The sequence below is a fragment of the Puntigrus tetrazona genome, chromosome 4 (genome assembly GCF_018831695.1).
Source record: "Puntigrus tetrazona isolate hp1 chromosome 4, ASM1883169v1, whole genome shotgun sequence".
In the NCBI taxonomy this organism is placed as follows: domain Eukaryota; kingdom Metazoa; phylum Chordata; class Actinopteri; order Cypriniformes; family Cyprinidae; genus Puntigrus; species Puntigrus tetrazona.
Window position 1 is genome coordinate 10,299,885 of NC_056702.1, and position 71,732 is coordinate 10,371,616.

Sequence of the window (71,732 nt, forward strand, 5' to 3'; positions counted from 1 at the left end):
GGACTATTTTAACAAGGTCCTACATTTCTGGGTCTGGGAACATTTCAGTTGCGTTGCTTTCTATGGAGGGTCAGGAAAGGCTCTTAGAATTCATCAGAAATATCTTCATCTGTGTTCTGAAGATGGACGAAGGTCTTAACGGTTTGGAACGATATGAGGGTGAGAAATAAATGAAAGAAATAGGCGAACTATCCCTTTGAAGATAACAGACTACCTAAAAGTTCCAAAACTTTTGCAAGTTGCAAAGTTGCCAAATTAGCAGCTAAAGAGTTAAATTCATCTCTGTGTAATGCGCACTTTACACCAAACATCTATGATGCCTACAGAAGCTCCAGTAAATCCAGTAACATCACTTGTTCTTCCAACTCATTAACCATTTCTCATTAACAAACGATTTGACATTTAATTTGTGGCTAAGTGTTAAAAATGTCTAATAAGCTCCGACTCCTGGCCCGCCCTTCACCGTGGCCCCTGCTCCACCTCGCTGTGCCTTGTTTCCGTGGTTACTTGCGGATCCGCCGGCACTTACACAATCCTTTTAATCTATTTTTGTGTACCGCTGAGAGTGTGGACACCCACTTTCCACATGAGGCACAGAGGAGTCATCAGCCCTGGTTAAACAGACCGGCGTGCGGCTCATACCCACTGCGGGGATCTTTTGTACGCAAATAAAACCACATCAAAACAATGAATACCAGCTGACTGTTTACATCTCGCAGAACGCATCATTTCAGCTGGAGATCTTTTGACTATCAGCGATCGAAACCTCCTTCTTCATAACACGAGGTTTTTATGAAGACTCCATGATCTGAATTTCCTGCCTAGACGCTATATAAAAAACACAAATTGCCCTCATTTCCTTTCTCATTGCCAGTCTTTGTTGTGTTCTCATTTGGGCTCTGACAGCTGTGTTTATTGGGCAGAAAGAGAGTTGTCTAATCTAATGGAGGGTTGAGGGGGAACTGCATGATTGCTGGTATATATCTGCTGGTGAATGCTGCCGTATGCATGCCCGCTGACAATCAAGACCATTTTAAACGAACAGTTCACCCTAAATCAGTTCCTCAAACTCGCAATTGCGTGCTTTTTGAAGCCCTCGGTCACCACAAACAGCCTTTGTATCGTGTAGAGGTTTGGAATGATATGGATTTTCATTTTGGGGTGTATTTATCTGATGAGAGCAGATGTAGTGTTCTCTGGGGCACCTCAATTCACAGGATGCATGGTGTATAAAGTCTGCTTATGACTCACAGATATGAATCAGCGTTCGGCTCAAAGGAATATTGCGGGAGTGCTTTTCGGAACGTCATCCCGGGATTGTTATCGTTGCTGTAAACATGCTGCACGTCTCAGTCGGGGTGTTTTATTGGAGCGTGGAGAGACTGCATTATGGCAATTTTCCTGGGGATGAAAAATGCAACATTCAGTAGCTTTTCCATCAATATAGACAACAAATCTTAAAACAAAGAAATTTATTTTCTCGCTTGGTCTGTGGTTGCACTTTAAATTCCTGCCTTACGAAATGTACATTTATTATGAAGAACGTTATTATGAAGAATGATTGTTTATATATAGTACCGTTCAAAATTTCGGGGTCGATTTGTTTTGAAATTCTCACAAAGGCCGCATTTATTTGATCAAAATGAAGTAAAAAGAGTAAAAGTAATTTAATAGAACTGCTTTCTGTTACAATATATATAGCATGTCATTTACGGCAAAGTTGATTTCTCAGCAGCAATTACTTAAGTGTCATTTGATCCCTCAGAAAAAAATGTTATATGCTAATGCAGCATTATTAAAAATGGTTTAAACAGTTGTGTTGCTCAATATTTTCTTTGAGACTTTACTACATTTATTCAAATGAATTTGTTCTTGATAATGAGTGCCAACCCCAAACTTTTAAACTCTAATGCATATATTCGCATGAGGTCCAAAAGGATGAGACCACATGTGAAAAGTCTTATATTTGACATTTTTCACTTTTTTTCACCACAGTAAATTAATTTCACAAATCATAAACTCCATCCCAGATTGTTAGTGTGGTCTCAGACTTATGAAGCCCGCTGCTTATATATTTGTAAAATTTAAGCAGTAAAGCACATACATCTCCATAAAGTGACAGATGCACTGATGATCCTGTACAAGAACAGCAATACTCATTCCACAAGTCTCTTTACAACACTGATTCTTAGAAGCACAATTACTATAATCCACCCCAGATAATACCCACAATCCCCGTGCCATTATGCAATTTATTACCAGTCACTGCTGAGCACATCTACAGTACACACTTTGTGAACACACTTGCAACAAAACTAAATAGGCAGACTGAGTGCACTAGGGCAGAGAAAGGCATCCGATGATTTTGGCAACTGTATGTACATCCCCCAACAGTTGGCACATATTCCTCTTTGTATGAAGCCACAGAATAACCTCCTTTTCGTCGTTCGTTCTAATTAAAGGTGACGTAGGTTTAAAAATCTTTCCCTGGCTATGTTTGCATGGTTTTGCAGGGCATAGATCATTTCGAAAGTTTAGTAACAAACAATTTAGAGCCTACGGCCGTGTTCGGAATAGCATGAGCATACTAGCATACGCGCAGCAGACAACGTATTTGTTGAATTAGCCTAGCGGTGTGTTTTACTGTAGTATTTAATATGCGTGTGCGAAGAATGCACGAGCACACGCTTGAAATAAAAGCAAACAGCAGCTGTATTTATGTTTATCATTCCATACCGCATACGTTTTTTTGAAACATTAGGCATACTGACAATATACCGCTTAGTATGCTGGAATGCTATTCCGAACAGAGTTCATGATCACATCTGACTAGCTCTATAACCTTATCTATCCATACCGACACTTAAAAAAGGAGGGGGTGGGGTGGTAAGAAAATTCATTTAAAAATAAGTGAATCAACACTGATACCAATCACATATCAAACACGGACGACTGTTATCTTCAGTGTGGACGTTTTCACATATTTTATGCCTCTGGGCTATGAAATCCACAGTATTCTGTTATCTACTGTAGTGTTCGAGCAAGAGCTTTACAAGAAAATGTTTGGTTAACTAAGGCATCAGAAGTTTTCTTCAATGGCACATTCCACTGCGCGTTCAGTAATCCACGGTTTTGTAACGATCGGTTTCCTTAAAGCATTCCTTTGCTTGGAGGGCACTGTGCACTCAGAGCATCCAGGTGTTTTGGAAATCGTCGTTGCTCGAATCCTTGAACGATTCATCGCGAATTTAGGCTTGCGCTAAAGAGCGTTTGGCCTCAGGAGCGACAGCAGAGCAGTTTGTGAAAGACGTTCCTGAACTCCACATTGAAGGCGGTGTAGATGATGGGGTTGACGGCGCTGTTCACGTAGCCAAGCCATGTGACCACACTGATCAGCGTCGGCCCGATGTCACATGACTCGCACAGCGCCTTCGTCACATGGACCACGAAGAAAGGAGTCCAGCAGGCCAGAAACACACCTGGGGAGGAGATCGTGTCAGGAGTTTATGTATACGTTGCTAATTCTCTTTCATGTGCATAATTGAACAGATTACAGGCAGCAAAAGAACGAACCGTTTCTGGCTAGATGTGCCTTTAATTTTTTTTTCCAAATCTGTAATAGTGCCAGTTATCTTTTCATTCTGCTTGTGTATTATTTTCGTTTAGGCTAATATATTTCATCACGCTGATTTCACACCAAGATTTCATTGTGTATAAGTTGGTGACAATATATGGCCTGCGCTTTCATTGCCCTGGAAACAGCTTCATATATTTTATACATGAAAGGACTTCTTTTAGAAAGCACTTGTCAAGTTAATAATCCTAGAGCAGCAGGTGTCACATTAAACCATTGTAAGTTTTTATATACTGCAGAACGTGACATTTTAGCAGTGTTTTCATCACACTTGACCACCTGACGGCTGTCATTTAGGTCCAATTTCTGCTTATGCATTTATTCATGACTTGATTCATTATTTTCACATAAATGAACACACTGATGGATACCCACACAGTCTTGATTTTAAAAACCTCAGGTCATGGCAGGGCACTTTAAGTGTTTGAAAAGACCAGCATGGCGGCTCACCAGCATTTGTTTTGGATGCTGGAGTTTCTTAAAGTCATCTTAAAGGGACAGTTCAACAAAAATGAAGATTCAATTTTAATAAGCAGCTTAAAATGCTAATAAAGCTGTTTTTATGGAAGCCCGTTTCTGCCACAGAGCACAAAATAAAAAAGGATAATTGCTACCTTTTCTCACTCACAATTCTGACTTTTTCTTGCAATTGCATGTTTACATCTCACAACTTTTTTTCTCAGAATTACGTAATGCAAAGTTTCAATTCTGACTTTGTTCTCAGAATTGCTTGACATAAGTTTACAAGTCCGAATAGTCAAATATAAACTCAAAATTGCGTCAAATAAAATCATAATTGCATTATAAAAACTCAGAACTTAGATGATGTGATTTGCGAAGCCTTTTCAATTTATATTATTTATATTTTCAGTAATCTTTTTAAGCACTCTTTCACAGAATGGAGAGCCTCTGCTCGTCTTTACTTCTGAAAAACTTTGCCTCACTAATACATCCCTTTTATAGCTGATCATGTAACAGACCTGATGCCAATTAACTTAATGAGCTGCTAGATGTTCTCCCAGCTGAATCTTTTCAAATTTTCTTGCTTTATAAGCCCTTTCTTGCAGCAGCGCCAATTGCATTGCAATTGCAATTGAATTTTTATATAGCTTTTTTTTATTTATTCAGTTGCATAAACAGACCTCCATATGCTTTAGACATTTATATTATGAAAAGCAGAAAAAAACTAAAATGTAAAACTAAACTGATACATACCCACAACCACAGGCAGCACCTTCATTGCCTTCCGCTCCCGTCCGCTCACCCTGTTGCTCTTGCTGTGGCGGCGTCCCGTATGAGGCCGATGGCTCTTCCCCACGCCATTCTCCCGTCCGCTCTCATCCTCAGTGGCCTGCTCAGGGTTCTCTGCGTCCGAAACACTGTCCATCTGGGTGGTCATGGGGTCACTCTCTGCTGCTGGAGTCTGACCTTCTGCCTGCTCGTCCGTGGTAAGAGTAACTGGGCTGGCTGGGGAGATTGGCGTAGTCGGGGTCGTGGTGAGAGACGTCGGACTGAGACCGGCAGGCATGAGGTACACCACCTTCTCCCTCGCCCGTCCCTTCTCTTTCTGTAGAGCTGCTCCTAGGCGCAAAGACAGGCTTCTACGGCCTCTGGGTGGGCGGTGGAGGTGGGACCGGCTACGGCCAGAGCTCCATCGCTTTAGTCCCCTGAACATCCAGTAGTACAGGAGGAGCATGACAGGACAGGGGACGAAGAAGGAGCAGATGGAGGAGTAGACCACAAACTGGTTGTCCTCCAGCTTACACACGTGAGGGTCCCTGTTGGGCACCTGGTTCAAGCCGAATATGACAGGACTGGCTACGCCCAACGAAAGCACCCAGGTGGCTGTGATCAATGCTAGCTGACGAACGCTAAACTGGTTCCTGTTGTATTTCAGAGGGACCACCACTGCAATATACCTGTAACAGAGATGCAGAAAATCTAATAAGATTCACTGATACCAATTAGGATAACTATAATGATAAATATATTACACAAGTGGACAATATCTCTTCTATCTCTTTATTAAAAGCGCGTTCTGCAGTTTTGTTGTCTACCACTTTAAATGCTCTTTGAAGCAGGATGGATTCTGACTGGCTGCCTGCGTTTTTATTATCCTTCCACTCTACAAAAATTCTGACAGTCCTTAGCGGCCATGATTGTTTTCACAAGTGCCCTACAGAGGGTGATATATATCCCATTTGAAACACACCAAGTGATATTGTTTCTCTGATATTGTTCCCTTTCGAACTATAAAAAAAAGGCAAGAGTAACAACTTAATATCAAAATCAATCAAAATAATAAAAAAAAAAACATTCATTATTACAACTCAGTAAATTAAGACTAGGACCTGACTTTGACTTTGGACTTGGACCCAAAACTGTTTTCCAGAGTAGAAATAAAGTTTGGAGCAATGTGAGGGGATATAGATATTTTAAATTATTTTAATTGTTGGGTAAACTATCTTTTTGAAGGAACACTCCACTATTTTTGAAAACAGGCTGATTTTCCAAGTTAAACAGTTGAGTTTTACCATTTATTACCTCTATTTGACTGCTTTTACTGCAGTTACATTAGTTTGCTTTTAAAGCTTATGTTTATGCATAAAATCATGATTGACAAACTTGTGTTTGTTAATCATTGTGACCCGCGAGACCCGCAGGTGCAATCATTTTAAATTGCATGAGACCTCATAAGTCTGATTCATCTTCTCAATCATCTACACCCTGTCGACGCCAAACCTTTGTTTTCATCCTCAGAGACAAGCTCGCTTTTGTTTTAGTATGCGTCAAAGACGGATTGACCCTGCTCTGCCTTGGTCTGGGACCTCTTGAAGATGTTTCATATTGTTTATGTGAATCAGTGATGCTTGATGCACTGTGTTAAGTAATGAAATTCAGCTCCACGTCGCGGTTTCATTAGCATCCCGTTGAACGCCAACCACACATAACCACCAATTTAAGATTCACTGTGTGAACGCTCAGAGAGGCACAAAACAGACCTGCTGAATATTACAAAATCATTAAAAATCATATAAAATTTTAGGCACCACAAGAAACGTATAATCTAGATAATCTGCAAGGACAAACAATTCATTTTCTAGCTTTTTGCAGTGTTGGGGGTATATGGAAATGAAAAATAAAGAAATAGAAATTATGAGATTAAAGGTTGAAGTTATGAGATATTAAGTCATAATTATGGCATAATAATATGTCAGCCAGTTGTTGTTTTGTCACATTTGTCATATTTCTTATTTTTTTATTGTTTGCCACAGTTTTGACTTTTTATCTCACAATTATGACTTTTTATGTCATAATGTTTTTTATGCTACACTTGAACTTTTTTATATTATATTTCAATTATCATAAACATGCAATCATAAAACATCATATATCATAAACAACATCATAATTATGAGTCATACCAAAGCGTGACTTTACGTTATGTGTCGCAAATGAGCTTCCGTAGAGGTAACATGTTATGAAGTCCCGTGATGTGTGGGCTTTTAATGTGCTGATTTTTATATTTGTTGTATATATTGCCGTAAACAAGTTAAAGTTTGAGGTATTTCTAATAGTGGTGGGTGAGCAGGTGTGTGTGTGGGTGCGTGTCTCACCTATCCACACTAATTGCACATAAATTCAAAATGGAGGCAGTGCAGAGCATCACGTCCATAGTCATTAGGGCATCACAGATGTACATGCTCAGGGTCCACATGCCTCCCAGGAACTAAAACACACCCACACACATAGACAGAGAAAGATGGGTAAGACAACAGGACACGCATACTCGTATATACAGTATCTGCTAGTGGCATCAATTCCATAATATATATATATTTAAGAGATATTTTGGAGTGAGATATTCTTGTCATGTTCAAGGTCATGTTAGTTTTGGGAGCAGATGGTACTTGTTTATGGCCGTGACCGACTACAATTCATTCAAAGAATGAACCAAATCCTCTGTTAATTCATAGAGAGAAGTCTCTGAGGGAAATCACTCGCTGCATCAAGATTCACTTCACAGACAAACAAAGGGTAAAAACGTACACTGCGAGACACTAGAAATAGCTTCCTGGAGTACTCACTTCAGAGTAGACATAGAGCGGGAGTACCAGCACGGCCAAAAGAAGGTCAGCCACAGCCAAACTGACAATGAAGTAGTTAGTTGCGGTTTTAAGAGAGCGTTCGGTCAACACACTGAGGCACACTAGGACGTTCCCCAAGATAATGATGAGGATGAGAGGCACACCGCATATCAACGCGAGGTAGTTGTACCTCTCGTGGGCCACCGCTGGGTCTATACTGGGCGTCACATTGACCATGGTGCCCTGAAGTTCAGCTGCCAACCCGGATTCAACATCTGCGAGAGGACAAGATTGACACAGTGGAGGCTGTTTGTGCAGATGAATGGGGCTTTGTGTCTGTGTAATGCATGCTAATACTTGTTTGTGTTCCAGCCCATATGTTACTAGGAGAGGAATTATGACATGAAGAGGCCGTAAATATGAACAAGCGCCCTCATTTCACAGTCGTTTACATGCAGAGTGCTTGGAAATGCAGTCATATGTCTTTTTTTTTTTTGACAATAACAAACTCCATCTCCATTTGTCATCGAATGGCCACAAAATGCTGTCGTTTTAAGCTGTAACTGTGTTCAGATGTTTGCATCCGGTTCGCTTTCATACTAGTCAAAGTTCTTACCTTGAAACTGTCACAGTCAGACAGGATTTTGGGGCTTTGTAGAGTATGTTGACTTGTCTGGCGTCTGAGAGTGTTGTAATCACATTTCGGAAGCGCGTGGGATGAAGTTTACTCTTCAAGTCAACAGCAGCCATGCTGAAAGAGTTAGCACTTCGTTCATGCAATCTGAAAGAGCAGAGAGGTGATAATTGAATCTTCTCTTTATCCTTTATATAGGCGTCTTCGGCAATGCGCATGACTTAGCTGTGATAATCAAGTTAAAAAAGGACGCATATGAGTTTGACACCCCTGAAATACCGAAGAGTGGCGATGACAAACAAGCTAAAATGTGCCAAACCTAAGATATTTCAAACTATTTTTTTACACGTTTTTTACCCTTTAACTGCAGGTTTAATTGCTTGTTTAATAGACGATGTCGTTGTGGAATTCTGGAATTAGTATTTGATGAAGCGCAAAGACATAATATAACATCAATTCAATTTTGGAGTCAATTTAAATGAGTTGCACCAAATGTCGACTTTATGAAATTGGCTGTCATCATGCAATTTGCCTTGGTTTCTTTATTCTACGAGTGACACGTTGGAGTATGGGATCAGAGGATGCTCTGCTTCTGTAATAACGGACTGTTTGAAATTCTCCCCTCTCGCAACAACAGGTGAAGGTTGCCATGACAACCTCCAGTGTCTGTGTGTGTGTGTGTGTGTGTACCACAATGAAGACGGGAGGCACTTGTGAGCATGTACATAAATAAAAACCCAATCAAACCCGTTCCAGTTCACATCACTCTTTGGTAACTAATGAAAATGTTCAATTAGAGAAGTCTGTCCTCTCAGGTCGATGTTATCTTCCCCTGCGGCTTCTTCTCTTGGAAGTCTAGTAGTTGGAGGAGTCGCGCGCTTATCCAGATTGAATGGCGAACGCCTTTCAAATTTCTATTTAATCCCTATTAAACATGATCTGACACGAATTGTTACTCCAAAATGAAATCAGAGAAGTAAAATCAATAGCTGTTTGTGTAGTTTTTAGTAATATTACATTCACAGCAAATATAAATGACTAATAAAGCTGAAGCACATACATATACAGGGGTTGGACAATGAAACTGAAACACCTGGTTTTAGGCTACAATAATTAATTAGAAATAAATACAGCATCAATTCGTCTAGTGGCCAGAGGGATTTTCAGCCAGGTCTCTACGTGATGCTGGTGGAGGAAAACGTTTCCTGACCCGCTCCTCCAAAAGACCCCAAAGTGGCTCAATAATATTTAGATATGGTGACTGTGCAGGCCGTGGGAGACTTCACTCTTCACTTTTATATTCATTAAACCACTCTGTCACCGGTCTTGCTGTGTGTATTTCTGCATTATCATCCTGACACACGGTGGAAACAGGAGAGTTGAGGTGCACATTTAATTCTGCTTGTGCAGCAGTGTTTCCACATTTTTTGGGATAAAATCCGGGTTAGCACCCCGACATCCCTTTCAGACAGCTTCCTCTTGCATCCACAGTTACTCCAGTTGGATGTATATATGTATATGTATATATATATGTACTTCATAGATTAAATAGAATTTTATGGGCAGTGGTGAAACAACAATTTACATGAAATTAACTATTTTAAAGTATTAGTTATTTATATGAGCATTAAAATTGAAATATACGATTTCTGAAAATAATTTAGTGGACATTTTGTGAATTTATATAAGGCACCCGAAGTGCCTAGGATTGGACGATTATGGAATATACATCATCATGATTGCCTAGATTGATTAAATTAAGAGTTCTCTAATGTTTTTTTTTTTAATGTAATTTTTTATTATGCAAATGTGACATTATCTAATTAAATATTCACTAATTTGCATGCATTTCCAGAACAGAAATCAGAACATTTGGAGGGGTTGGGGTTATGTTTTAGGTATAACGCAATAAAAACCATCAGCATGCAGGCCTATCTGGGAATAAAACTGTAAAGTTTAAAGTGGAAATGTTTTGCTCAGTGCAAGAAAAAAACTGTTTTGAGCAAACTGATGATAATAGTGATTCAGAATAGTTGCTTATTAGCATGTCTATTATTAAACATATTAACTGTTTATTAGTACATAAAGCATTGTGCATGACCATATTCTACATCCCTAATCCTTCCTAAAACCTATTACTATTAATAAGTGAATTAAAAGTCTTTTCTAAAGCAAAAGCAAGAAGTGTGACTTTAAAATATGTTCAAATCATTGAAATCTACAGATGCACACTTGAACTGTTTTTTACGCTTTCTGAAACATGTTATGAAAAGCCACAAATCGTTTAACTGTACAATATTTTTGCCAGTTTTTTTAATTAAATAAAATTAATTGATTTGTAAAATGTCAAAGTGATATGCTGTTCAGGCTGTGCCATAAGGTTTTCTTGTTGCATGGATCACATATCTTTCTGTTGTGAGGGTATTAGCAGAAAGCTAAAAATCACTATGTGCTGACTCTATAATCTCCCAAAGTACAGAGCTAAACAAACACACCATGCCACCATGGCAGTTGTCAGTCTGGTAATCTATCCCCATGCTTCTCGTACCCTGCGTTCTGTTTGTAAATGTCATCCCAGGCAGGACATCCCTGGGTAATGGGAACATCAGGGAAAAGAAGAAAAAGTCGCTCACACAACCTGGTGTAAGTCACACAGATAACATAACCAGTCGTCTCGCCCCTGTCCTAGAACGTCCCCTTCGGGAGAGCCGTCGAGGCACAAATAGCTTCTGACGGTCTAGTTGACAGAGGACGCCTAGAATAATTTCATTAGAAAGTTTGAAATGCCATTGTCACATTGGCGTTCGCCCTAGAGCAGAAGGACTCGGAAGGTTGCATCTCATTACGCTCCACCTTCAAGCATGAACTGTTTGATTTTGCACATATGAGCCTACCGAGGCCAATATGAGACGCTTTATTGGGATTAAGTTCAGGCGGAAAGGTCGTTTCATTACAGGTGGAATGATTTAAGAATTAGTCTCTTTAGCGGAAGTGCCCTTTAGAGGCTTCGCATTCTCTGACCTTCTGAAAACGTTTTTGTTCTGCACTTTTCACAGGTTCAGTACATTTTGGTGTCCCTTGACTTCTTGTGGGAGCGCTAAAATGGTAATTCCTTGTTTAGAACTATTAATAAAATAGATTTGAGAATATTTTTTTTAAACATATCAAATGTATCACATATATTTGTTCTGTATATTTACTGTGAAGTACTTTTACTGTAAGTACATTACTTTATTAAAATAATAATAGTAATTTTGGTTAACTGTTTTCATTTGTCCTGTATTACTAAAAATATATCTGTAGCATGGCATGGCATGATGGGAAATATATTAGGAAATATTGTCTTATTTTTATTCAGAATGAGCTGAATTGAGAGCCATGCTGACCGCATTCATTTTGTTCAACTATTCAAAACTGTTACCTAAATTATTTAATAATATAAAAAAAATATTTAATAAATAAAAAAAAACATTTAATTTACAGGAAAAATAAGGATACTCTAGGTTACATTTTTAACACTTTTGTTTGCCTTTTAAATTTTTTTAAATGTAGCATTATTATATAATAATTATCACAAAAATTAAAAACTATATATTCAATTATTATTGTTATAAATTGTAATTTCAATTATAATAATTCAGTTAATTTTTCAATTATATTTAGACATTTTTACAGACTTTTCAGGAGTTCCAAGTCTAATTTGTGTGAATATAACCATATTTTGGTGACTAATTTGTACATGATCTAAAATTGAGCTGACAAAATCTGCCGTTTCAGGACATTCAATAATATCAAAATTATACATGAATTCAGTAAACAATGTTCGTCTGTTTCTAAAACTGCTTTCTTTAATGTTTTCTTATAGATGAGTATGTATTTGTATGGTTGCTTTAATATGGCCGTGTGAGGCCACTATTGCATCCATTTCTCTCATCCTGTTGTTTTGGACCGTCAAAGCGTTATTGATAACTGCCCAATTAAAAGTGTCTTTTGGTATTGAGCTACTGCTCTCACCTCCAGGAAGTTTCCACCACCAGCGATGGCAGCCGGCTTTAATTATAGTCAGAGAATTTCTGAGCTGCTACGATCCTCCATAACGGGAACAATGAAGAGTGATCAAGGTAATTACTGCCTTTCCTCTCTCTGTATTATAGTGATTTTTCTTCTAAGCTAATCAGAGCGCAGCAGTCTTTTTGTAGGTGTTCGAAAACTTTTGCCGTATCTCTGTGATCATTCTTCCCAAAAATAATGTTTGCACAGTGTAAGCGCTGCCTTATTAGTGGAGGTTAGTAAAGCGTCTTTCGTTGGCTTTCGTTGAATAAAGAGAGAATCTGATACGCCAGACTGAGGCGTCTCACCCGTCAATGAGAGATGGTCATCTTTTTTAATGTCAAGGGTCTGGAAAAAGCTTGACAGAAAGTGTTTTTCACCCTTAAATGGTTTGATTCATGAGAAGTCTTGAGAGGCGGCAGATCGGGTGATGGCCTGTGGCATTTGCTTTGTGTGGCTGAATGTCTTTTTGAAGATTTATAGCCACGAGGCTCTACAGGAAAACACTGAGGGAGCAAGATGAGAGATAAATGAGGAGACATTCACAGCAACAATAAAAGCTCCAGAGGGAGGTGAGGCAATGATCTATGTTAAGGGAGGCGATCACGTATTATGGCATGTGGAAAACAGAGGATCGGGTCACTAGGGAGCAAACAGCTACGATTTTCCAGTGTGCGTCTGTCTTTGATCTGTATTTGAAATATTTTAGTTAGAAGTTGATTTAGACTGTTACGAAAGCATCGGCTCTTTTAGCGTTAGCATTTATCGCACCGATACTTGCTTAACAGCCAAATGTCAATTCTATAGCCATCTTACTGAACCGTAAACGTCACGTGATTAATCAATCAGGATTCGCAAGAAACATACAGACAAATGTTTTGCTCCCATGAAGAAAAATGCGGTCGTTCCAATAGAAATCCGTATTTTTATGGCACCTTATTTATCGATACAGATGCGTCAAAGCACTGAGCGGTATCAAATAACAGAATAGAGTGTCAAGAAAGTAAAATGACTAGATTAAACACTCAATATTCGGTTAAAGGCATTTTATTATTGAAATGAAAGATGTCATTGGGGAAGCAGTTTCCACTTGTATCCAAGCAGGTCATGCAAACGTGCTGCGCTTACCAAAAATGTTTGGTTTTGAGGACATCTGCAGTACATGCTAGTCCTAAATGTTAATGAAATGAACCGTTAGGTGGTGTAGAACCAAAACACTGATGTTTCATCTAGCACTAAACTCATTTTCTCCAATAAAATCGCATTGCTCTCAATAGCAAAGAGCAACACATTGGATTTACTGGTGGGTATTTAGCTGTGCGGAGGAGGCATTCAGAAAGAATAAGTTTTTACTGGTGGGCAGCGGAATGGGGGAAAAAAAGAGTCTCAAGACGTTTTAAGAAGCTTACATATAAACACTGAAGAAGTAGTGCGATGGAATGGAAAAACACTGTTTTTGTATTTCCCAAAAACCAATTTATAGGCTTATCGCAGATTGACATATCTTACATGTCGTAAGAGAGGTATCTGCATTAAGCCAATAATGAGCTAATGATAGTAAAATGTCACGGATTAATTAAACCTGCTTCTGACATAATCAACTGAAGATGTCAACAGTCAGTCGCTTTGTTAAATGCCGTCATCCCAAACACAGACCGCGATAAGATTTCAGCCTCAGTTAATTTCACGCTGACAGATATATGAAACACAGACAGTTTAATGTGCTCAATCCACCATTTGTGCCTCATGACAGTTACCCCACTGTGAGATCTCGGTCATTGATTTTCACGTCTTAAGTCTTGTAGATCAACTGCTGGCTTATCTAGAGCCCCTTTCTCAATCTCGCTGTCTCATTTGGGCAATTAGCATTCAATGCACATTTAAGGTTTGAAAGAGAACAAGCGCAGTTCAGCCCTTTTTTCGAACAATTTAGGTTTTATGGGTTTTTGCTGTCCCGGGAGCGATGTTATACAAAATAACCGATGCATTGTGTTTTGCAAGCTCGTTGAAAGCAATCAAAGATCTTTACTATACCAATTAGGGACATTCTGTTGGCACCCACGTGGCGAATAATATTAGGGCTGTGAATAAACTCAACGGTTCGGTGGACCCAGTGCGGCCGTGATTAGTGCGAGGTCACAGTCTATCAGACAGCGCCCTCAGACTGTCAATTAGAAGGTCTGAAATTGAGAAAAAGAAAAAACGAGAAATGATGGGACAAAGCCATTTTAAAATGAGATAATTATTCTGATGGCGGGAGAAGATTAGATGTGATATAGGCTGGAATCGCTTTGAGGAACAGCAAGCAGTAGCTGTTGGTTATTAATTCATTTGTGTGTTCTGAGGGACTGATGATTTACAGTCTCTGTTGGATTTCATCTTAAATGTTGGCAGTTTGTGTTTGAATGTGTCCAATAAATGACCTATGAAAATGCATTTCTGGTAAAAACAAGTAATTTTTTTTTTTTATAAAAAGTAGCCAATTGTTTAAAATCTTTACGAATTTAAAATAATAATTAATCTATGAATGTTTTGTGATGTTATTTTCTGCCCCAAAAAAAGTTATGTTAATTTTCTAAGGTAGAAAGAAGAAAACTCAACTTTTGTTTTATTTTATTTCCTTTTATTTAATTAAAATTTGTTTACCTTTTGTTTAGTTTTATTTCAGAACTGTCAGAACAAATTTATTACAATATTTATTAAATACTCATATTTATTAAATATTACAAAATGTATTAAAAGCCAGATTTTTTATTGTAAAAAATTAAATTGAAGACATTTTACTCCATCATTTAAAAATAGCACTGTCAACTCAACACAAAGTTTTAAAGCAAATATATTATTTAGGTAATATTTTAATAACTTACAATAATATTTAAAAAACAATTACTAAACTTTGGCAAAATTTGTATCTATAATAACTAGCTTACATTTTTTTGTCATAAAGTACAAATTGGAGATTTAAACATACACATTTAAATGTGGTTTATGAGGACACAAATTTGTGTAGTAATATGGGTATGACAAAGGCATTACAACATGCAGGCTATTATGAGGACACTTTCGGTGTCCCGGTAATTTAAAGGTTTATAAATTATATACAGTGAGTTTTTTTTTAAATCTGAAAATGTCTTTTTCTTTTACCAATCTTGAGCCTTTTCATCACGGCCCCACTTTTTCCACATTACTCCATTAAAGCAGAGCCTGCTGCGAGGTAGTAACCATCTTCAGTCAGTGAATTCTTCTTTATCACACTCACACACTCACATCATGGTCAGATTACTATCAAACTCCCCAGCTTCAGAGTTTTTACAGCGCCCCAGCGCCAGGTATTTACGTTCCCCTCGGCTTTGTGCCAGACGGAACCAAGTGGCTTATAAGTACAAGATATGATTGACCTTTTCCTGCTTGATCTCTGGTTCTCAGTGGATTTACAGAAATGGCATCCAACAACACGAGTTGCCCTTTCAACCAGTATTTAGATACAGCTCTGTTTTAACTCTAAGTTCAAAAGAAGCACCTTTGTAGATTTAAACGTGTGATTCATTCAAGTGAATCCTAAATGATGCTTTCTCTCTACTATATGTAGAGCTAGAAGGTTTGATTCATTGTAGTGAATCTGATTCATGCTAGTAAATTCCAAATTATCTGTCCTTTTTTATTTGTACTGTATCACTGAAAAATCCAATTGCATAAATTATATTTTCTCTGATTTGTAATGCAAGTCTGATTCACTGTAGTGAATCTGATTCATTTAAGTGAATCCTAAATTATATTTTCTCTTTTCGATATGTAGTGCTAGAAAGTCTGATTCACTCTAGTGAATCTGATTCATGCTAGAATATCCCAAATTATTCTTAGCTTTTTTTGTAATGTAGCATTGAAAAGTCTGATATAATGCATTGAATCTGATTCATTCAAATGAATCCTAAATGATCTCTCACACACATTCACTCTCACATAAAGGGTTGAAAATTCAGATTTGTTAATCCTAAATGATTCTTTATTTTTATTATACGTAGCACTGGAATTCATTACAGTCAATTGTTTTCATTCTAAATTAAAACTTACTATATACTGATTTGATTATTTAATACACTTTTATTTCTAAAAATATAATAGCAGCTAAAATTACTTAAAGTGCACTTATTATTGTTTATGAAAGGTAAATTTTTTGGTTTTGGGAGTCCCCAACAATGGGTTGACATGCATGCAAGGTCCAAAAACACTTTCATTTTCTTATGCATTTATTTTTTACTTATTTGCTCAACGTCTCCCAAACGATTCATAGAAAGGATTCATTTTAACAAACCTGTGATTGGTCAATGTCATTTAAAGCAGTGTTTGTTAGCTTTAAATGCTCCATAAGCGGCATCTAGTTGCAAAGAATTAGCAATTCCATTCAGACCAACTCGAAAATTAAGTTTTCCTAGGACTATTCGCGTAATAAGTGGGCAGGCAATATGTTAATATTTTATGTGGTCAAAAAGAGATGCTAATCTTGGCGCATATTCTCCTTGGCCAAAAATTACAAACAAAACAAATTGTATATTCAATGCATTGTCAATTTTTTTTTTTGCCCACTTCTTGCATCTAAATGTTTCCATTGGACCAATTGAATTTCTGACCTGCACAAATTTCTGTTGAGACAACTGTTGCCACAAAAAAACAATAAATTAAATTGGACCGATGGAAACATTTAGCTGCAATGAGTCACAAGAACATTTTCAGTTAGGAGGCACAATTTTTTTAGTGTGTAAACAAGTTAATTCAACAACGCATGTTGCTATTGAAATCTCTTTTTAACCTTTGACATACTGACAGCCACCATAATAATGCAGTTGGTAAAGGAGAAAGAAGTATATACATATATATATATTCATGTAAACACAAAGAATATATAAACACATGGCACTTAAACAACAATAGATGTAACATAAAGCCCAAATGTACATAACTGATAATAAAAATCTATTACAAAACATGATTATTTAAGGAAATAACTGTAAAGTGTCACGCACAGATTTCTGGAAATGTAATTTCACAATTTTTGACTGTAAATTATACATTGATTTGTTCAATTTACTTCTAAAAATAAATACTGTAAAAGTCTTGCTAGATGATTCACAATTTTTCCCTGTAAATATTACAGGAACGTACTGTTAACCTATTACAACTGTTTTTTTCCATAGCGTTTTTACAGTTAAAATTTTTAAATTAAAAATCCTGACCTTGGGCTCTCCATACGGCTACATTTTTATGCATATTTTCAGTTACTGTATATTTGACCGGTGTATCTTCCATTCAAGCATATGGTAATGATGTAATTTATTCTCAACCCACATTGCTGAGGGGCGTTTGACAGTCGTCACCGAGAGCCTGAAATAGCATGCTGATCTACTTCCTGCACCTCTCAAGAGATTCTTCAGACATATCATAATTGTGTATATTACACTGAACAACTGAAGGAGGGGGCTGGTATGGGGGCAGGGTGGGCAATAAATAAAAAGTCCGCCCACTTGCGGTCCGCAGTACCATAGCAACGAACCTGTGGATTTCAGTACCAGATGGTCACCAGGAATTTAATCTTCTATTTTTCTTACCCAATTGCGTGAAGAGAACCATAAGTTTTTAGGCTGGGTGGCTTGGCCAGACTCTAGATGCAATTAAAAATCCCGGTTCCTCAACGGGTCACTGGATGAACATCGCATGAATGATCAATGTTTTGCAGATGCCGAGCAGAGGCGCGAGATTCATAGTGAATGCCGACATGTTGTCAGAGAGTTTCTTTGAAGGCTGTTTGTGGTTGTGAGCAACAGGTGCTAAACAGCCCAGACTCCATTACAGCCACCTGTCTGGTTCCACCAGCGTGGTTCTGTTGGATCCGCTCCACTGAGTTTCCGTCACCAGAGGAAATGACAACCTAAATGTGTCTTTTTGACCAGCTGCGTGCACAGCAACAACAGCATGACAGCGGTGGGGGGGGGGGGATATTGAGCTGGCACGGACCCTTGGTTGGACACTGTGTGTGTCCGTATGTGTGTGTGTGTGTGTTGAGTTAGTTGCTATGGTTTCTAAAACTCAAAGCTCTCTGTGCGATATGTACCTCATATGGGCGGTGTTAATAATCCAGCCCAATCTCATGAGTTTTTGCATGCGATTCATTTGAAAAAATTAAGCATGAAGGTCTAACTTAAACCTGTTATATTAAACCAACAAATTATCCACCAATTAGGCAAAACGTAAGATGGTTATGCTGAGCTGTCTGGAATGAAACCTCTGTCTAGGTTTAGGGGTTAAAAGGCACAAGGTTCACTGATTAAAACGATTGCTTTATTCAGTTGGACAAAAGGGAATAAAAAAAAGAAACTTTCACAAGTTTCTTTTAAACTTTCTTTTCAGTTTCACATTTTCCGTTCAATGACAATATTATAATTAATTATCACCAGGTGTTAATTAATACACCTGGTGCTACAGAGAGTCACGTAATGTGGAAGGTTTAGTTTAAATAGCAAAATAAATCAAATAAAAATGAAATTAAATAACAAAAGGAGTACATATACTGTATATGTGTGTGTGGTGTGGTTTATATATACTTGTGGGGACTTGAACTTGAACATACACAGTCTCATGGGGACTGTGGGGACCAAAATTGAGGTCCCCATGGATACAAAAGCTTATAAATCACATTGATTGAGTTTCTTTGAGAAAGTAAAAATGCAGAAAGTTTTCTGTAAGGGGTAGGACAATAGAAAAGATGGTTTGTACGGTTTAAAAGTCATTATGACTATGGAGAGTCCAGGATAGCTGACCAGACGTGTGTTTGTATGCATATGTATACTCATTATAGATTTATAGAATTATTAGTATGCAATATCAATTCTATATTTTATATATTGTATATAATTATATATAATATATATAATTGTCGATATAAGTCTTTGCTATGTATCTGTAATTTTTATTGTTGTATTGCATTGCATTGTTATGAGATTTTAAAATATTCAATAAAATATAAATAGGAAGATATCAGCTACAAACAGTCTGAAGTCATCAGCGTAATTTGGTTGTCACTTTTTCAGTGTTTTGGCTCGGTTCATGGCTATTGCTGTCATTTATATATGTGATCAAATGCAGAAAAAAAGGGAGGATTCACTCAAGCAGAAAAGCTTTGTACAGATACACCGTGAGCCCTGTCTCAATTCCGCGCAGATAAGTCTGTGCTCATTCATATTCATGAATTTTGTTTGTCATTTGCATAATTTAAAAGGCAAATGTTTCTGGTTCACACAAAACGAAGATGTAAAACCTAATAGGAACAGACCGCCGTTTATCTGATCGTGTTTCCTCATTTAATTGTTAGTTTAAAGTCTTACATACAGGCAAAGAGAAAAACTTCACAGTTATTAAAAAAGACGTATGTTCTTACCTGACGCTTGAAACTCAAAACGGACACAGAAACCGTCACAGGAAATCATCGGGAATTTCCACACAGAATTTTCCATTCCAATTTCCGCCTTTCCGTCCCACGAGGTGTCAGCGCAGAGGTCACACAAGTGTCCTGTCAGTCTCCCATCGTCTCAGCATTTACGTTGTGCTCCGTGAGAGAAGTGCATCTTCTAGCTGGGCTCTTTTTTGTCTCTGACAGGCTCGTAGGTGTCAGAAAGTTTCCTCAGGTAGCGGATCTCTAGTTTTATACGTGCCGTCTCTTGCTCTCTTAGTTCATTAGCCGCTGTCTGTGAAGATAGAGTGAGAGAGCGCTCTCATTCTCTCCGCTCCTCTGTCTGTGCGCCACATGCTCTCTGCTTCTGTTGCTCGCTTCCTCTTTCTCACCTCCCTCTCCCCTCCTTCTTACCTTGTGACTCTTTTCTATTTATGTGTTTCTTTTCTTCTGGCTCTCACAGGCTCTCTTTACACCTGTCTGTCACTCTTTCCTTTTCTTCTCTTCAGTTTTTCTCTCGCTTTCTGTCTCTCTCTTTCCTGCACGTTTAATTGGCCGAGTGCACCTGTGGCTGTGATTGGTTGACAGATGAATGACTTGAACTCTCTCTCTCTGTGAACAGATGTTGACCAATCAGTGACCCAGAACAAGCTTCTGGTTCTGACACACAAAGCCGCTCAATTTGAGCTCGGGACACGGGGTCCTAAATGTGTGGCGTGTCCTTCGTGTCTCACTGGTAAATATGCTCAAAGGGAAAAAAGCAGGGATGGCTTCTTTGACTCCAGTGTTCAGATGCATTACCTGAAACAACCAATTAGGTTTTGTTTGCTTTGGTTGTGAGGGCCGGCCCTACGGTGACCCTTTTTGGTCTCTTTTATTTATATCTATTTGAGCTTTTAGAACAGTAAATGTTCCCGGGCTCTTGAGGAGCATAAGCAGTAATGCCAACAAAATGGGGGTTATTTACTTTTGAGTGGATATTTTAGGAGACAGATGAAAATGTATGTGTGTATGGGGGATGTTGTGTAAGAGTGTGAGATATGTGGATCTGGGAAACCATATGGGTGGGTGGAAAGCGTTACTTTCCAACAAATGTATTTTTCAGGGTAATACCTGCCCAGACTCAGCCCACCATCTTGCCTTATCTTTATCTCTGTCCTTGCCAACAAAATGTCTTAGTGAAAATAGGTCCTGTCCAATATGGTTCTAATCCCTGGTTCTGAAGTATTTTAAAGTAATGTAATGAGACATATCTTAATATATATATATATATATATTAATAGAGTTATTTTTGACCTTACTGAATATGCATTTGTTAGAATTTCCACTTCAAACACAAAATGTAATTGTACTGTAATTTGTGTTTGTTAAATTAACAGTATTAGTGACATTATTTAACGCAAGCATGTGGTAATTTGCACTTTGCAATTAGCAAATTTGGTAATTTATATAATTATAATAATAATAATAAATTTATGTTATAGCCAAAAGACGGCTTGCATTCATGGCCCTTAATTTCAAAAAATTTACTCATCCCAAAAATTTGAACCGTAGTGTATATTAATTAATTTCTTGTTTGATTTGATATTTATACCATTTCTTGAACATCGTTTCCTTGTACTAACAAATGTAGCCAAAAATCTATATATTTCTGCAGGTTTACATTAAAGTACCATTCAATAAAATCAAATCACAAAGTTTTTGGATTTTAAACATTTCCAGCTTGTTAGGTATTTTTCACATTTTATAACTTTTCAAACAACAACAACAGTCTTTTTGGCTAGTCACTTTCCTTTCGGTCTTCACATCCTTTGTAAACATTGCACGTGTCAAAATGATTGCCGCTTTAAATTAAAAGAGCTGAGAGCTCGCGGAAAAATGACTCACAGATCATTTCACGTGTCATTTTGAGTGAAATTGATAATATCTCAGTGGGTGAGTTGTTTACTCTGTAATTAGTCTACCCATTTCCAAAAGTTTGATACATTCAGGCCAATTTGTCGACGGTTTGTAAACTTAGGCATTATTGCATTGACAGGATAATGAGCCATCTCTTATGACTTTTCACTGTATTTCAATTGCCTCTGAAACTTTACCAACTGCTGTTGCCATTGGACAGTGTTACTTCAGAAAAATGAATGATTTAGACATTTTTTTTATCTCACTATCAGAAGCGCTGCGGTGCACATTTGCACATTTGCTTTAAACCCTACTCAACTTTCTACTCAATGTGTTGCCTCATCTCAGCAGTTCGTATTAAACAATTAATCAACAGTGGAAAAAATTACTTGCTGCTCTTTTGTCAAGATGAATTTCTGTCAGCCTGAAAGGCCCTGCAGGTTCTGCGGTGAGCACAGCTTTGTGTATTTGTGTGTAGATGTATAGGTGTTTGCATGTTTGTGTTTGACCAGTTTGGGATGCAAGAATCAGAACATGTGCTCTAAACCTCTGCAAACAGAGATAAGGAAGACATGGATTGCTGAACATTTGCTGCCTGCTGATAAAGCACAAGAAGTCTATCAACTATGAGGTGAAGGAGACCCCAATTAAAAAGTACATCGCTTTGACCTGTCAGTCTCACCAAGGGCCAAGGTCACAATTTCGGGGCTGGGATCAGACACAACAGAATACAGAATACAGCAGAACACAACAAAAAAGGATCAGGATTTGGATTTTAAATTAAATATCACATTTTTAATGGATAGAATTTATTAAAGACTGTGATTTTTGTCTTTTTGTCTTTTTAAAATAGAAACTTAATTAGGGTTAGCTAAAAAAGCATTATATACGCTTCCTGTCGTCTATATTTGATCAGTCTACATATTAGCTTGCGAGAATCTTTAGCAGAGGACACAGCGTGCGTGTGTGTGTGTGTGTGTGTGTGTGTGCTTTCTTTCTTTCTTAAGACACCTAAGCCACTGAAATAAACAACGAGCGCAAATCTTCAAACTTTAATTACCCGCTAATTACACTGATTAGATAATCACTCCTCCATGGTTAACAAATGCTAGACAGGGAAAAACTGAGCTCAGGCTTTAGCAGATGAATGAAAAGAGTTTATGATCTAGGAAACGCAATTACAAAACACATTCCTGTTTGTGTCACTCTGTTATATCATCTAGCACAGAGGTTTCAGACCTGTGATGTCTGATCTTTGTCATAACATGCACAGCTTATACAAAACCTAGAGGCATACAGTTGTTACTGATTCATCTTGTCTCTTCTTTATAAAACACACACACACACACACATATACAACCTGTTTTCTTTAAATTAATAACAAGTGTTTAAATGGAGAAATGTGACACTTTTATCCACTCAATGATATAATTTGGCATATTTATATATGATATAAATTGCTGTAAGTTACAGGTCTCAAATGTGTTGGCACAGGGACAACAAAGACCAGAAAAGGCAATAGATTTTGAAAAGATTCAGCTGGGAGAACATCTAGCAACTGATTAAGTTAATTGACATCAGGTCTGTAACATAATTAGCTGTAGAGCTTCTGTTTGCTCCACCATGCTGGCAGGCAAGAAAAGCCTGGAGCATATATGAAATGAATGGAGACGTATTTTTAAGGCAAAAGAGTTAACTGGGCATTTTAATTCAAAAGACATAGACCTGAACATAGCAAAACTTAGTAGATTAAATATAACAGATCCCTATAATGCCCCTGGGGTGCTTTTGACTTTTATCAATAAAGGAATGGATTAATGGATATTTCCTGTCCTGCAGTATGCTGATATCTACAACTACCTTTTCATCCTAATGTGTGTCCTAATCCTCTGAAGACTCTTTAAAAACCTACAAAAATGTTTTTAATTATAATTATTCAGGAGTCTTCCGACTAAAACCGTATGCGACCCATGTTGGTAAAATTATTCAGAATGCGCATCCAACAAGACCATTGCCTTCAGGCCCTCAGACGACACTGCATCACTCATCGACATGATGCTGTCATTGAGATTAGTAAATGGGCCCAGGAACAAGTCCAGAAACCACTGTCGGTAAACACAATCCCTTGTGTCTTCTGCAGATGCCAACTATCAAGCAAAAAGGAAGCTGTGTCAAAGTTTAAAAGTCTGATGGTACAAGGGTGCATAAGTGCATATGTTTAGGCAGCTTGCATAGTTTGGAAGGTTTTAGAGCAACATATGCTCCCCCTCCAGATGACAAATATTTCAGCAGGACAATGCAAAACCACATAACGCACCTATTAAATCAGCATGGTTTCGTAAGTAGAAGAGTCCGGGTCTTGAATTGGCCTGCTTGCAGTCCAGAATATTCACCTATAGAGAACATTTGGATCTTCATTAAACAAAAAATACAACCACGAACTCTTCAAAAGCTGGAATTTCCAAATTAATTCCAACACCAAAAAAATTTTTTTTAATGCACTTAAAAAGTATAAAATCTCTTTCTTTGACTTCTTTTTGTATTTTTTATGCACCGTGTTGCCTCTTATAGCATTTGAAATGACTCATTCTCGTTCTCTAAAAACCTGTAAGCAGTCGTCATCCCATCTGCACACAGAAACAGAGCTACTTTTATCGAAGCTCTCTACTCATCCTCCCTCTCTCACTTTCCTTCCTCTTGTTTCGTGAAAAATTAATTGAGTTTTCTTCCTGTACCTCAAATGTAGCAGAGGCTTTAACGCTGTTGCCATTTCAACATGTGTGAAGAAAAGCGAGCGCGAAGCTGCTTGTACCTTAAGCATCCTTTCCTTTTTACACTGAATGCGTCTGAAACAGACCTGTTTCTCATAATGTTATTTTCAGGGTCACAGTTATTTGTTGCTTAATTATGTAGTGTGATGTAAAATACCTTTAATGGAACAGGAATGTGTGTATGTGTTTGTGCGTGTCTCGCCCTAACAGAAGCAGTTTTGCAGAGACAGATGTTATTCTTTAAGCAGTGTTAAAAGTCCTTTGGAGGTTCAGTCTGCAAATACTATCATGTTGTTTTCTGTTATATTTGTTATAATCTCAGCAAAGACGTCATTTGTATTGTAGTGTTGCTCTCGTTTAGCTACATTAGGCATTCTGTGAGGAAAAATGATTACCACTAGTATTATATTTATTTTCTATATATCTTCTAAATCGGCTTCAGAGTCAAGCAGTTCTCAAAACTGTCAGTGATGGAGAGCGTTAATAATATGCTTTTCAAGATTTTTTAGTACATGATTATATGTGATGGAATTTAGAAAGACAAAAGTTTACATATATCTAATAAAACCACTGCAATCTTTACTGAAAACCACTGCACTTCTTTTCTATATATATATATATATATATATATATATATATATATATATATATATATATATATTATATATATATATATATATATGGAGGCAATGAGGATAGATAAAAAGGTGAGGCAAAGGATAGATAAAAAGGTGAGGACAAATGAAAGAAAAGAAAAGGGCAGAAAAAGAAAAGAAAGGAGAGGAGAACTGAAGAGAGAGAGTGAGAGAGGACAATGAGATATAGAGATGGGAGGGGAAAAAATTGAGAAAAAAGTTGTTTAGATAAGCCAAGTAAAGAACAAGAGAAGAAAGACAAGGAGAGGGATGGGAAGAGAAGAGAAGATACAAGATGACGAGACAAGGAAATGAGAAAGCACAAGAAGAGGACAAGAGAGAGGAGAGAAAAGAAGAGACTTATGAAGGCAAGGGGAGACAAGGAGAGGACAGATTAGAAGAGGAGACCCGAGATGATGAGACAAGATAAGGCAAAAAGAGGACAAGAGAGGAGAAACAAATATGGAGGAGAGGTACAACAAGGAGGGGAGATACAAGATGATGAGACAAGGAGAGGACAAGAGTGGAGAGACGAGGAGAGAGAGATAGATGAGAGAAGAAATTGTGAGGAGAATAGAGTAGATGATAGATTAAGACAGGAGTAACAAGAAGATCAGAGAAGGAGTACAGATGAACCAAGAGGAGGAGAGGAGATACAAGATGATGACACAAGCCAGGAGAGACAAATACAGAGAAGAGGGGAGACAAGGAGAGGAGACCGAAGATAATAAAGCAAGGAAATGGGATGTGACGATGAGAGGACAAAGGAAGAGAGACAGAGGACAGGAAAAATTATATTGAGAAGAGGGAACAGTAGATGATAGATTAGGAGAGAGGACACAGAGACAAGGGGAGGTGAGAGATTAGGAGAATAGATACAGCAGGAGCGGAGAGGACACGTAAAAAGACAAAAATGTACATTTAAACATATATATTAAGAGATCCACGATCATCAATTTCACAGATACATTGATTTACTCCACATATATTATTAAAAGTATCTAAATCATCCACCATTGGATTGGATTCATTAAACACAGTATCAGTTGCATGACAGCCGTATTGCCATTTTAGCTTGTCAAAACAAAACTTTTATTAAAACATGAACTTGTTTTCTATCCAGATATAGAATATATATTTTTACTCCATAAATAGAAAACCTTCTTCAAAGTTTGACACCATTCCTCTATTTGAGCAAAAAACTGTTGTAGTCTCACACATTGACAAAATAAATGAAGTAGGACACGGGGATAGAGAGAAGAGGGGAGGAGAGACAAAAAGATGAGAGAATAAACGAGTGGAGATGATGGAAGAAGCATTGATGAGAGAAGAAAATGAGACGAGAAGAGGAAGTAAAGAAACGGAAAGGTGGAGGAGAAATTACAAGTAGAGGGCAAAGAGCTGAGAAGAAAGAGAAGAGATAAATGAAGATGAGGAGAGGAGGCAAAACGATGAGTGGAGTGGAGGAGGAGAGACAAGACGAGCGAAGAGAAAGAGGAGGGCTCAGTCACTTCACCTTCACTCATGCTCATTCATTTTCCTGATCTGACTCTCCTCTTTCATCTGCGCACTCAGGCCGTTTCCACAGAGATCGCCTCCATTTGTCCTTCCCCTGTCCTGTTATCTCTCGCTCCCTCTTTCTTTTTTTTCTTTCTGCCTTTGACCTAACGCTGAAAATGGCAGGAACCCAAAAAAGACCAGCGAGTTCATCCATTTCTCGCTCTCTCGCTTTGACACATGCTCTGAGCATCCACCACAAGTGACACACACGGCGGGCCTTAATTGGGAGACTGTGTTTTGAGAGCCCGGCAGTCTGAGAGCGCCGAGGGAGAACGATGGTACATTTTACTCACTTAGATTACTCGCCCTCTCCTTCATTTATCTGGAAAGACAACAGTGGTCAGACGTGTGTGTGAGGTTGCGTGAGAGACAGTCAGATGGAGTCTGATTGGGTTTTAAAAGGGAGCTTTATCGTGAGTGGCTTTGAGTGATTTTTGTGGAAGCTAAACCAAAGTGGGCTTGTATCTGACATTCTAGGTTAACAGGTTGTGTGTCTGTGGTTTCGTTTGTGTTTAAATAGTCGCATTGTACAACACTTACCGTTTTTGCATTACTGTTATCGTGAATCCAGGGTTTTATTTTAATATTGAAAGCAGAAAAATAAGAAAAAAAGCTACCTTTTAGTTTTTAAATTTTTACCACAAACGAAAAACTACATACATACAGCTACATTTTTGATTGGTCAGCCGTAATACCTTCATTTTTAGTAATGGGTTTTGAATTTGATTGTGCAGGTAAATATTGACATATCTGGTTTTCAAACATAAAAGTTGTTAATTAGAAGAATTCAAGTATACAAGCCCAAGTGTACTGCACACAATTTATAACTGATATAATGGGTTTTTAGAGCGATTGCATATCTGGTTTCGCATTTATAACTGTATAAGTGATCGCAATGAATGGAGAGTGTTTAAACTCTCAGTCAAAACCTGAATTATACTTGTTGAAAGAGAGATGTCACAAAGGCTCACTCTGAAATCAGAGCACAGTTCAATTATTTAATAAAAATCTATTTATATCTATATGCTGTCGTTTATCTTTTAAACTTTAAACTGACTTGTTAGTTTTGACTGTGCAAAATTCTGAATTATGTTCTTTAGTTCTATGTAGCGATATGAATAAGCATTTAAATTATGTTGACATTAAAAATGATGCATGTGTTTTTTAGAGGGTATTGGTTCATTTCTTAAATGCTGTTTAGTGTGCATTTTTTTATCATATTTGGTAATTCTCTGTAATGTATTTACAGCAATTTGCTCCATGGGAAATTTATCTAGCATTATAGCCTATATATTATTTTGGCATCATTCTTTTGTTTTAATGAAATTAAAATGGCTATTATCAACCTTGATTTACATTCTATCCCATTATTTCTTTACGCTGCAGCAGGTGTATGGATTCTTCATGCATTTATTGCAACTACATTTCTTCTTTGTCTCATCAAATAACCAGGCAAATTAATAGCTCCATAAAGTCTATTCCGGGGCAGAGTGTAGACAGCGCTGTCTCCTGTGTAGATATAAACTGGTCGCCCAAGGAGGCCTATTATAACATTCAAGAACTGTGTCGTTGTGACTATCTATCTTACAATCGGAGAACAGAGATAAAATACACATTTGTTTCATAATGTAATCTTTTTCTGTTGTATATATAGACACACACACACACATATATATATAGAATGCTTGAAATATATGCTTGAAATATATCTACAACACAAGATTAATAGAATTATTGTAAGACAGATTTGCATCCGCTTGAAAAGTGAAATTTGATCTATTCCCTGGCAAATGAGAGCAGAAGATTTTCTCTTTATTGAAGAGGCTTATGTTTACTTGGATTTTTTTTCCTCAGCAAGGGAAATAATAGGCTACTGTCATTTATGATCGTATGGTTAAAAAATATTACATTTTTATTTTTGTACATTAAAAATGACACCTTCTTTACACACCTACTAAAACTGTACTTTTATAATATTTGATGTTAAATGCATCATATAACGTTACTGAAAAGTGAATGCAGTATATAACTCTTTTTCAGACCTATCGGGCTACACAGAAAAAAGCGCTATCTAACACTCTGCCCTAGAAACAGTGACTGTAATGAGCTATTCATTAATCTGGTTGTGTGTGGAAATATTAAAATACTGCAATAAGCACATCAAGATTTCTTATACATGCAGCAGCTGAGGACTTTTATTCTGCCTTTCAGACCTGGGGAATAACTGACGAAGGCAGGGTTTGATCTTCGACTGGCCGATCAGCAGAAAGGGGTGTTTAATTCATGCCCACGTGTAGAATTTGAATATTTAAGTGGTTTATTCATTTTCCTACTCATGAACGAAAAATTAAATTTAAGCTGAATTCTCTTTTTTTTTTGTCTCTTGAAAATGAAAAAGATAAAATAAAAAAATAAACACAGTATTCTATGTACAGACTATAAACTATTTGTATATGTACGTATATATGTCTACGTTGAAGAGAGAGATTTTTGCTACCTCTCAGTCCCTATTGTCATCACACAGATGTGTTAATTAAGTCATTAATTACAGTTAAAACAATTGCAAGTTGTTCCTTGTTTGATTAGTAGAGGGGACGTCATTCTAATTTTAAAATATAAGGCAACTTATTACAAACTAACTCAACTAAAACCAGCAAAAAAACATATTTCTCAGTTTTCATTTTCATTGTTATGAAAGGGTGTTTAAGATTGCTTCGATCCCTCTGAGATTGTGTACGCACATATTTTTTCACTCATGAGAGGACCACTGAAGGACACAACAGGTTGAGAGAGGTCAAAAAACATGTGAACACAAACACAAACATGTGAACGCACACCTGTCTGTATGTCATGCCCATAGCTGAAGGACACTGCAGATAAACCTGCATCTCTATTGTCCCTGTTGCTGTGTGTGTGTGTGCGTGTTTGACCTCCCTCCAACTATTATGTTTCAATCAGTGGCTCTCGTGAAACACATGGCTCTGTCTAAGCTGACGTGGCCTCCCTCCTTCTTCAAGCCATCTGGAAATGGCACAGTTTCATTTGCCACGTCACTCAAAAAATAGACGCCTTAGCCCGTAATCCTGTACACGAGAGGAGGTCAGCATGTGAGCGCAAGCCTGATATTTGGGTTGTCATTCGCTGTCGAACACAGCACAGTTTGACTGACCTCCAGAGTTCCTTGCGAACATGGGGAGGACGTCTGAAAGGCAGTGATGCGGGGGGCACTTAATGTTATTTAAGTGCCATCTATTTTGGAGTAAATAAGAGATATAAAAACACATATGACCCTTCTGTACACACCCACTCGGTCACACATGCACACACACTCTCTCCATTACCATTTTTTTTCCCATTTTCTCTCCCGTTTCCAGGCACAAGCAAAGCAGATTAATCCGGACTTCAAGGCTGGTGCTCCGAGATAAACATGGTATGGAGACCATGTGATGGATACTGATTACCAGTGGCTGTGTCATTGCACACACACACACACACACACACACATATTGTGTATATACGTCATATACATGTCAGCAGATGGTACGTACCTACCTACACACTCTCAAAAAGCAACTATTTATTATTAACTATTTATATTAGAATTTACACAATACTTATTTGCTAAAGTGCCCCTATTTTTAAAAATTACCTTTCATGCAGTGTGTAATAGCTCTAAGAATGAAAACATCCTGTCAAGCTTTAAATCTGAAAGTGCACTGTGTATGAAGTTATCGTCTCTGAAAAGAAAGAGTCAACAGTTGTTGTTTTTTTAAAAGTGCACAAACATTGCTTTAAATGAAATCAACCAATCACCAGATGGGTTTGGAAAAATTAATTGTTGAACGAATAGTTTGGGAGACTTTGAATAAATAAGGTAAAAATAAATGCATATTTTAAAAAAATGAAAATGTTTTTTGACCTTGCATGCGTCAGCCTGTTATTTGGGACTCCCAAAAACAAAAATATGAAATTTTCATAACCCATATTAGGGGTGAATGTGAACACTGCTTAAAAATAAGGAAAATAACTGTTATTTGGTTTTTCTTATTAATAGTCAACTTTCTCATCAGTGAACATCTCGGTTACATATGTTCCCTGAAGAAGGAAACCAACTCGTTGGTGACCAACAAATTGGAATCTCGCTTAGAGAGACCAATCCACTTTGAATGTAAACTAAACGAGCCAATACACATTGGCATGTGATGATTGCCTTCCACTGCCAACTTCAGCTCGACTGTTCGCAAAGGCTCAAATCCGCCCTGCTGTAGTGCTCTAATCATTAGAGTTAGGTCCCAAGAGGTTACATTGGGGAGTTGTGAAGGATTTAACCTTCTCGCCCCCTAAGGAACCTGATGATCAGGTCATGCTTACCCAATGAGCTACCTTCTATAGGGTCATGGTTGACAGCAATAGCGGCCAAAAAGACTCAGACCAACCCTTGCTGTAAAAAGGACAGCATGATTCTGACCGGGCATCTTCTGGGGTCTTCTCTGTGAGAAAAACACAGCACAATGAAGCTTTTGCTGAAGTGGTGTCAACTACCTCCTGGGGTAGGTCACCTAGAACCTCCACATCCCATCCAGGGACCAGTTCCTGGACAGACAACAGGTCTACCTGAACAGGTCTACCTCAAAAACATCTTCAAAACAGCTCGTCATCTGTATGATTGTACAGAGTGAGAATGGCATGAAAGGACCTCAGATGCTTCTGACTCCAGAGGAGGAGGTGGCAGACCAGTTGCAACATGTGACAGGAGTGTAGACCACCTTGTTGGTTGATGTACACAACATTTGCAATGTTTGTCCATGTGGACCCACACGTGCTTGTCCGTTCAAACCCCCGAGAATGTGTGCCCTTTGTACATGACCCCCCAGCCAGTGGTGGAGGCATCCATGTAAACCACAGCATGTCTGGAGACCCCCTAGCTGCACCACCGTTGAGAGTGGTGAGGTAGAAGGAGGTGCCATCCATAACCTGGTAAGCTGAGAACCAGTGCAGACCATGCCAAATAACCAATCAACAAACCTTGATGGATTGGACACGGAGCCTTACCCTCAAGGCTGCCCAGGAAAGCATATTTGTCACTTCCAAATCAGATTCAGCATTGCTACAGTCTTACATCAACACATCTTGTCATCACATCTGGTCATCAGGGACGCATTCCATTGACAGCTCAAGTGGTTATGGAGTGCAAGTGGAGCAATGCTTCCTGGAAGGTTGGTTCCCCGAAGGGTTTGCCACCACAGTCTGTTTGCAGCCAGGACGAGAACCAGATCGAGGCAAAGACACAAAGCTCTGCCCCTTTTCAGTTTAGAGCCCGGCCCATAACTTCAAAATGATTTTCTTCCCGCAATAAGAACTTGACTCATCCACAAATGCCACCTCAGCGTGTTTAATGCACAGGTATGTGAGCCAGTGACTGTGACTATCACTCAGTGGCAGGTAATGATTGCATCCAGAAGCGCACAAGTAATATGTTGTATCAAGCAGACAGGTGAATAATGTCACGTTTTCCAGGCGTGACGTTGTTTTTAAAAACATGCATGGATAAATGTTCTTTTAAGGAAAATGCTCCTTTAGCATGCTAAAGCACACAGGGGAGATGGTCACCTGCGGCACAAGCAGGGAGCAGTGCAGCCTGATGTGTGCAACCCACTCGACACAGGAAACCACCGCTGATGCACCAAGTTAAGTTAATTTAGATTTAGACATGACCAGAAGTGGTGGATTTAGGTGGTATTTAGTCATATTGACAAATGCCAAGGTGACATATACACACTGCAAGTTGATGTTATGATTCAATGAGAACACCTTGTTCTTATGTCAATTATGGCAAAAAAAAGAATAATAGAATGTTCATGGTCGCTTTAAAAACATCCAGTGAAACACAAAAAGTAAGGTTTCTTAAAATGTTACATTATATTTAATTTCATTTAATACTGCACTATACTTGTTGCGATCAACTTTAAAAGGTTGGCATATCTACTCCGAATCATTATTTTCAAGTATTTATTTATTGCCAGCCAGCATCCTTTCATATCTGTTTGACCTCATTCATGTAGATGATCTGCTATGAAATATGATTGACAGGTGAATCAACCAATCACAGCAATGTGGAAACAACGCCGTTTCCCAAGCCCAAAAGAAGTGCTTTACAGACTGTTACATTTAAGCAATGTTTTTTTTTTGTTAAAAGTATTTTATTCCCACAATATCTATTTTTATTTTAGAAGGCAGAGCCTATTTTGATTCCTCTGACAAGCCCTCTTATAAGCACGCATACAAACATGTTTTTTTGTGTGTGAAAGATTTTTCCCAGTGTGATGTGAGACCCCTATGAGAGTTTTCTGCCAGTGTGGTGCCACTCAAACAGACAGGAAGTGCAGTGCATCTGCTCGGCCATGTCCATCTGACTGCTCTAATTCAATATGCTGAAGCAAAACCCAGCAGAGCTAAAGGTTAAAACCTTGTTGCCATTTTCATAGGAGGATACTGACCTAATACGGCCAGAGGCACACTCTCTGCTCAAACGTCTGCTTCCTGTTGAGCTCATTTTGCTTTATTTGCAGTGGGAACAGAAATAACTGCTGCGGGCACTAAAAAGACAAAGGCTTAAGAAAGTCAAATATATAAAATGTTTAAACTAGATATTTGTAATTACTTTGATTTTTTAATTATTTTATTTGATTTTTCATTTGTTTAATTTTTTTTTATTATTATTATAAAAGTAGCTGTATTATGTCAACCGAACGATGAAGGGAAAATCTGCACTAAACTCTTCTTAATCATTTTCACTGTACAATACCCCCATTTATTAAACTTATACATAAGTACTAGCTCAAAATGCGTGGCTTGTTGAGGAGAGATGGACTATTACTTTACTAAGCAATACTATTTTCACCTTTCTGCCTAAGGTTTTCAGTTCGTTCCTATGCTCTTGGTTATTGGCATTAGTAATTGCACCAGCTCTTAACTGTATGCTCTCCTCAGCTTCATGCCTTGCACGCTTCTTGTTCTGCACGGCTCTTGTGAGGTGCTATTTTGAGAAATCAATGATAATCTTCTGTGAAAATTATTTCTTATGGGAGTTATCAAAGCTCTATCTGTAAGTTTTCTCACATTTTGTTCCCTGAGCAACAACCTCTTAGAGGTGAACAAATCGGGTAGTAAGACTTTAACAGTCTTTTACAAGAAGAGGAGCTGAAAGCTGACTGCAGATGGGTCCAGGAATAGTCTGGGCTGAATACTGGGTTCAGTATTGATTTTCACAAAATTAATTTCTACTTGTTCTTTTCTGTTTGAGTCAGTTTGGGTTATAGTGAAGCACTTGCAATTTAAGGGAAGCCAATACAAAACAATTTGTTCTTAAAGACACACAAAATGCATGTTAACCATCTTGAAAATCACTGTGCAAAAAGTTACATCCAATCTTACAACAACTGCTATGATAATGTGATGCCTAAAATATTTACAATGAACGATGAGAGGAGAACAGATTTACACAAAAAATGCACCGGTTTTACAGAATAATTAATGCAATTGTTATTATAATATTACATGCTTCACATTTCTTCTCAACAGTGGACCCTCTTTATTGAATGGGTGTCATCAGAATCACAGTTTAAACGGCCGACAAAAAACATCACAATAATCCCCACGACTCCGGCCCATTAACGTCTTGTGAAGCTAAAAGCTGTATTTGTCTTTTGGCTTCAAACTGTTGCTTCTGGCCAAAATTTGAGTCTATAAACCATAACATCTCAAGTGCATTTCTTGCTGCCCTCTTGCATGAAAATATTTAGAAACCAATCATATAGAACTATTTTGGACTGCTTGACTATTCAACATTATGGACGGAGAAGAAAGTTAAAAACCTTTGGATTTGTTTTGTACGAACACTTAGCTTTTTGCTTCACACTACTTCTAACTGATGCACTGGGGTGGATTATTTCAGGATTATTGTGTTATTCTCGTTCTGACGGCACCCATTCACTGCAGAGGATCCATTGGTAAGCAAGCGATTTAATGCTAAATTTCTCTAAATCTGTTCTGATAAAGAAACTTTTTTTTGGTGAACTATATCTTTAAGGCAAGCTCACTACATAACTGAATGTTGTCACCACTTATTCTTTTAAATCTGCAACATAAGTACAAAGTCATTTGTACCTTCCTTCTCCTGCACTGCTGACTGCACGTTTGTCTACTAAAGAAGTGTAACGTCTCCATGGAAGCTTTTATCTTCTGCAATGCTTGCAGGCTCTGCATGCAGAGCATGTGTTGGCTGCAGTCACGGAGAGAGCAGCGAGAAAGGCAAAGCATTAAGGAGCTCAGCTCCTCTGGATTTGGCAGGCAAACCTCACGGCATACTGAAAGGTGCTTAAGCATTTTAAGTGGCCCCAGCGTGCCAATATTTCACTCAGGCAGAATAACTGTCTTAATGCTTAATATCCAGCCATCCATTGAGCACGTTTCCGGTGTTTAAACGTCTCTTTTGCTACGTTTTTGCACTCTGGAGAGAGAGAGAGGATAAAAAAATGGCAGAAGACAAAAAGCTTTCAGGCACTTCATTACATACAACATTAAACCCAATCAGGGTGTTAAGATGCTTTGTAGTTCTTTATTTCACACAGCAGGATAAAAATAGCACTAAAAGAACCAGAGAGCGCACATGAACCAGTACAAACATCAAGATGGAAATGGCTGTCTGTGCTTATGCTGTTGACTTGGTGATTGGGTCATGTCTGATCTTGACAGACTGTTTTATTAGAGAATGAATCTGTGCAATAAATGTCCACATCACATAAGGCAGTGAGAAAAAAAAAGGACTTTGTGTTCACACTGTCGGTGATAGAATCAAGTAACTGAGCTGACGGTTTCTTGTAGGCGTGCAGCATCTAACTGATCACTGTCTGCATCACCGTACTGTTCATTGAAATAATTCTTGACTTTGTTGTATCACTTGTGTCGCTAGAAACTGCCAAATATCCCAATCTGTCATTCGCAAAGTAGGAGTGAGATTTTTGGAAGTGTCTTCTGTTCTAAATAGAAAATCAAAATAAAATAAAAATGAAATACTGTTACAATTTAAAAGAAGAGTTTTGTGTGTTAATATATTTACATTTTTGCAATTAATGACATTTTTGCAAAGCTTGATTTTTATTACTTCAGTTATGAGTGTGGCAATATGCTGATTTAGTGTTTAAAAAAATTTCTTATTATTATCTATTATAGTACATTTTGCAATATAAATGTTTAAAACTGTCACTTTTTATCAATTTGGTTTCTGTTCTTGTCAAATAAAAATAATAATTTCTTTAAAAAATAAATCTTACTGATAAAATTTTTAAAATGGTAGTGTATTTATGTATCTCATTGCATTTATTTTCAGTTCTTCTCTGAAAGAGACTTAAGATTTGATTGGACTGGACATAAAAATCATTACTGCACAAGTTGTAGTTGTTTCACTTTAAATCTGAAGGTGTCATGATCTCATTGCTTAAGATTTTACATCACTTGAAGAAAAGAAGAAAAAAAACTCCAGGCTATACAAGACATTTGATCATATAGCTGTGGTAAAAACATAGCGAGGGGAAAGAAAAAAACGGTCCAGGAGGACATGACAAGTGCACATGTACCATGGATGGTGACCCGTGCAGATACAAAACCTGACTGGAAAACAGAAATATATAGAGAGACATGAACAAAGGCTCATGCTGCAACTTGTTTCACTGTGGTTTTTCTGAAGATATGGTTACATCATTTCTTATTTATATATAGTTCTTTTTGACATTTTTTTGACAGTGAACTATTGAACAGCAAGAGAGAAGGTAGAAAATGAAAGGGACACAAGAGGGCCAGATTTGAACTTGCGTTAGCAAGGTTTGATGCGAGTCAGTTCTTCGAAGCCGTCTGTTTCCATCAATGACACTCATACGCTTTAAAATGCGAAAATAAAATAATTGGCTTGGTTACATCAGTGCATATATGATTTGCTCCTAAAGTTCATCAGCATCCGAACTATGTGCCTATAAACATGAATTCAACATCAGTATAAAAGCTGAAAATGATTGAGATAATTTAGCCTCGTCCAGTCTTTTCATTTCTGTTGATCTTGAGCTGTATGTGACGTTATAAGGAGACCAAAGTCATTGGACACAGTATGGATGTAACAGCTGTTCTCTCTGGCACACAGGAATAGATGTTCCCGCCTCGTGCCGTCTTTGTTTCTGACAAAACTTCAGATGTGAGAGCTTAAACTTCAGATGAGAGAGTTAAAAATAGGCCTGCTAATGACGTCTTCTATGCAAAGCTGAATGAAATCATACAGTGTGATTTAACGGCGGTCGGGCATACAAGCACCACCTGGTAGTTAGAAGTTTTACACATCAATATCACCTTTTTAAGTCCTTTGTGTTCTTTACCTGAACATTTTCTTCTCCGCACTATTGAGTGACTTTTAAAAGATTAACTAGGTCAGTATTATTAATCAGTATCAGTATTAATATATCAATATTGATATCTGAGCATAAGATATATAATCTGAGCATATATATATATATATATATATATATATATATATATATATATATATATATATATATATATATAAATATTATTAAAGTACAAAGCTATGATTTACTTTTGATTAGATAAAAACCTGCAACAGCAGACTGCAAGCAACATCTGAGGTTCAAAAGTCGCTTACTGTCAAATACGGCATCGCTCACATCAGCTGTCAGCCCTTCACCTCTCCTGTGACATACTCATCTGAAGAGTGAGGAAGTCAGCGATATATATGTCTCATATACGTCTGCATATATGTCTGAAGATATCACCAGGGATTTCTAACTTACAACAACATCACAGTTAGTGCATGAGAGCAAGCGTAAGTGACTTATACAGGTTCACATGCTGCCAAACGTCATTAACATACAGCCATCAGAAATAACGCCCTTTATAATGCCTTGAATTGGCAACGATTGTCACGCAATGATAATAATTGCTTGCTGTGTACCTGCCTTCCAATATCAATGCAAAACAGACTCTTCAGAGGATGATTTGCACTTGAAGATACATTGTTTCTCAGCATACTGTATTCTGAATACAGCCCAACATTTCCAAGAATGCTTAGTGCCTTTGAATTAATCCAGGTTGCGGAACAAAAACCCACCTCAAGGGACGTTTTGAATCACAACCTTCTAAAGATGTAACAATGGGACGGACAGCAGTTAACGACGTTGGCATCCATCACAAAGTCGATTCAGAATTCATATCAGCCCCTTTCATGCTGCACCTGGTGGGAAAAAAATGAAGAGGTCAGCAACATTTCAAGTTATTTTCTGATTTGACATCTAGCCAATAGTACAAGTGAAATCTATATTTTACCTGCGTCCTACAGATATGATGAAATCAACTGTGACAATTAGGGGCTCCCCTAATGTCAGCATTTACAAGCAGCTGTACATAAAACATCACTTGTAAAGAGCCATAACTGCCCTTTATTTTTATTGAGCGGCAGATTAAATGTATTGACAGCATTGACAGATGCATTAAATATTTTTTTGGGATGTGTGAGAGGGCACTTGAGTTATCTGAAACGACATGCAGTCTTTCCTGACGAGACAATTAGTTAATGGGGTTCATCAGGGCCTTCATACGGTCTAATGACACTCAGTGTGAGCGTAATGAATTAATGTCTGTGATTGAAACCACATCTTATTAACTAATTACTATTCTCAAAAAATTAACTGTAGCATTATTTCTGAAGCTAAGTCATGCCTATTGCCTTAACTGATTTATTAGTAGTATATTAATATTTAGCTTTATATATATATATATATATATATATATATATATATATATATATATATATATATATATATATATATATACACACACACAATTATTTTAATTAACTGCAATTGTTTTCATAATTGTAGGGTAGGTCTAAAGTTTTTAGTTTTTATTTTTCTACGGACAACAGTTTTGTCCACAAAACTGACAAAAATATAAGCACTTTATAAAATGTATTTGCTCCTTCACATACATAAACCCAGAACCAGTGAAACACATGCACAGCGTTTCACAAAACTTGAAAAAAAAAAGGTTTACGTAGAGATTTTAATATTATTGTTTTAGAAATTCGAAACTCGAAATTCAAAGTCTCCAAAACAGCCAAAACACACAATAACCTTACATTTTTAAATAAAAACTATTTTCTGTAAACATTCCTTTCGGTTAACAGTAACAATGCTTTCAGGGGGAAAAAAAACATATCCAGATGTCTTTATATAATGTAAAAAGATTTTTCCCACCTTTATGGGTGTTTTCATACCTATAATTGTGACGCTTACAAGCTTAAACTACCAGTTACGCAATACTAGTGGAAACTAAGATAGTTGCTAGCTGTATGCTAACAATTAGCTTCAGATTTGCCAACTGTACAAAAAAAACCCCAAAACATTAAAACATTAAATCAATCAGTAATCATATGACATACATATATCACACATGAAAACACGTGAATAATTTGACGCTGTAATTTCAAATTAAAAACGTGATGCGTTGTAGCACGCTAACTGCTAGGCCATGGCTTCTGTCGTTTTTTTGCTATTGATCTTGACTTGTGCATTCATTTTTAATAAAGAAACATTTAAAATGAAGGCTTCAGTTCTCTATCTTTGACATTCCACCCAGTTCGTTTCAGTAAAACATAATTCAGTTACAATACTGACAGTTTGTGCAAAACTCACGCATACACAGAGTCTATTAATGATCTCTATGCAGGTATTTATGGGCAAGTGCCCCTAAGCAGACTTCTGCCTGCTAGTCTCTCCAAAGAAAAGTCATCTCATGATGAAAATGATTTCTGATTAAACAGCTGCTCTGGGGCACAGGTAAACATCATTAAAATGGTTATAAGTTTGGTGGATAAAATAACTAAAATGGAAAAGACATATTTTTCACTTTCTCGTGAGTGTTTTGAAAGAAGCCCACAAGAGGGGTGGGGGGTGTTACATCTGCTCTGACGTGGAAGGAAAAAAAAAAAACGTCTGAGACTGGATCTAGTGCCAAAACAGCAGGCTAACTCATAAAACCTTTAATGAAGGCACTAACAGTCTTCATGAGTGTCGAGATAAAAGTTTTCAGCTGAAATTTTTATAATGTCTTTAGGGTGTTTAAGCCATGTCAAGTTTTGTTTATTGCACTTTTGAGCATTTCAGGGGAGATGTTGGTCCTGCAGGAGGCATAATAATGCTCAATGTTCATCTAGTGTTTACCTGAGTCTTTCGAATGCCATCTCGAGACATGCACTACAAACGACTTCCAAAAAAAATGTGTTATTATTTACTATCCTTGTATCATCTGTCCTCTTTATTTTACAGAGAACCAGTTTGGAAACCATAGAAGAATTAGGGTGGGTAAATAATAACAGAATTTCCATTTTTGGATGGAAAATCCCTTTTTACCACTATATTGAAGAAAACATTTTATAGTACAGAATCATAGATGATATTATAATGAGATTACATTTGATAAAGGACCATTCTAGATTCAACACATATTAGGCTCAGTCAAGGACCCCTGAATGTGGATTATTACCAAAATTGTAATAAAAATAATAATAATAAAAAAAAAAAACATTTTCACTCAATTACACAATTTTTTTTTAATTTGGCTTATAAGGTGCTGACAATGCAAGCGAATAGGATCAATTCACTATCGTTAAAATATTTAAATAATTAAATTTAATGGGTTATCTTTGATTTTACAATTTTTCAACCACATTGTTCAAAAAAATGGGTCGTTGCCATACCATAAAATTGACTAATTTTACGGCTCAAATAATGCACAAGCTTTAGCAGAAAAATGAGCAAATACACCTTTATGAAATTATAAGCTTTACATATCTACTACAAAAATGGACCATATTTATTTTCATTGTCTGAGCCTCACCGTTTTGTGGCGATCAGCATTAGCAAATGCCGCTGATTGAGTTGCATTGTCTATCCCTTAAGCCAGTCTACAAGCGGTTCCAGCAAAGTATAATGGACAACACAGAGATTTACCGCGTCAATAAAAGATAAAAGGTTACATACAAACGTTAAGACAATAAGTGTGTGAGTCATTTCTAAGAGGCATTCAATAGTAATCGCATTATTATCCTTCACATCTGTTCTGAACAGCCCTTTAACTTCATTCAGCCTGGAAGCCTGAGAGCTCTTCATGGCTCCCCTGCACACTAAATGAAGATGATTCGAGAAGATGATGAGAACGCTCGACGGGATGTTTCTGTCTCTCTGTGTGAGGCGAGCTAACAGCCCTCCTGAAGATCAGAGCGGTCATGAAACACTCAAACAAAAGCATCTCAATCCTCCACTTTGATCTTGGAAATGCCACAGTCAGACTGAAATTGAAAAACACCAGCGAGGACTGCAAAGCAAGCAAATTGATTTCTTTGATATTATCTACATGAGCGGTGTGGCTGGAGACCTGATTCCAGAATGAAAGGAAAAGGTGCATTGATCTATTATGGATTTTCAAGCGCTCTTAGGAAAAGACAGGTTTTTAGAGTATGGCTTTTAAGCCTCGTCTGAAAACATGGCGTTCATGACATGCTCAGCATGAAATAGTTTTTCTGAAAGTTTCAGACTCAGAACAGTTTCTGACACTGTTGCATCGCTTCTAAAAAGTTTTTAAGAATTTTTAAAACTTTAGAAGAGACACCATAAAATCAAGAATCATGAAATATATATTTATATATGAAGTTTATTTCAAGTTTACTTTACCTAACTGGACATTTTTGTTCATTTCTATTTAATTTTGAATGTAACTCGTTTCAAAGTAACCCATCACTTTACTTAAGTTAAATTTTAATTGTTAAATTTACATTTCTATTGAATTTTTTATTCGCTATGACATATAAAACATATCTATACTGTAGCTAATTATTTCCATTGTACATTTATCTGCATTAATCAGATTTTTATCTTTATTTTGGTAAAATACAAATTTACCTACAGTAAAAAAAAAATATTTGGAATATTAACACAAAATAAACTTTTTTTTTAAGAAATAATATTATATCATACAATAATGTGTTTCTAAAAACAGACATTTTTGTCTGAATGGTTCCATAAAGAACCTTTAACGTCTGAAGAACCTTTCAGGTTCACAAAAGGTTCTTTTTGGCGAAAGAAGATTCTTCAGAATATAAAAGCTGATAAAGAGATTGCGCTTTAAAGAACCTTTGACCGAATGGTTCTTTGCGGAGCCAAAAATGGTTCTTCAATGGCATCACTGTGAAGAACCCTTTAAGGCCCTTTATTTTTAAGGCTGTACAGTTTCAGAGTATCGAACTGGCCAAAATTGTATGTGTCTATGTGCAAACAGTCGCAAATTGTTGAGATCAGGCTGTTCTAACATGGGCAAATATAATACTGCCCTTTACTTCCTTTCCTAACAGCACTTTTGGACTGATGCTGCACCTGTGACAGCGAGAAATGGGGAAAGTAAATGGAAAGATTTAGACGACTGTGGAAAGGGAATGTACTTATCCCTTCAGGACACCCAGCCAAGACTATCAGCAACACCGAGGGGGAAAGAAGAGGAGCAGGTGGCTCTGGCAACACAGAAAGCAGCTCTGGTCGGGTTTGAGAAACACACACAGCGAGGACACGAAATGTCATCTGCGAAGACACACATTCTCGCATACAGACAAGCCATAAAGTGCGCGCACAAGATGAGCATTCAGTCAAAAACAGGTTGCCACTTTAGTCGTCATTAGGTGGGAACATCTGGCACTTAACTACAGCCTCACTAAAAGAAAAACACACACACAGCGGATTTAACTGCCCTCAGCAATAGGTTGTAAACATTCGCGTTTAATAGCATGACCCTCATAAAGACCATCCTCTAATGGTTGACCGTGACTCTTATCTTCCCATTTCATCATATTATTATGATTATATATGTACCATGACCAGAAGAGGACAATACATGAGTCTGGACTTTCTCCACTGAAGTTTAGATGTACATTTAAAGGAATATTAAGCTCATGGTAAGATTAAACAAAGTAAAAAAAATGAAAAAGGTAACTTTTTGAACTCTTAATTCTTCATTTGCAATTCCGAGTTTATATTTCGCAATTTTTTTTAAACAGGGGGCTTAAACTTTACATATCTGCCACATTCACTTTCATTCTTGGTGCCTCGCGTAACCATGCAGGAACACGTCAAAATCATGTATTTGTGTGCGCTGTTTATTAATCTTAACATGTGCTGAACCTGAAATATTCCTTTCCCTCAAAAAGACAATTTTGATGTAGGGACGGTCAGATCGATCTTGAAATGCCAGTGTTGGTGGAGTGTCATGAAGATCGATCCTCACATAGCAACTATTTCTATTTGCACGCATCTTGACACTCAGAAACTCAGCAGTCAACAACCATCACAGCATGCATTCAAACCGAGAAAACACTGCTGGCCAGAGGTCAACACAAAGAAAAGAACAACCGAGGTGAGTTATTTCAGTCCGCTAAATATTGCTGAAGATAAATGAATAGGCTTCAGTGGTGTTTGATAGAGACCTTTTCTTTTGATTTTTAGCTTATTCTGGTTGATGAAATGAGAAAAATGTATAGAAAAATACATACACTACGTTTCAAAAGTTTGGGTTGGTAAACATTTGTACTGGCTTTGAAAGACGTCTTTTATATGCTCGCCGAGGATATATTTCTCTCATGGAAATACAGTGAAAACAGTAATGTAATTAAATGAATTCAAATTAATCAAAAACATTTTACTATATCTTAAAATTGATTCATTTCAATGATTCATTCTTGATGGCAACACTGATTTTTCAGAAAACAGCACATAATATCTTTGTGAAAACTATGACACATTTATTTTGCAGGACTTCATTTAAGATGTATTTAAAATATAAATCGCTTGCATCCACATACATGTAATTTTATGGAGTTTTTATCTGCAAAATGTATTTTTAGGCATAAACTGAACAACCAGCATACTGCTGAAAGCACTATGTTTCTATCCGTGACAGCCCCGTCTTCATTCCTGTCAACAATTAAATGTGGCACTACCCTTACTAAGACTATCTCTGCAACACTGGCTTTGATAATACTTTTTAGTATAAAACTGAATAAAAATAAGTGGCATTACCTATCCCACTTAGAAAGCAGACACAAGACTAATGCAGTTTAAGATTGAGTTTTCTGCACTCGTGCTCTTTGGTCTTTTATTTAGAGCCAGTGTGGTTTCTATTTTAAAACGTGTGAGCCTGACACATATCCACAGATGTTTGTCGTTTACTGATCTCTGCCAATACGCAGCGGGGTTTGTTTAGTTTCCTCTTTCATGCAATAAGGCAATCACTGCATAAATTTTGAGTGCAACCTTCAGCTGTGAATTTGTCAAACTTATGAGTAAAAAACACTTTGCATGCCGCATTCATACCGCGAAACCGGGCTCCCGTCCTACCGTTAAACCCGACAGATGGGCTTATTTGATTCTCCAGCAAGGAATAGGGTGGTGCGCTAGAGCAATAATTAGCACGCTTTCAAGTCGAGCGTCTGTGAAGTGAAGGAGAGGAAAAATGGCGTCATCCAAAATGAGTGCGACAGCGTGACATTAAAAACGGCTTCGGTGAAGGTGATAAAGAGCGAGAGAGAGGTTAATGGAGAAATGTCACAACCTCTCCATGGATCAAAAAACTACTTCACAAACTCACTGACTGCTCTGAACTTTGGCAGCGAAGACGTTTAATGGCTTTGTAACTGAAGCTGATGCCTTTTTGCCCCGGATACAGCCCTGTTCCTGCTAAGGCTCTGCTCTCTGAGTAGGTGGTTTTTGTGTGGATCTCAAGTAGAGACTCGCACGCTAAGAGCTGAAGACACGGTGACTCAGACCCTGACTAGGACACGGACTGTGAAATGGAATTTTAGAGCTCAGACAGAAGGGACAGCTGTAATTATCCTGAGCCAAATCCCATCCTTCTTTCCAAAAAAATATAAGTCCAATAACTTCTATACGGTACAACAGGGTTAAAAGCCCTGGGGAAAAAGTCTGATTGATTTTCTTTCAAAGCACTAAATTTCTTAAACACCTACATGTTAAAAAAAGACAAGACTGAATGTTGCGTGTTAATACGTTGCAGTTTATATTTCTAAGTATGTGTTCGTAAGCAAGCATTTGCTGCGTTTAACAATGTATATATATTTAAATATGTACTTCGATTTTACTTGCTAGGTCAAAAAGGTGTCGCACCTGCCAGATTTTGCTTTATCAATATACGGTATTATAATAGTTTAATGGACTTGTGTTTTTAAATTGGGTTTTAGTTCAATTAAAGTTATGAATTTGCAAGAAAAGCATGCAAAACTACCCTGAAAAAGTGCTTTGGATAAAATGATCTGCCAAAAAAAGAGCCCATGAAAAGGTATTGAAATTTGATCAGCTTTCATATAAGTCAAAACAACTGTCTGCTTGAACGTCACACAAACAATTGTACATTTTCAACACTATGCTATTCAAAAAAGTCCCAAAAGTCACAAAAAGATGAATAAACTAGCAGTTAGAAAGATCTGTCTGACAGATGCTGTAGTAGAGAACCAAAACTCTAAGCAGACTGCATCACAGACCAACTCAAGCAGCAGGAGGGACTTTAATAAGCTTGACTCTACCTTTCAGGAAATTCATCTAGACGTTTAAGCAATCAACATCCCATAAACTCTGCATGTATGAAATAAGATTCTAATGACTTTGCATTTCATTAATGAGGCTCACTGCAGTATTTGCACACACATGCAGATGGTTATATGCAAACTATGCACAGCAGCTTCAAATGATTAGACATTGGACATTTTTACAAAAAAGCCATCTAAAAAAAAAAATGTTAGTCATTTTAAGTAATTTTCAAATAAATAGTTTATTAAGCGGGAATACACTGATGGTCACTCCTTGTGAACAAGAAGGTACTTATGTGCTTCAAATCTTATAGTGTGCGTGCATATATTAACATTATATATATATATATGTTAGAATGTAATGTAATTCACTGTAATAAATGTATCTTTAAGGATGGACGATCTGACAGGATTGTTACTATGAGGTGAATCACATTTAACGTGTACAGTAAAGACAAACTCAGATGTGTGTCTAGTCACGATGAAGATGTATGCATTTCGGGTTCATCGTGCAACAATGTTTACAGCTACGTTATTATTTCAGCTACAATTAATTACAACAACGCACATGCAACATGCACGCAGACATTATTTCATAAACGACATAAACAAAAAACTGTCCAATCCACAAGACGATATTTTAAGCTCCTTATGTAGTTCCCTTTGTTTTGCATACAGCTAGCTCTGATATAACTGTGACGTAGTTACATTTGATTTGACAATACGGGACTGTTAATTATACTTTTAAATACATGTAAGCGTTAATAGAAATCACATTTACATATATATACACACTTCTTAGCGTGTTCAGACAATTACGATAATAAATGTAATTCTGTATTTACATATAACGACTAACGTATGGCCTACCTACATGAGTCAATAAAAATGAACTGTTCTTAATATGAAATACATTTTCATTTACGTGCATTACATTTATTTCACACTTAGGTGTATTACCGCAAAGTATATTATTTTCATAATAAGTTCTTTATGCTGAACTGTTTTACTTTTTCACAAGGGCAAGGCATCTATCTGAAAGGTAATTGTTGTTGTTAGTCCCACGAGAGTACCTTTCAGTTAGGAATAAAATTTTATCTACTTGTTTCCTACTATTGCTATTCAGTGATACCTCTAATAAGGGGCTAGATGACCCTCAGTGGTCCACAGGGTTTAGTAGTTAGTCCATTCATTACAAGCACAAAAAATGTCAATCATGGCAGTCTGGTCATTAACGTGCAGGAATGGGGTTTTTTTTTCCTTTGGCCAATCATTACTGTGGCAGAATACCCTTTATGAGTTTCCAAATGGTGTTTGCACCCCACAACGTCCATTAGTCATTCTCCCGCGGTGGAGATATCGACAGCCATTTAAAAATCCCCTGGTGTCAGTCAATGGCTTCCCCAACTAATACATTTAGCAGCGACTGATGGGACCTCACGATTCCTCGTATTTCTCAGGGGCGACGCAGTTTACTGGTGTCTCCATTTCAGTGTTAAAATGAAAGTAGTTAAAGTGCAATCCAGCTACACACGTACATGTGTGTGCAGCTGACCAATAAAAAGTGGACTGTGTCCTAGGTGTGACAGCAAAAACGTAAAAAAAAAGTGAAAAAAGTGTGACAAACGTACCTTATGTTCATTCTTACAGGTACAAATAGCATGAGAGAGGTTTACCTTAGAGGTTGTTTTTTTTCGGACACACTGATACATCAATTACCCACATATATACGTGTGTGTGTGTGTGTGTGTGTGTGTGTTTGTGTAAAATCAGCACTAACGAATTAGTTAGACACAAACCATTTCAACTAATTATGTAAAATGTCAAACAATAAATCAAAGGAATAATTATACTAAGCTGTATTATTTTAATAAGTGCCAAGTCTATTATTAACAGAACCACAGAAAATGATTTCCGACCAAAATTAATGCAGAGGGACCTTTCATTACACTGGGTCTAAAATACTACCGAAAAAACTGTGTTCTATGTATTTTTTTTAAACAGCCCCATTGAAATTAAGCACGTGATTGGACCGATTCACCTGAAGCTACCTGATACATTCTAGGAGATGTGTTTCATTATCTCTTATCACAGGATGTTCGGCCGCGTGCTTAAAAAAAAACAGTGCTGCTAAAATTAGCTTATGCTGAAAAAGCCAAACAACGTCAAAACAGCGGCTAAAAATGTAGTTAACTTGTCTAATGCAATACGGTTTAACTGAAGTCGTTGGGTTGTATTTCTGTGTTTGCTGTCAGATGCCACCTGGTCTTTTGTGCACACATCCACGTTACCCTCTCCTGCCCCCATTACTGTCCTAATCTAACAACTTGTTACATCACACTGCCAGTTGGAGGCAGCTCCCTCAATCACGCAACATATGAGATGTTTGGTATTCCAGGCTTCGTCAGCTTCCATGTTCACATGTCCCCATGAAAGCAGCTCCCTCGCACCTGCTCCAGACTCCCCCTCAGCCACGGCTGATTGCTCCTGGAGCTCCCAACCCCTGCAGATAATCATCTAATCAGGCAGCTACGGTGGGTTGTGATTGCTTTTCCAATCAGTTAACCCTCCTTCACCCTGATTCACTCACTGTTCTGAAAGTACCCAGTGCAGCTGCCATCAGCACCACTAATTAAAACAGGAAAACCATGACTGAGTATGAGGAGTGATGATAAGAAGGCTGGAAAGTGTTCGGGATGTTATATTGCTGCTTAAAGGCATTTTTGTATTTATTTAATTTGACGTCATCTACAAATTACTTCATCAGATTCATCTTAAAATGACTGTATTTCATCGAGCAGTGGTAGTGAAGGCACACATTTTGGGTCGCAGTCACATTTGGCGAATTCCGGTCATTTCAATGGGATTCCTCGCTAAACTATTCGCAATGATTTTGACTGAATTTTCACGAATTTGTGGCCATACCATTGTACAGCAAAGCTCTGTGGGGAATGTACGGTTATCTCTGTAGGCATCTGGAACTTTTTAACATTTCTCCGTTTAGATTTAGTACAGGACGGAAATTTGACTTTGAACATGCAAATGTGCTGCATTGGCTAATTTGTAAGCGACCTCTAAGTAAGCAGTGTTTCACGCTTCTCTGCACAATTTATAATAATTTCAACGTGCTTCATATAAAATGTTATTTTAAGAAGTACTTGTATAAAAAAATGACAAATTAGAGAATGCCCATGAGCAGCGCCCTATAACCTATATTTTATGCCAATTAAATAAACAGCTGGAGCTTAGTTGAGTTCTTCTTATATAGGAACACTACATAAATGTTTAATTGAAATTACTCCTTAGAATATGTAACAAGATATAACAGTAATATTTTATACATGCTCCATTTTTTTTTATTAATAAGGCCTATTACATGCATGGGAGCCACTACCATTTTGTTTTTAGCTATTTATACCTTTAGCACAACTGCAACTGTCGTAGTAACCTAAAACCATTATTTAGAAGTCTTTAAAATACAATAATAACGTATAAATATATGATGTCAATTTAAAATGTAAAAAAAAAAAAACGAATAAATATTATAAAATATATAATGAAGGTGGTGTTGCCCTGGAGTTGTGTCACTGGTGTTACCGTTTAACAAAAAGTATTTATTTTGAAATAAAAATCACATTGTTGACATCACATCCTATCTGCATATCTATGAAAAAAAGCCCATGTTAAGTCCACCGTCTCTTTAAGTTATAAAAAATGTTTTGACGATTTCATATGAAGCTTTTAGCAGACGTCGATTTTCGCTAAAAGCACCAAAACAAAACCTAGCGTAAAATCTGATTAGCCCTCTGTTTACCGAGGTCGCCTTTCGTCGAGGGAAAAATCTGCGTCTTAAACAACACTTAACTAGACAAGAAAGCGAATGGCTTACCTTTTAGAGACTTGCCAGAAAGCTTTTCTATTTCCAGTCAGTAAACAGTTTAAACGAGCTGCGGAAAACCTCTTGCGTCTCCTCTCTAAAAACCGGCGTTTCCTTCATTAATGAATCAGTGTTTTGAATGAATCGGTTGACTCACGAGTCATCTGTTGCCACCTACTGGTGTTTCGATGCAGCTTGCTGAAATTTGTTTTTTTAAGACAGTTTTAAACGCAAGGCTCATTTTGTCAAAACACTACACACAGTTCACACATCCACACACACACATGAATCAGAACATCTCAGCTCTTTTGCAAAATGAACTTAATTCACTTCATTCAAAACATTGAAATAATTTGAGTCTTTTTTTTTTTTTAGATATTTTTAAAGAACATGAATTGTGTAGAAGGGAAAGTTTTGCAAAACGGTGTGTGCTGTGTGTAGAGTTTAAGCAATCATAAAATAAAACTGTAATAATACTAATGCACAAGACGAGTAGCTATTGCAATTGCACAAATACATAAATAACACTATAATACATAATTTGGCCCAGTTTTCCAAATCATTCATATAGTTCTCGAAACAAAGACACATTTCTCCAAACCTGTTTACACACACGATTTGCTCAGTATTTACTGCAAAACTCTACACAAAAACAGCATCATTCTGCACAGGTTTAACCATTCAGAAAACACAAATGCGCAATATAAATAACTCAAGCACGATTACCTCAAATGACCTCAAACGGCGCACATTTATCCATGTGTGAACATCCAGTAGCCAAACTAATGACACACGGGACAGAATCTGTCATGATATGAACAAGAGCTCAGGCAATTATGTGTTTTGCTGAATAAATCCTGGTAGTGGGAAACAGGAAGAATTGGGGCGTAAAATAAATGAAGGGGACGAGGTCAGAGATCATTTGTTAATGATCGAAATACAAAGCATTGTAGTTGAGCATGTTCTTCTGCATGTCCTGACCACGAGGGAAGTTGCCAACAGGCTCATCTACAGGGTTTCAATACATATCAAATATAATTGCAGTACATAGCAGTATGAGATAACTTTCATTCTTCTATGTATAGTAAATACTCTAGTACACATTGTGCACCATGACACTCATTACTGTTGAAGTTGTAGACAAGGAGTCCTTACGTGGACTTTATTTGTGCAAAACTGAGAGATTACTGTCTAGAGGAGGTAGAGAAGAACTTTTCAGAAGACTAAGAAAGTGCTGTAGCAGATAAGGATACTTGAAATACTGTAATGCAGTCTGGCAGAGGACGCAAAAAATTGCAATTTATTTATTAATCATTTATTTATTTCTGTAAAGTAACTGGGTATATTCCACTTGTGCTTACTGTATATTCAGTTGTTTTGCTTTTCTCTTGTAGTGCATTTTATTTACTGTAGGATCTATTTATAGTAATGTAATGAAAGTAAAGTTTTTTGCTGAATTTTACTGCATCTGCACACATCTGTTTATGCCATACAGTATACTCTGTATAGGCATTGTCTAGCAAATGGATTTCTGTTTCCAAAAAGGAGGTTTTAGTAACAGTGTTTTACATTTTTCTCCCTAATGTTCTCTGGGCAGTGTATTTAGCAGGTTTTTGTGCATCATCTGAGGCCAAAGTTTGATTTTTATGACTAGAATATTGGGTGTTTACCTGGACCTTTGGAGTAATTTTGAGATGGTGAGTTGTTTCATGAATTGTGTGTTTGCTATTGAGAAAAACTGTACCTGAAGAATTACCTGCTACCTGCATAGTTACATTTTTAAAACACAACTCAGTTATGAACCTTTTTGAAACAGTGTGTACTTCAGTTGATGTTCAGCGAAGCATGTTGAAGGTGAAGGTAATACATTTGATTTAGGAGCCCATAATCAAACAACGTAGCAGTTTTCTTGACATTTGGATGGATTAACAGCTTTCGTGTGGTGAAAGATGTGACTGGCTGCCAGGCCAACAACAACACGTGGCCCACATCGACTCGTTGGCACCGGTTCCAGCACGTCTGCGGGCAGGACTGTAAACACCTGACGAGGGGCAGATATCTAGCTGGGAGCAGGCGAACATTGCTCTCTGGCAGAGCAGCGTGACAAAAGTCGCCCAACACAGCTGAGAGGCGACACCCTGACATTTCACATTTATATTCATCTAGGCTCTACAGGGACATCGCACAAAAGAGATTGGGAGAGAGGCTACAGGCGCAGAGTAACAGAGTATTAAAGCAGATGAGTCAATAACGTGTGAAAAACAGATGAATGGGAGGAAAATAAATGAAGAGATGCGGGGAAAATGAAAAGGGGATTATGCATTATGGAGTCGATGGCCCGGCTATGAGCATAAAAACACGTCAATTTCACTTTATCAAGGATTTCTAATTTGCAGTCGCTGTATGTCAGCTGTTGTCCTCTGAAAGTAATGGGAAAGGTGACATGATCCAGCATCTCTTACACAAGCTTGCAAGCTTACAGCCTTATTTGTGTATTAAATTAGCGGTGAATGATTTGTAGCAGGATTTCAGTTCTTTTGACTTTGATTTGCTTTAGATTTTTTGAATTATTATTAATAACCTTCATCATAAGTTCTCCTGTTGAGTCGCTCACATGTTGGCGGAGGATTTAACACTTCAACAATCTCTGTGGGCATATGGCTCTCCTCTGTAACACTGTATAATGTTTGCCATATTTCATGTGTGGGGGAGACTACATCCCAAATACTGAGGCGGCTCAGTTGGCACGGACGTGCGTGTAGGGAGTGTGAAGGCATTTGGTCATTTGATTGTGAGCCGTGTGAAATCATTGCCAGAGTGGCTGACAGCCAGCTGCCTGTGAGAGTCATTTGCAGAAATGAACTGTAATTTGTTTCCATCTTTCACATAATTACCCCACCGATAGTCCAGGTTTAAGACAGAACAGAGGGGGTACATGCAATCAAAGTCACTGAGATAAGCTTCAGATGAAATTGAGGATGATTTAAGACTGAGGGTGATATGAGGTGGAGACTGAGACTAGATTAAGATAAGATGGAGAGTTTAATGACAGCAATTGAGAAGAAAGCGAGAATGATTTTAGACTGATATGAGATTAAGGATGAGACAAGATGAGGTGATGATGAGGTGAGAAAATGAGATGAGATAATACAAGATGACATAATATGAGATAAAATAAGATAATATGACATGATAGTATGAGATAAGATGAGATAAAATGATTAGATTAGATAGATAAAATGACATGAAAGGATGAGGTGAATTTGTTATGATGAGATGAGACTGAGAATGAGGTGAGATGTTTCAGGTTAAAATGAAACGAGATTGAGGATGACGTTAAACTGAGGATGAAATGTGACTGAGATTAGATTAATGATGAGTTCAGGCGGAGTTAAAGTGAGATTGAGTTTAAATGAAACGTGATTTAGAGGATGAGGTGAGGTGACACGGCATTGGAGTGGGAGGTGAGATGGAGTTGAGACAAGATTGAGGATGGGATTTAGATTGAGACTACGATGAATTTAGATTAAGGATGACATTAAATCAGATGGAGCTGCGTTGAGTTGAGAAATGATTGAGATGAGATGGAGGATGAATGGAGATTAGCTTTATAAAGCATCATCAATGTATTGATGCTTCTCAATAGGTGTAAGTGTAAGTTGCTTTGGAAGCATATGCTCAATGATAAATTACAATCCAGCACACATCAATAATGACAGGGACTTGTGCACCTTACCCTTGCGTGGGTGTAGAGAGGGCTGGCTTGTTCTTCAGAAAATGAAGAGGCCTCCAATGAGTCACAGTGGATAGAGGCAGGTCAGTGGCTGTGAGCAGAGACAGGTACACTCTCATTATAACCCCTAATGATCGGCCTACATTGACTGCTCTATCAGAGAGTGAGTGATGAAGATAAGGGCAGAAGACTGGACGGATAGGTTAGAGATGACAATGATGAGGACCATCGACCAGGGTTATTTTTGAAAAGAGAGGAAGGGTTTGGGCGACTCAAGTGATTGGCCAATAAGAGATTGCGATGAGGCACCGATAGGCATTTCAATCTGAAACTAACAACCCTTGATTACATAAAAACAACCACGCGGAGGAAACGTTGTGTGGAGGAGTGGCCGAGTGAAAGAAACTTTTAGAAAGTTCTGCTTACCCGATTTTCTTTCGCTCTCAAGAGTGCCTTACGGCAGGATTCAAAAACACGGACTTTTCATCTGCATTTTCAGTAATGACGTGAAACTGGCCCAGCTGTGAAGTGCGAAATTCATCGGCTATTATGTGCGAGTAGGTGCGTGTTCGTGGCAGTCGTCCACTTTCGTAGCACAGCATGAGAGCTTCACTTTGTCTTAATCCACTTTGTGGTGACCTCGCTGTGGCATGGAAAGCTGTTGTTTGCCACGGAGGAGAGCAATCCAAACCATTAAAATCAAGCAGGCTACCCTTAGGTTTACTGAGAGAAATGATTGAGAAGGAGAATGAAAGAGGTATAGGAAAACAGAGCTGATCTCTCAGCGTGGTTACCGAATCTAAGTGACATATGTCTGCAACTGTTCACATCAGACTAATGTTTTCTAGAAAATAAAATGTTTAAGATTGATCATCACCAGAGAGAGTTGGCATGAAACCCATTCTGTGAGGAAATTAAATGCCATCTAAAACTTGCTCTGCAGCCTCTGTAACCGGAAATAAATTGACCCGCCGAATGCACCAATCTGGCTAGCAGGAACACGAAAGTGTGAAAAAGACAAATTGGACTTGTTTCACATCAGCTGTGATGAGACTTTCAAGTGTTGTGGATGTCGCCATATTAGTCATTGTTCGGGGTGATATTCCTGTCTCTGGAGAAAACAGAAAAGGAACTGACATTGGTTAGTTATTTGTATCTATCTATAGCTTTCTGGTGTTTTTATTCAGCTCGAGTCAGTTCACTGTAATTTATTTCAGTTTCATAACAATGTCAGTGTTGCAAAATTGGTCGATTATGAAACCAATTTGATTCATCTGAAGCAGCTTTGCATTTAGTCATTGTTTCATCCAATAGTGTCAGTGCGTTTGAGTTGATAATATATATATATATATATATATATATATATATATATATATATATATATATATATATATATATATATATATATATATATATATATATATATGGTTTTTGGAAAGAAATGCAGTACAGCATGTCAGTTTGTGTGTGTGTGTGTGTGTGTGTGTGTGAGCTACAGTCCATGACAGAGCTGCCCTTTGCAGGGGACGAACATGTAGGTGGAAGACGTTAGTCTCCCAGGCACACATAAACCACCTGTGGCACTTTTCTTTCATTTATAGCGAGCTGATAATCGCAACGTAACTTGGCGTGTCACGTTCAGCTTTGATTGACGAGTGGATCAGAAGATGAAGACCCTCTGATTACCTCAAAGTAATCACAGATAATGGTGTCTTTCCCTTCTGTGAAATCAATATTCAGTAAATCTGCCGGCCTCTTGCCTGGTCCTCAGCGTGTGAGTGGCAGCGGAATTATTGGAATCGTTCAGAAGGATGGAAGGGGGCGGAACTAATCGGCCAAAACACATTCTTCCACGGCGCTCTTCCTCATAAATCTGGAGACCGATGACAGTTCAAAAACATCACGATGCTCTGGGATCTTGTGCCTTTAGATTGAGAAGTACAGTATACATCACCGTAGGCTATGTTATTGTATTGTATAAACTCATAGACTCTTAGATACTCATAGATACGTTTTTATGAGCTTGATCAAATAATATTGAAATATTTTAAATAGTGTATGTAAAAGTATGTAGAGACATAATTCATAATTGCAATTAGAGGACATAATGCTGCAATTGTGAGATGCTAAGTAAGAATTGTGAATTACTTTTTCTGTTTTGTTTCGCTGAGATTATATTATATTATATTATATTACATTATATTATACTATAGATGTTATCCCTGTATTTCCTATATTATGGGGCCCTCTTTTGGTAATCACGTGCATTTGCAGCTGAGCTAATCTAAAAAAAAATATATATATATATATATATATATATATATATATATATATATATATATATATATATATATATATATATATATATATATATATATATATATATATAAATATATATAATATTATACAAGTAAAATAATTTTAATAATTGTACTTTTTTAAATTACATTTTATTTATTTTTAAGATCATTGGACTGTGTTTACAAGAAAATCTAAGTCTTACCACTTATATATAATTAATATATAAATTCATCCAGTTTGCATACAAAAAAACACAGTTAAGACAGTTTTTATGCCCAATGTCCTTTAGCTCTTGTGAATGTAAGTAACTGACATACTTCTGAAAATATGTAAACTGTCTGTATGAAGGACAGATTTCTAGGTACTTAGGGGGTTGTATTTGTTAACGAAACCTATATTGAGTTGTATTTTAGTCATATTTTTATGATAATATGGGCAACATATTTGTTAAATAAATATATCATATTTTATGTTCAAATAAAAGAAAAAGAATCAACGGATGGGAAAAAATAATATTTTATTCTACATTAGTGTGCACTGTGGTGATGACATTAATATGTTGAAAACATAATTCTGTATTTTCTCTCTTTGCATGAATAATAAAATGTCAAATTAAAATGACCAAGACAAATAGATGTGTCTGAAAACAATCAAATAAGCAATGCTCTTATTTTTTCCCAGGCCCCAATGCATCATTTGCACGGTCCCCTGCTTTCTCATCCCCAGTCTGCATGCGGTCGACCAGATTTTCTGTGGCACAGGTAGCCAGTGCACATCCTATACCTCTTGTCCTGGAAAGTACAAATTAATATTAGCTTGCATTCGGTGGATATAGTTTTGAATGTGATTAACTCATAAATAGCTAGGCTAAATTCTTATTTAATAGTTTTAATGATGCTTATCATAAATTCTCACCCCGGCAGGATGAAAGGACTCCTAAACAAAAAGAAAGAAAAAAAGCAGGGTTTTTGTTTCTGTGTACTTTAATTGTAACATGAAATGTATTTTTAAAACAGACGGGTTTAGTTCTAGAGTTATTTATTATAAAAATTTCAAAAGACCAGACCACCACAGTGAGGATTCGATCTTATTTGAAAAATCATTTCTTTTTTCATAGTGCATCTAAACCATAAAGAATACACTGTGATTCTCTCATTCATGAGTCTCGAGAGGACTGACACAGATCCAGTTTACTGTTTATGAAAAGAGTAGATTAATAGTGTTTTATAAATAAATGAAGAACATTTCTTACCTGATCTGAGTAAAAAAAGAGTCCAACATAATTCATACTATTTTATTAAATCATCATTGCATGTGTGTGTGTGTATGTGTGTGTGTGTGTGTGTGTGTGTGTGTGTGTGTGTGTGTGTGTGTGTGTGTGTGTGTGTGTGTGTGTGTGTGTGTGTGTGTGTGTGTGTGTGTGTGTGTGTGTGTGTGTGTGTGTGTGTGTGTGTGTGTGTGTGTGTGTGTGTGTGCTCTGTGTGTGTGTGTGTGTGTGTGTGTGTGCGTGTGTGTGTGTGTGTGTGTGTGTGTGTGTGTGTGTGTGTGTGTGTGTGTGTGTGTGTGTGTGTGTGTGTGTGTGTGTGTGTGTGTGTGTGTGTGTATGTGTGTGTGTGCTCTGTGTGTGTGTGTGTGTGTGTGTGTGTGTGTACCTTTGTTCTTTGGTCGCATTATACACTGTGAAGTTCCCTATTGTGGCATTGATTAAAGTCTCCATATGGGATCCACTGCTGAAAATGAACGCATCGCAATTACAAAATAGAGTCATAATTTTTGGGGACAATGTTTCAAATATTCTTGAAAATATCTTACCTCGTGTTATTAAGCACGGGGAACCCAAGAGTGTAGCTGAGGACGAGAGAGGTGAGAGTCCAGACAAGAATCATGACGATCAGACGCTGACTTACTGAACGCACCGAATGAGAATGAAGCAGATCGGAGCTGGGTTTATTCTCAGGGGATTCAGACGCTCTTTAAATATCTGCATGTGTGCGGTTCCCACAGGCAGGAGTTGATTTTGTCCTCGAATAAGACAGGGACAAATATTTAAAAGTCAGACGGAGACGATTGATGAGACCTTATCAATGTTTTTTAGTACAAAGGGAGAAAATAAGTCACCACGTATAATAAATGAATCAATGTTGGACAATGATCATGGGAGAACCTCAGATCAGATAGGAGGACATCAGAATAGAGAGATGCCATGCATGTTATTTGTGAAATATTCTGGCTGTAATTTTTGTCTGTCAGAAAAGAAAAGTTATGCATAAAACATGTTTTTGCTACATTGAAACAAAATCTGTTTAACATAGACATTATATTGAGCATATTTGCATTCAAAGTCTAACTTTGTGTCTTTCCTAGCCCAAGTTTAAATATTATCTTATATTTGGATGCGACAGCTTTTCCTATCGAATGAACTGAGCTACTCATGTGAATGTCAAACTCATGTGTAACTCATAAAGTAAGTTCACTTTTTCTATCGGGTGTTGTTGCTTATAAATTCTCACCCTATGGGGAAGACGTTCAGCCTAAATAAAACCAACAAGCAGACATTATATCTCAAAGATCTTTATATCTCAATTGTGTTAGCGGTGTTTGTTTGAATGTTGTGCCAATGATTCAGCATGGACAACCGCAAGTGAACAAAAGATATTTGGGGGAATGTATTTGCAGTCTTAAAATATGACACAACGTTGAGTCACTTATGTCAAAAAGTCCTCCGTTGGCTTAAAGCGTGGATTTAGTGCCAAAAGACCAGTGCGCCACACGTATGAGGATTCAAGCATACTTTGATACTAACATGCCAAAATCATTCCTGTTTTCATAATGCGACAAAACTATAAAAAAACCCGATACATTCACCTATCAACCGTGGGGTCCATTTTTTGTTGCTTATTACTGCAGGGATGTCCCTTGCGTCCAGTTTTTCAATTTTTCATGTACATGTTATGATGGCTTTCTTTGTTGGGAATCACACAAATATACAGATTCCCAACTTTGAACATCGATCATGAAATATCAGTTTAATGTATGTGTATATTAAATGTTTTACATTGCAATATATGTAATATATGACATATTCTTGCGTGTTAACCTAATATTCTTTAGTCACATGTTGTTGTAGCTACACATATTGGTTATTTTTTCTCCTACTGTTGAGTAACTGAAATATTGTATGTTTCTTCATCAAAATAAAGAACGAAAGAAATGTATGGTAATACAAACGATTTTATTTTTCACTTGTGAAAAGAGATGACATTAGAGTAGCATCGATCGCGTACATATCTATAATTGCTCTCAATCTTGAGGCTCAATGGAAAGAGATTTTACGATTAAATGTGTCTTCAAAGCAATCAAATAAAAGTAACCTTTATGCGCCTATACATGTCTTATTTTTTCCCGAGCCCCCATGCATCACTTGCGCTGTCCCCTGCTTTCTCATTCCCGATCTGCATCCTGTGGGCTAGAGTTTGTATGGCACAGGTAGCCAAAGAACATCCTGGTGCTGCCGCCCTGTGAAATACAGAAGAAATTAAGCTTACTTTCGGATGCCATCATTTCTGGTCTACTTATTTATGAACAGGCAAATTCCTGTATATTAGATCAACTCTTCACCTTTTTTCTAAAAAGAAAAACATTAAAAAAACATCCAAGCCACAAAAAAACATCAAGACTCACTGAATTATTTAGGTTGAACTCTTTGATCGTATGTTGTTTCCAAAAATGATAAAACAGACACATAATGATCTCATGCAGGATCATGAGGTTTCAGTTCCCGCTGGATCTCCAGACAAGCAGCAAAGAGAGAATGCTGAATGCTGTAATGATGTTTTTGTTTGTTACAGACAGCTTTTTTCTTTGTAAGGTGTTTACTGATGGACTAGAGTCGTGTGCATTACTTGTGGATCATTGTTACGATTTTGTCAGCTGTGTGAGTTTTAATTCTGACGGCACCCATTCACTCAAGAGGATCCACCGATGAGCAAGCGGTGCCGATCTTTTCTAAATAACAAACTAACTTGTTTGTCAATCTGGGTTTGATTTTTGCACAAACTGTACTTTTAGCTAGTTCGAGCGGTGAGTGCTGTCTTGTTTAATCGAAGAGAGAGAATACACAGGACCCATAGAGGTTTGTTTGGCATGAGCAGCAACACATGCACTATCAATTTCAAAAAAAAAAATTAGAAAAGAAAATATCTTACATTTGGAGATTTGGAAGATCTGTCAGTACTTCTGGTCTGTAAGAAAGAAAAAAAAAACAAGAGCATAAATCTTTTAATCTTTCATAAAGCTTCGGTTTAAAAAGATCAGCAATTTGTCCATGACATAAATTATGTTTTTGCTTAAGAAAATACGATTAAACGTAGGCATATTTAGCGTGTTTGCATTCAAGGTCTACATTTGCGGCCGCCGTTTGATAATATTAGTTAATTCTAGTTTTAATTCTAGTTCTGACTGCAATTTCTCAATCATTCGACATGTATTCGCTAGAGTTTGAATTGTGAACGAACGAGCTGTTGAATCATTTTAGTGACGGAATGAGAGAGAGGGCATGAGACGGGATGCAGAGGTCCGATAAAAAGTATTTAAAAAGAAAAACAACTTACGGGATTAATTCAGGAGCAAAGTACATCGGCAGTTGGTAACTGTGAATAAAGAAAAGCTTAAACACAAACCTCCACAGATGAAACACAAAAGCACTGTATGTAAAAACATCGAACAGAGCGAAATTGAAGAACTTGAGTAAACAACAGTCAAAACCGTGGTCAACTCGTTGGCGTTTTACCAGGGCCCAGCCTTTCTTTCCTACTAAAACCCATCAGTCGCACCGTTTCTGTTCTCTCAAGCATGCGTGTGTAATATACCTGGTCTGATTGGTCTTCTGAACATCCACGGTGATGTTCCTCTCTGTGACGTTGGGGAACGCCTTCGTGTAAGAGTTGCTGCTGAAAACATGAGCGAATGTAAGTGCAACAAGTAAATGCGGTTGTTTTTGAGTTATGCTTGAAAATATCTCACCTCGTGTTATTAAGCACGGGGAACCCAAGAGTGCAGCTGAGGACGAGAGAGGTGAGAGTCCAGACAAGAATCATGACGATCAGACGCTGACTTACTGAACGCACCGAATGAGAATGAAGCTGATCGGAGCTGGGTTTAACTTAAATACAGCTCCTTGCCTTTTCAAAAGCTCTTTCATCTGTTAGTGATCTGTATATGTGTGTGGTTCCCACAGGGAGAAGTTGGTTTTGTCCTTGGATAAGACAGGGACAAACATTTAAAAGACAGACGGAGACGAATTGATGAGACCTTATCAATGTTTTGTAGTATAAAAAGAGAAAATGCTCTTTTATATATATTTAGCATGTTTGCATTCAAGGTCTAAATTTGTGACTTTTGCTTTCCCACCTCAGGCCCAGTTCAAAATGTTTCTAGCTTATCTCAATCTTCTTTGTGACAAAAGTCTCCACGTGGGATCCGCTGCTGAAAAAGAAAACACACCTGAACAGAAGTATCAGACCCGAGCTGATTTAACTGTACATTTAATTTTTCAGAGGACTCAAAAGCTCATGTTCATATGGCATCTGTGTGTGAGTTGGTTTTGTCCTTAAATAAGATATTTAAAAGACAGACAGAGTCAACTGAATAGAGTCAATCAGTGTTTCGTAGCATGAGAGATCAAATATGTCATATGAGTATAATAAATAAATCAATTCCAAGGCACTTACTATGGAAAAATGACAGATTTTTTGTCTGAAGTGTGTGATATTTGTAGTAGAATGCTATCAAAAAAGTTTGTTTTGAATGTGTTATATTGAGAAAAAAACATTGTGTTATTGAATTGCCACGCATAACATTTAACCAAGCTAGACACCTAACATAACGTTAGTTCATGATATGAAATGATGAGATGTTTTCATACTTGTCCATTGAACCGTAATCAATTTTTGCATAGTTTTATTTATGTGTCAGCTCTTTATGTATCAGTTGTTTAACATTTTGCTTATATTTCATTTATGCATGTTAGGAAATTGACTGTTGAACGTGAGAGGATGTTTCTTTTTTTTTTCTTCTTTTTTTTCTGTCGAGTTTCTACATTGTGTAACACAGGAACAAAAACAATAATGAAATTATATGTAATGCTGAAAGTTTGAATTGCATTGCAGAATTTGGGCCTAAACATTTCCTGATTTATTATACAACATAAGACGACAACGGGCATTCCCTTTTATATTGTTGCATTTTCATGTTATAATGTGTGTTTTTGAGCCAACTTATAATATAAAAATGACTTTATTACAGAAAAATCACTTGTCGAAGTTTTACAGAAATCTCCTATTTCATAGGAATATTATTTTCTTTTTCATCTACAAAAAAAGACCCATGCATGATTTGCCCATAAAATCAGCCACATAAGAATACAAAAATTGCAACATGCTGTACTATTTTCCATATAATGTGCAAGGTTTAAAATAAAAATGGCTAAAAACTCATTTCTGCTAGACTGGACGGCTTTCACTCTATGGATTTAACTATAATTATTCTTAAAACGAAAACAGAAGCATCACAAGACTACTGTAAAAGAATAAGATGCTGAGAGCATCTTAACACAGCATGCCTAAATAAATCTGGTTTTCACAGAATATTACAGCAAGCACAAGATCGCTTCACTGCAGTGCATTAATGCAGACAGTCAAAACAGTCTTTGATCATTCACATGCTTTATTTCTTGCCGATTCCCAGTGGATCACGGGTCATGTCCCCAGCAATCGCATTTCCAGCCTGTAGCCTTGACCCCAGGTTCGACAGGGCACAAGTGGACAGAAAACAATGCCTTCGGCTGAAAAGAGAAGAAAACTTCAGGAACCGAGAAATACTAAATGAGAATTTAAAATGAAATATTCTGTCCTTTGTCAGGACAGAAATGATTTAAAGGCCATTTGGGTGCCTGAAGGATAACGCAGAGAAAGACACGGGAATAACGAGGCAGGAAGTTATTTGTTCTTTTTCTTTTAAGGTTTGATTTCTGAGTGAAAGCAGTTCATGAAAGCTGTCGTGAATGCATCTATTTTAAGTAGGCATTTAAAATGAGTGTGATCTAACAGAGGCCAAGAACACAATATGATAATCAATGCGATTATGAACAAAACAAGTATTCTTTGGGCAGTTTGTCTGTATGCTGTGTCAGAAGGGCAGAATACATTAAAGACCTAATTAATTCGCTACAGAGTTTTAATTGCAGGGAAAACACAACACATTAAAGAATTAATATTGTCAGCTATCAGTTAAAAGTGTATGTTTATGCATGCAAAATATAATATTTGTATTGCATGCATTACAAAAAAAAAACAATTAAATGCATTACTTACGGAGAAGGCCTTTTTTGTATCCTTATTTCATATATATATAGGAAAAGTCAAGACATTTTGGTTAGATGAGAGAACTGTTTTAGCATTCTCTTGGACTTTATGGGACTATAAAATTTTCTATACCTGAGCGTCAGATTGGTCTTAATATACTCTGTGGAGTTCTTCTGTGTTACGTTGGGAAAAGTCTCCATGTGAGATACACTGTTGAAAAGAATGCATCATAAGGATGGGTTAAGGTTAGAGGAAATGTACATGAAAGATTTAATATTGTGAGCTATCAGCTGAAAGTGTATCTGTTTATGCATGCAAAATATAGTATTTGTATTGCATGCATTACTTAAAAAAAAAAAAATTAAATGCATTACTTACGGAGAAGGCCTTTTTTGTATACTTATTTCATATATATAGGAAAAGTCAAGACATTTTGGTTAGATGAGAGAACTGTTTTAGCATTCTCTTGGACTTTCTATATATTATCTATAGATATTTTCTATACCTGAGCGTCAGATTGGTCTTAATATACTCTGTGGAGTTTTTCTGTGTTACGTTGGGAAAAGTCTCCATGTGAGATACACTGTTGAAAAGAATGCATCATAAGGATGGGTTAGAGGTTAGAGAAAATGTAAATTTTTGGTGAAAATAAAATGCACATTAACTCATGAGTACCCATGAAAATATCTTACCTTGTGCCATTAGGTATGGAAACCCCAAGAGTGTAGCTGAGGATCAGAAAGCTGAGAGTCCAGACAAGAATCATGGTGTTCATCACCAGCGCTGCCTTACTGAACACACTGAATGTGAATGAAGCGGATCAGAGCTGAATTGAGCTTAAATACAATTCAGGGGCTTTTCAAAAGCTCTTTCATCTTTTAGGGATCTCAGCTGTGTGCGATTCCCACAAGCCAGAGTAGGTTTTGTCCTTGAGACGGGGGACAGGCGACTGATGAGACCTTATCGATGTTCTGAAAATATTTGGGAGCTGACAGTAACTACGTAAGAAATCCCAGAAGGATGAATCACTTCCGCCTATTAGTGTTTTAGACCTACAGTGAGCTCAGAAATATCAGTTTTTAGGTTTCAGTTAGACTCCCGTGTGTGTGACAACGCAGTGGCAACATGATTTCCAGGAACTAGCAGCAAAGCAGCTCATTTCCCGTGTCTTATGATTGTTGCCTCACGTAGTTTTAACACACGGTTGATTGTCCGAATGTGCATCTGACTTTTCTGCAAGAGCACGTGTTTAGTACATTAAGCCAAACTAAATATATTTCACTTTGAATTAACTATTCGCCTTGGTTCCTTATAATCCATGTCCCATGATACAAAAAAAAGATATGTATATGTAAATATGTAAAGATATGTAAAGATATTAATATGTATTATTATTTAATATTAAGTATTTTGATGCACGTTTAATTGCATGCTAATATTTTGTAAAACAATATATTGTGAAACATCTTACTAATACACTGTAATATAATTTTTTTTTAAAATGTAGACATCAAATATGCGTCACACAAGAGCGAGAGTGTCGATCTTCTTTTAATAAACTGTAAGTCACAGTTCTGAATACATAAGTTAACACGTTCACATCACATCATGTAGCATAAAGCTCTTTGCGGTGCTCAAAGTGACACAGATACAATGACAAAATATGCATTCATAGCACATCATATTACAGTTAAAGATACCAGAGCTCCAAAAATGTCTATTTAGCATTTAAAGTTATTTCAAACCAATTTAAATGGGGAACAGTGGCTTTGAAGTCTAATATTGTCAGCTCTGAGATGAAAGTACTTAAATATTAAGACAGCACTATGTAATAATTTCTTGTGATATATGTCTGTTGTACAAGGGATAAAATAATACATATCCTTTTTATATATAATATATTTCATTATATAACAATTACTATTAGGAGCACTGGGGAACAATTTCCTCTTCTTCAAACTCGGGAATGGCAAAAAAAAAAAACACAGAACATCACATTAACAACACATCGCTATTTAATCTTTATAATACGGGCTCCAGCTTCAGCAAGACGGATGAGGTCAAGAAGTAAAACTTGTCTGCTCTCGCACCTGAGCCCATGGGGGCATGGGCTTATCGGAAGTCCTCTGCTGAAAACATGCCCTTGGCCCGCCGCAGGATGGAGTCTTTGGAGGCGTCGTAAGGATGCTCTTTTGAAGGGATCTCCAGAACGGCTGGGATCGACTGCATGTGGGCATCTATGGCGTGACGAATCATCTCCGCAATGAACTGGTTGATGAGGATGATGCCGATGTCACTGCGAGCCAGGAAGCTCCTGGAAAAGAAGGGCAGGTATTACTGATGCATCATAAATTATGCAAACCAACTACTATTCTCAGTCAAAATTTGGTTATTTGAAAACTATAAAAGTAATATAAACAGACAGAAAGACAGATACATAGACGGACAGACAGACAGATAGATAGACAGATAGATAGACAGAGAGATAGACACATAGATAGACACATAGATAGACACATAGATAGACAGATAGACAGAGAGATAGACAGAGAGATAGACATAGATAGACACATAGATAGACAGAGAGATAGACAGAGAGATAGACAGACAGACAGAAAGGCAGATAGGCTAAGCACATTATATATGTATGTGTGCTACACGTTATCACAATAATAACCTTAGGATTTCATATATTTACGACTGCACATTTGATTGTAATGGTCTTAAATCATTCAGACGATACAAATATGTCTCCTACTTGAAGGTCTCCTCTATTTCTGTGATGCTAGTTTCCTTCTCCACCACCAAGAAATTGGGTTTCCGGTTTTTGTTCAGCTCTCCGATCCCTCCGAGGAGGAACCCGGTACATGTGTCTTCATCTCCTATAACGGCGATTAATTTCCCCCGTCCGGGCATTTTGCCTTTTGCTTATGTCTGCTCAAACGAAAGACGGTAAGGGTGAAATGTTTTTTTCCGTCCTGCTGGATCATATGCTTTAATCAGCTGACTACTGCACTTCCGCTTTGGCTAAACCAAAGCGGAAGTGCGGTAGTCAGCTGATTAAATGCTCCAGAATCGGATCGTGTGCTTTAACGGTCTAAACGCTGGCACGATTCCGTAACTGTAAAACATATTCGTATCATTTTGCGGGTTGTATAAAAAAACACAAGCGATGTAAAATTGAAAGGAACGGTCGGCTACCTTGTGACGTTATAAACACGCGACGCTTGTTCGTCAGTCACGTGAGGCAGGGCGTGAAGAAAGACAACAGTGTAAATTCAACTGCACTGCCCGAAAATGGTACGTTAATCATAAATATCGTTTTGGGGGCGTTTGGCGAGTTTGCGTTTCTTTTAGATGAAAATGTTTTGATGTGCCGTGCGCATGCGTGTAGAAATGCGATGCAGATAATAAGTGACAAGCAAAGCAGTGGGTTTCAGGAACCGATTTTACTAGCGAGATGAGTTCTGCTAGTGTTTATTTCCTGCGTTATCTTGTGTTGAATTGCAGACCACCGCTCTGACCCAGGGTTTGGAGAGAATACCCGATCAGGTTGGGTATTTGGTTATTAGTGAGGAAGGCGTGCTTGCGGTAAGTTCTTAAACACTTAACATGCAGTAGAGTTAATCAGATATCGACCTCTTGACATAACTTGATAAAGAGCTAATTCTAATAGAATTGTTCAAACATACAAGACACTTTAATATATACTTGTGTCAAATAAAAATGTGTGTGTGTGTGTGTGTGTGTGTGTGTGTGTATATGTGTATGTATGCATGTATGCATGTATGTATGTATGTGTATGTATGTGATGGGTTCAGATGCAAAAGGCTGCATGTACCATCTGAAATTGTCATGTAAAATAGGATTGTAGGATTTTTATCAGCCGCATTTGTTCAGGTTTGGTCATTTTTACCAAAATGGTTTCTAATGGCAAATGTGAAAGTGCTTTTCTATGCAATTAAGTTAAAATACAAGCACAGGAACCTGATAAAAAATGCAAATTTTAGATGCTGTTTAGAGGCATTTGCATCTGAACTCTTCATAGATGGATGGATGGATGGATGGATAGATAGATAGATATACAGATGATAAATCGTGTCCTGTTACAGTCTGCAGGAGAGCTGGAAAATGACGAGCACGCAGCAGGAGTGATCATGCAGATGGTCAGAACAGCTTGTCGTTTCAGATTGCATGGGACAGCCGAGCCCCCTTTTAAACGCATGTCAGGTAATAAACGTACATCATTTTACAGAGATTTATCACACTGTGCCTAAATGTCTAGTGTGGTTTTTTTACAATTACAATTTTTCACCTTAATTTCTGAATTTTTCTTTCTAGATATTATATTATTATTCTATAATATTTTTATTACACGATTTTCTCTCACTTGTCATTTATTATAGTGTTTACATAATTGTAATATTAACAATTATGCTTGCTTAAGTGTAATTAATTTTAAAAAAAATTACTACAGTAAATTGATTTGTTCCTGATGTTATTTTTTGTTTACAGTGATGTTTGAAGACTACGTTTATGCCGTGACCATATCTGGACAGAAAGTTTTTGTAGTCAAACGGCAGAACAACCAGCGGGAACCTGTTATTGTGTAAAGACCGTAATATGGACTGATCCTACCCATTATTACAAGCTCAAAATGGTGCCCTCACGTTGAAATTACCCCGCCATTACAACTATCTGATGTTTAGCACAATCACAGTTGATTTCTTTTGTAAAAGACTTGATTACAACGATTTGGTGGTGGTGTCAGGTGTGTTTGACCTGACCCCAAGTAAATTAATGTGGGGTTTTTTTGTTTTTTTTTGTATGATTACAACGTTACAGACTGGTTAAAGGATTCATCTTCTGTCTTTTAATGCAGGAGTAAATGCTATCAATGTTTTAGACCCCATTTATGCTTGAGTGGTCACATTTAAGGTATTACTGGAGTTCATTATATGTGTGCATTTAAATTTAACTCATACAACCCATTAACCTACGGTTTCCTTATAATAAATACCTGCTTATAGCATCCTGTTTTTATGCAGGAATCATAATAGACTCGATTATGTATACAAACACATGCATTAGCCACGGTTTTTCTTCGACAATGTTACACTGGGTGTTATAATTTTGTTAAATTTCATATTCCACTTTTAACGTAAAGTGAGAAACCTTGGAGTAAGGTGTTAAGTTATTTTCCGTGGGGTCTGTGAAAGCAGAAATTGAAGTGCACTGAACGAATCTTGCAGTCTATTTCTAAATGTGTTCAATTAACAGGCTTGAAATCTTATCTTTGAATAACTGCATTAACAATAATATATTAAATAAAGGACTATGCATATTTTACTTTCTTTGGTTTGTAGAAAATTGTAATTATTTGTGGTTATAGTGTACTATAACCTTTATTCTTGAGTTTAAACTGTATGTCTGTCATGGTCTTACCATGCATGCATTAAGTAAAAAAAAAAATATATATATATACACACACACATATACTGTATATATACACACACATACTGTATCTATATATATATATATATATATATATATATATATATATATATATATATATACACACACACATACTTTATATATACAGTATATTTATCTCCCCTACTTTCGAAAACTGTTTTTACATTTTATACTATAGTATAAAAAATTCCACTCATGAGCATAATGTAGAACAAAATTAGTTTTTCTAATTTTACTGAAATGACAAAAGTGCTTTTTCTGTCATTGACTGACTGTTTCTACTAAAATGTAATAGTGCACTAGAAGAAAACTTTTCTGTTCATAGTCTGAAATTATGGAAATTCCTAATCTTACTCTGTTTTACGATTCCTTTATGCTTTTATCCCTGTCTAACCCTAAAATAGTACAATACTTACCTTCATCTTTCAATTGTGTTTTATAGCAAAACAGACTTATTCTGTGCAAGGTTAAATGACTAATAAGATGATGAGGCTTTAAACACACACACATATATATATATATATATATATATATATATATATATATATATATATATATATATACAGAATGAATGACAAAGAGAAGAGATGGGGAAGGAAGATACAGAAAAGTACGTTAGAACAGGAACTGATTGTGCCAGTTGTGAATGTGAAGTTGAAACAAGCAAAGAGGATTTCAACATGTCTAATATTTACTTGCATCTGATTTTTGCTCAAGCACTCTTTAGTAATTCTCTGTTCTTAATAGTTTAGTAGTTTTTAGATAACCGATCCAGAGGTCTAGTTTGCCTGTCAGGTCATTCGCTCTCATTGACCTGTTTGTTAGCAAGCACCAGCAGCACTGCCTCTCTCGCTTCAACCACCCACAGCCGAATAAACCCAAAGGAAGATGCTTGTTGAAACAGTAGAGTTTCCATGGCCTGTCATGAGTTTTTGAGAGGCCACACGAGAGTGCAAGTTTGTCCACAGGAAAATAGTGTGCAAAAAACAAAGACAAACTGAGATTTTCATGTTTTTGGGGTTTTATTACGTAATTTATGAATACTCTGATGGTATAAAATATTTTAAAAATTATCAAAGAAAACAGAGCTTTGTATAATGATAATCATAAAATGAAACAATTAGATTTAATTAAATTAATTCTTATTCTACAGTAACTATAGGTGGCGGTAGTCACTGTTTAAGGTCGAGAACAGCATTAACCACAACAATCAACGAAATGAAAGCAATGGACTGTATTTATTTTTTTGTTATATGCTTCTTTTTTAAAAATCGAATAATCCGACATATAAACCGGTTTCTAACGCACTTGCAATATTTATTTTGTAACACTCCTAAACTTTTAATTTGCAGTCGAACGTCACTTCCCAACCAGGAAGCGACGGCTGCAAGTAAACAGGACACGTACTCCGGTAATACGATATTTCGACTCTTTAATACGCTTATATGAACAACAAACGTTATTGAGAGCGCATTCGGTTAACATGTTTTGCACAGTGCTGTGGACATGCATGTCAAAATATAGGATTTAATGTAACGTATGTATTCTGACACCTTTAAAACTTGCTAACTAATTAGCTAAAGACAACAATCGCCGATGTGAGCTGTAAACATAGTCGTTATTATAATAAAATACTGCGGAAAGCAGTCTAGCTAAGACTAGCAACCAGACACGAAGAAATCAAGCCAGTTTTTTTGTATATGTGCTTTCCATTCATAATACTGAAGTGTGAAAAGCATTCTTTAAGCAAACTACAAACACATAGCTCTTCTTTTATTTCACAGCCATAAATCTGTTCACTTTGCAGGTGGAGATCACATCAGAGAGTATGAAACCTGACTGACACCGATGCACCATGGAGAAGTTTGGTATGAGCTTTGGTGGAGGCCCGGGCAAGAAAGAGCTGCTGGAAACGATCGAGGTGCAAAAGAAGCAGCTTGTGAAGTATCAGACGCGCTTTAAAGATGTTGTCAGAGCGTATCAAAGCCTGCTCAAGGAAAAAGAGGCCTTGGAAGCCAGCCTGAAGGTGCTGACTATTTCGCAGGAGGTCGATTTAAGCCAGCGTAGTGACAGCCTGTCGTTCGGAGGAGGTTCAGAAAACGCCGAACGACCTTTGTCCTCTGACCTTGGGGACGACCGATCGTCACTTCACAGCGAAGACAGCCTGGATACAGCGGCCTCTGCTGAAACGGCCACTAGCGTGACCAGCAACAGCACTAAAGGAGACCAAACAGAGGAGGACCAAAGCTGCGCGGTAGATGGAGCCGCTGCCGGGACCGTCCCAAACGCATCGCCTCAGCAAACCGAGGAGGCGAGTGGCTCCGAAAGTGGCATCAGCAGCAGCAGCAGCGGGTGTGCGGAGCCGCCGCCGCCGCCTTCAGCGGACGCGGATCGCCGCGTCATCCAGCTGAAAACGCAGCTGTCCACTCTGACCAGTTCCTTAGCCACCGTCACGCAAGAGAAGTCCAGAATGGAAGCTTCGTTCCAGGCAGACAAGCGCAAGATGAAGCAGGAGCTGGAGGAGCTTCAAGCCAGGATGGAGGAAGAGCAGAAGCAGCACCAGGTGGAGCTTCAGAGCCTTCAGGAGCAGCTGGCGGAGAGCAAAGCCCGGGTCATAACCCAGCAACACGAACGGGAGCAGGAGCAGGGCGATCACGCTCTCATGCTCCGAGAGCTCCAGAAGCTCCTGCAGGAGGAGAGGGGACTGAGACAGGATGCCGAGCTCAAACTGGAGGATTCGCGAGAGGCGCTGGCTGAAGCCATGCAGGCGGCTGACCGAGGGATGGATTGTGAAACGCAGCTGAAAGAGATCACTCAGGAACGGGAGGAGCTGAGGAGGAGCCTGAAGGCCGCGGTGGTCGAGAAGAGCAAACCCGATCCACGGGTCGAGGAGCTCCAGCAAGAGATCGCAGAGCTCAAAGCTCACTTCAACCAGCAGCTTCAGCAGGAAATCAGAAAGGTAGTCTATGTTTCAAAGCTATCTTAGGCTGATGATACACTGGGCAACTTTTTGAGCAAAACAGGCCCACAGCTGATCTAAAATATCCAAACAGAAATTCGTTACCCATTTTGTTGACTTGCAAAATTGCTCAAAAAGTTGCCGCTTGTGTCATTAGCCTTACCGTTTTCTCTTGAAATGCATATATTGGGTTTGTAGCATTAATTCATGTCGCTTCACATCGTTTAACAGGCTGTTTTGTTTTGCAATGTTTTGCAAGTGGCACATGTAGCAGAAGAACAGATCTTTCATTGAGTGAAGTGTTGGGAGGAGACTTGGTTCAGTCCATTGCTTGACGAGGCACATTTGAATGATTTGAATAAATTAATTGGCAGTAGATTGTAGGAAAGGGTCTAAACCTTGTTGAAATGTTGGGAACACATCAGTAAGTAATTCTCGAAATGAATATACATTTTTATTTTGTACATCAAAGTGTTGTAATTCCTAAATTTACTTAAAATATTCAGAATTATTAATTTAAGTCATTTATTGGTTATTGGCCATAACATGAAAATAATTAACGAGATAGTTCACCCAAAAATGAAACTTCTGTCATCAATTACTCACCATTT

General features: G+C 37.4%; 5 protein-coding genes and 1 long non-coding RNA gene across 9 annotated transcripts in view; 2 read left to right on the forward strand and 4 right to left on the reverse strand.

The window, feature by feature from the left end:
- Positions 1-1,457: 1,457 nt before the first annotated feature.
- drd4-rs (dopamine receptor D4 related sequence) lies at positions 1,458-20,289 on the reverse strand. Its single transcript, XM_043238027.1, has 6 exons — positions 19,836-20,289; positions 8,339-8,503; positions 7,723-7,997; positions 7,252-7,364; positions 4,850-5,553; positions 1,458-3,479 (listed from the first exon to the last, which is right to left on the reverse strand). The coding sequence occupies exons 3-6, from the start codon at positions 7,957-7,959 to the stop codon at positions 3,277-3,279; spliced, it is 1,257 nt and encodes a 418-aa protein (XP_043093962.1). The 5' UTR covers positions 7,960-7,997; positions 8,339-8,503; positions 19,836-20,289; the 3' UTR covers positions 1,458-3,276.
- Positions 20,290-22,849: 2,560 nt separating this feature from the next.
- Positions 22,850-49,407, reverse strand: LOC122343524. Its single transcript, XR_006250795.1, has 4 exons — positions 49,305-49,407; positions 37,883-38,005; positions 24,064-24,139; positions 22,850-23,893 (listed from the first exon to the last, which is right to left on the reverse strand). It is a non-coding gene; the product is annotated as an uncharacterized LOC122343524 (long non-coding RNA).
- A 6,419-nt stretch (positions 49,408-55,826) lies between these two features.
- zgc:193726 (uncharacterized protein LOC561161 homolog) lies at positions 55,827-63,682 on the reverse strand. 4 transcript variants are annotated; one of them, XR_006250794.1, is made up of 10 exons: positions 63,380-63,682; positions 63,193-63,270; positions 63,066-63,086; positions 62,820-62,897; positions 62,697-62,717; positions 60,349-62,167; positions 60,195-60,275; positions 59,937-59,975; positions 59,532-59,567; positions 58,540-58,842 (listed from the first exon to the last, which is right to left on the reverse strand). XR_006250794.1 is itself a non-coding variant. In XM_043238031.1 (5 exons), the coding sequence occupies exons 1-5, from the start codon at positions 60,420-60,422 to the stop codon at positions 58,719-58,721; spliced, it is 351 nt and encodes a 116-aa protein (XP_043093966.1). In that variant the 5' UTR covers positions 60,423-60,507; the 3' UTR covers positions 58,540-58,718. The 4 variants fall into 4 exon arrangements, 3 of the variants coding, with proteins under 3 accessions (XP_043093968.1, XP_043093969.1, XP_043093966.1); XM_043238031.1 differs by lacking the exons at positions 62,697-62,717; positions 62,820-62,897; positions 63,066-63,086; positions 63,193-63,270; positions 63,380-63,682 and having other exon boundaries at positions 60,195-60,272; positions 60,349-60,507; XM_043238033.1 differs by lacking the exons at positions 58,540-58,842; positions 59,532-59,567; positions 59,937-59,975; ... (4 more) ...; positions 63,193-63,270; positions 63,380-63,682 and adding exons at positions 55,827-56,117; positions 56,242-56,262; positions 56,979-57,056 and having other exon boundaries at positions 60,349-60,514.
- Positions 63,683-64,220: 538 nt separating this feature from the next.
- Positions 64,221-65,700, reverse strand: atp6v1f (ATPase H+ transporting V1 subunit F). Its single transcript, XM_043238030.1, has 2 exons — positions 65,446-65,700; positions 64,221-65,001 (listed from the first exon to the last, which is right to left on the reverse strand). The coding sequence occupies exons 1-2, from the start codon at positions 65,601-65,603 to the stop codon at positions 64,800-64,802; spliced, it is 360 nt and encodes a 119-aa protein (XP_043093965.1). The 5' UTR covers positions 65,604-65,700; the 3' UTR covers positions 64,221-64,799.
- Positions 65,701-65,827: 127 nt separating this feature from the next.
- lamtor4 (late endosomal/lysosomal adaptor, MAPK and MTOR activator 4) lies at positions 65,828-68,041 on the forward strand. The gene is made up of 4 exons (XM_043238035.1): positions 65,828-65,987; positions 66,198-66,278; positions 66,800-66,917; positions 67,203-68,041. The coding sequence occupies exons 1-4, from the start codon at positions 65,985-65,987 to the stop codon at positions 67,298-67,300; spliced, it is 300 nt and encodes a 99-aa protein (XP_043093970.1). The 5' UTR covers positions 65,828-65,984; the 3' UTR covers positions 67,301-68,041.
- Positions 68,042-69,454: 1,413 nt separating this feature from the next.
- The window catches only part of gcc1 (GRIP and coiled-coil domain containing 1), a 4,979-nt gene continuing 2,701 nt past the window's right edge, over positions 69,455-71,732 (forward strand). The window contains exons 1-2 of the mRNA XM_043238019.1: positions 69,455-69,573; positions 69,970-71,121. Of these exons, the coding sequence (XP_043093954.1) occupies positions 70,018-71,121 (1,104 nt within the window). The 5' untranslated portion in view covers positions 69,455-69,573; positions 69,970-70,017. The remainder of the gene's footprint in view (positions 69,574-69,969; positions 71,122-71,732) is intronic.

Bases quoted from the DNA above. Each gene is read 5' to 3' on its own strand.
- drd4-rs (XM_043238027.1), bottom strand. From the start codon at position 7,959: ATGGTCAATGTGACGCCCAGTATAGACCCAGCGGTGGCCCACGAGAGG. The intron at 7,365-7,722 runs GTGAGTACTCCA...GGTGTGTTTTAG, and splicing joins CGCTCTATGTCTACTCTGAA to TTCCTGGGAGGCATGTGGAC. The intron at 5,554-7,251 runs GTGAGACACGCA...TCTCTGTTACAG, and splicing joins TGTGCAATTAGTGTGGATAG to GTATATTGCAGTGGTGGTCC.
- zgc:193726 (XM_043238031.1), bottom strand. From the start codon at position 60,422: ATGATTCTTGTCTGGACTCTCACCTCTCTCGTCCTCAGCTGCACTCTT. The intron at 59,976-60,194 runs GTATATTACACA...CTTTATTCACAG, and splicing joins CAGAAGACCAATCAGACCAG to TTACCAACTGCCGATGTACT. The intron at 59,568-59,936 runs GTAAGTTGTTTT...TCTTTCTTACAG, and splicing joins TTTGCTCCTGAATTAATCCC to ACCAGAAGTACTGACAGATC.
- atp6v1f (XM_043238030.1), bottom strand. From the start codon at position 65,603: ATGCCCGGACGGGGGAAATTAATCGCCGTTATAGGAGATGAAGACACA. The intron at 65,002-65,445 runs GTAGGAGACATA...CTTCTTTTCCAG, and splicing joins GAAATAGAGGAGACCTTCAA to GAGCTTCCTGGCTCGCAGTG.
- lamtor4 (XM_043238035.1), top strand. The intron at 66,279-66,799 runs GTAAGTTCTTAA...GTCCTGTTACAG, and splicing joins GTGAGGAAGGCGTGCTTGCG to TCTGCAGGAGAGCTGGAAAA. The intron at 66,918-67,202 runs GTAATAAACGTA...TTTTGTTTACAG, and splicing joins CCCTTTTAAACGCATGTCAG to TGATGTTTGAAGACTACGTT.